The 56,263-nt window shown below is 32.5% G+C and overlaps 6 protein-coding genes across 6 annotated transcripts in view; all 6 read right to left on the bottom strand.

Moving 5' to 3' along the window:
• Nucleotides 1-1,929: 1,929 nt before the first annotated feature.
• On the bottom strand, nt 1,930-3,237 carry LOC106719931. Its single transcript, XM_014514419.2, has 2 exons — nt 3,160-3,237; nt 1,930-3,070 (listed from the first exon to the last, which is right to left on the bottom strand). The coding sequence occupies exons 1-2, from the start codon at nt 3,169-3,171 to the stop codon at nt 2,048-2,050; spliced, it is 1,035 nt and encodes a 344-aa protein (XP_014369905.2). The 5' UTR covers nt 3,172-3,237; the 3' UTR covers nt 1,930-2,047.
• Nucleotides 3,238-6,247: 3,010 nt separating this feature from the next.
• Nucleotides 6,248-7,568, bottom strand: LOC106719930 (chorion protein S38). Its single transcript, XM_045680955.1, has 2 exons — nt 7,468-7,568; nt 6,248-7,386 (listed from the first exon to the last, which is right to left on the bottom strand). The coding sequence occupies exons 1-2, from the start codon at nt 7,477-7,479 to the stop codon at nt 6,463-6,465; spliced, it is 936 nt and encodes a 311-aa protein (XP_045536911.1). The 5' UTR covers nt 7,480-7,568; the 3' UTR covers nt 6,248-6,462.
• Nucleotides 7,569-9,097: 1,529 nt separating this feature from the next.
• LOC106719878 (GATA zinc finger domain-containing protein 14) lies at nt 9,098-12,911 on the bottom strand. The gene is made up of 2 exons (XM_045681073.1): nt 12,885-12,911; nt 9,098-12,419 (listed from the first exon to the last, which is right to left on the bottom strand). Exons 1-2 carry the CDS (start codon nt 12,909-12,911, stop codon nt 9,126-9,128), a joined length of 3,321 nt encoding a protein of 1,106 aa, XP_045537029.1. The 3' UTR covers nt 9,098-9,125.
• Nucleotides 12,912-20,977: 8,066 nt separating this feature from the next.
• LOC106720075 lies at nt 20,978-34,084 on the bottom strand. Its single transcript, XM_014514658.2, has 3 exons — nt 34,037-34,084; nt 33,905-33,954; nt 20,978-23,458 (listed from the first exon to the last, which is right to left on the bottom strand). The coding sequence occupies exons 2-3, from the start codon at nt 33,920-33,922 to the stop codon at nt 21,242-21,244; spliced, it is 2,235 nt and encodes a 744-aa protein (XP_014370144.2). The 5' UTR covers nt 33,923-33,954; nt 34,037-34,084; the 3' UTR covers nt 20,978-21,241.
• Nucleotides 34,085-42,630: 8,546 nt separating this feature from the next.
• Nucleotides 42,631-47,723, bottom strand: LOC106719923. Its single transcript, XM_014514410.2, has 3 exons — nt 47,645-47,723; nt 47,277-47,453; nt 42,631-44,076 (listed from the first exon to the last, which is right to left on the bottom strand). Exons 2-3 carry the CDS (start codon nt 47,289-47,291, stop codon nt 42,799-42,801), a joined length of 1,293 nt encoding a protein of 430 aa, XP_014369896.2. The 5' UTR covers nt 47,292-47,453; nt 47,645-47,723; the 3' UTR covers nt 42,631-42,798.
• An 8,320-nt stretch (nt 47,724-56,043) lies between these two features.
• Nucleotides 56,044-56,263, bottom strand: part of LOC106719945 — a 1,424-nt gene continuing 1,204 nt past the window's right edge. Inside the window, exon 2 of the mRNA XM_014514437.2 lies at nt 56,044-56,263. This exon is cut by the window's right edge and continues 744 nt beyond it. Coding sequence (XP_014369923.2) covers nt 56,153-56,263 — 111 coding nt within the window. The 3' untranslated portion in view covers nt 56,044-56,152.

Raw genomic sequence — 56,263 nt, 5'->3', positions numbered from 1 at the left:
CAAGACGAAGGTACCATTTTTGTCTAATTGTACTAAATTTTATTTTTAAACTTGTACGCTAATACCTATAAGTGCCTAGTGCCTACTTTGGCTAATATAATAATAAGCTTAACTTTTTTCAATCGTATTTATACTGTGATTTTTAACCGTTGTATTTTAATCAACCTCAAAGGTACTATTATTATTATTATTTGTTTCACACCAGAAGGTGTAAGACCAGCAAAAATGCTAAGTAACTTGGTATCGCTAAATCACTTCAGCGAAGTTACCGCTGTCCATACACATCTGATAAATAATAATTTAAAAAATTGCAAAAGCGTTACTTATGTTTAATGAATAGAGGATAAGAACTACAGAAAAGGATATTGTCCTTCTTTCGATCCCCGCCTTCATCAAATCCTCTCCTTTTCGGTAAAAGGTTGCAAGGGAAGCATATTAAAAACTCCAGTATACATCAACGAAAGGGGCGGTCGAGCGGGCCATTCTTGCAGCAGCTATACTTCTGCTACGGATTCTATCGATATAAAAACTACAAAATGTAATAGACAGGTGGCCGCAGTCCAGTTTTTTTACTGTCTGCAACAATCATTTGATATGTTTGAATTTTAAGTAGTTACAATCTTTAACCTAGGAACACTTATAAAACATCTCTGCATCTTTGCGATGGATTGAAAACTTTGAAACGTTTGAAATTAAAGCTTAATTAATGTCGCAAATCAACAGAGCAATTGTGTCTGAGATTACAATTGATATTCTAGATTCTAGATCTAAATTATACTTCTTTTTAAATTATATAAAAATAATTAAAACTTTCCATCAAAACAAAGTACTCTTTTAAAATCTTATGTCCTTCAAATTATTATACTTTGAGTTTTATAGAAGTTTCTTTTAAGTGACAATTAATAATTATATCTCTACTCAGAAAAGAGATAATAACCAAGAATTAGTCGTTTTAACCCGATTTTCGAATTAATTTTATGTTTTCCTGCTTTTTCGTGATCAAGACCTTTGTAAAGAACAATAAGTTATACCTCTAAAGTAAGAAATTTTCTAGAAAATGGGTTTTATTTCAAGACACGCCAAATAGTTTAGAATTTTAGAAGATAGTGCAATTTTCAAACTGTACCCACTACTTTGTTTTGATGGAAAGTATATATATTTAATTAAATTGTAATTTCGGTGCAAAGATTATTAAAAAAAAAACATGTTTATATATTTCCGAGCTATGACTTTATAATATGGAAAAGTGCATTAAGATATATTTTATATCAATTTCCTCTTCAGTCTATGTTCCAATAGTGTTTAGTAGCGTTTATAGGTGACGTCCCAGAATAACTTGCCGACAGGTTAAGGGCATGCGAAGTTTTCTCGGCTGAAACACCTGTTTAATAACAAATTCTTTGTGAAAAAATAATGGCTATATACTATGTTATCTGCTCCTAAAGGTTTCGGAAGCTTACGGTTGAACGGTCTCTTTATTTCTACCTTTAAATAGGGAGATCTTAAAGTAAAATAAAAAATAGTCAAATTGATTTTAATCGTAATATATTTCTTTTTCTTAATCTACATACAGACTTTGTTACGTGTTCGTTTCATAATTATTAAAAAAAATTCAAACTGTTTTCCAAAACAGTTTCACAGTTTCGTCATTTCTAAATAAATAGGAAAATTTTAATTACACTAGTCTGCAAAATATTTAATGAGATGAATAAATAAACAACCATATATTTTATTTATGAGATTTTTAGATGATGATGTAGACATATTGGTCCTGCGGTACTCTTTTGTTCTTCTATTATAGCTTTTCCTATCATAACAAATAAATCATCTAGCCACTTCGTATGAGAATAAAAGAAAAACCAATTTTAAAAATAATAAGACGACAACGAAGATGAGTGTCATAAAAGAAGGTAAGTAAAAAAAAGACTGTTTTGATATAAAAATCTTAGAAAAATATACACAGTTTATTATTACAGCTAATGACTATCAATATTTACAATTGTATTGACTATTTGGTAGGATCATGACAGTTTTTTTCATATTTTATTCACCAGCAGCAGCTCTTCTTTTTGTAGTGGGTGACGTGCTTGATGATGTGGATGGGGTAAGGCTTCCATACTGGCACTGGTACCTCCACGTGCTTCTCCACGGGGACGTGAACTTTCTTGATAACCTCGTAAGGCCTTTCCACTGGGATCGGTACCTTCCTAATGACTTCGAATGGCACATGCTTCACCACCTCGACAGGCACTGGTCTTTCCACCTCGACGTGCTTAGTTTTATAGACAGGGTAAGGGACATGTTTTACGACGTCAACGTGAACCGGGTAGGGCTGAGGCACTGGCACCCTGACTTCCTGACGGACTGGGACAGGCACGGGCTGTGGTACCGACACTTGAATGTGGCGGGTCACTTCCACTGGGATGCGACGAACGACGTTTTGTACCACAGACTGTAATTCGTATCTGCTGGCGCCTGCTACTGGGCGGCCGACGGTAACGGTGGTGCCGAGTACGCGTGAAGCGCCGAGAGCACCGTTGGCGGGGCCAGCGAGTCCGGTGTCGAGGATTGGGCCAATGGGATTTCCGAAGGCAGGACCCGATGCGGCAGCATCAAGTAAAGCGCCATCACCTCCGCTCGGTCCTAGAACTGGGGCACCGCTTTGGATCGGTCCAGCTCCTAATGCGGAACCTCCAAAACCTGCATCGCTCCCAAAGGTCACTCCGTTGGACAAACCTGGACCATTAAGCCCGGGGCCACTGATTCCAGAGTCGCCGAATCCATGAGATGGACCACTGGCTAAGGGTTGATCACCGAACGAAACAGGTCCATTGTTAACAGACTCCAAGCCTGAAGAGTGATCATCTGCTAATAAGCTTCCATCGGCACTCGCTCCTGGTCCACTTAAATCCAAAGCTGGAGCTGGAGGTCCGTAAGAAGTAGACGGCGAACCGAAGTTAGCCGATGGAGAATTTAGAGCTGATGATAAGAAGGAATCAGAGCTGTGTTCTCCAGTCAGGATCCCGCCATTAGCACTATACGCTAACGCAGACAGAAACAGAAGTTTCATCTGGAATAAAAGTAAAATAATTTTAGCATATGCTGCAAATATTTTTATAATTTTATAACGTAGTTCTAAATTAGTTCCAAATGACTTACAACAAACGCCATGGCTGTTAGCTAAACGCTTAAAAGCCAGCCAAGTGAAGGTTGTTGTTGCCTGTTTCGAGTTTCGGTGGTTTGTGATGTGATAACGTTCTGGGCCCACATATTTATACAGATTGTTCGATACAACGCCCATGCATAATTTAACGACGTCGGATGGTTCAAACGTCATAATCAGTTCCTAATATTTTAGTGTAAGTTAACTGATCATAGTCGTCGTTCGCATTCCAATGTAAAACTAGCGAAATTATTTTTATTTTCTCTTTGTCGTGAATTAATTTCACATGACTTTCAATGAATTAGAATAAATTTTTGTAAGGAAAAAAAAATCTTATTCAATCATCCCGTCAAAACATTATAGAGGTAAATAAATAAATTAGTGTTACGAAGTGTTTGTGATTTATATTTCAAATGTATTGTAAATATAAGTCGAGCAAAATTTCTTGCATGTTTAACTACTCTACGATATTTTTTTAAGTGTTATACATTAAATAAAAGTTTATTTAGTTGAAATACAGGCGTATGAGGAAATTATTTTGTATTGTCATATGGTAATGCATCTGCTCCAACTCTCCTAATAATCATCAACGATAAAAGGTGTTCCAAAACATAAAAGGGAACGCACTGAATATACACTACAGTTAGATATAGATGTAATACTGTAATAGAAACGTATCTTCTTATTGCTTTAAATCAACAGATAATTTACAACGAAATTTAACATTTTACAGTAAAGATGAAGTGCCATGTTGTTAAATTTTTGTACGGAGTATTTATACGTTCTTATAGGAATAAGTATCGGATAGTTTAATACTAAATGTTCTCACACCATTTAAAAAATCGAAAAGGGATTTGTATATCTAAACCAGTTAGTTGTGAGCTTAGTTAAGATCCTCCTTTGGGAAGATCTAAATTTAAAATTTTTTAGGATGAGCTAAGTTTAAAAAAGTCTTTCGAGTTGCACATCACCCGTGCGGGCAATTTAAACAATAATAACTTAGGTTACTCGTGAATAGTAAAGCTTTCTTTTGCTTGAAGAAAATTTAATTAATTTAATTTAGTTCAACTGGAACTAGAAACTATTGAAATCTTTATTCCTTATTATTTGTATTGGTATAAATAAAAATATAGTTAGCAATATGTGCAAATTTTAAATAAACTATTTAAGTTAACCGTGCATTTTAACGATTGCGATATTATTAATTTTTAAAAAACCTATTTGTTGTTGCATCAACAAACAAATTATTATTGATCTGAATAATATTAACATTATGAATATCTGATCCGATGAATATCTTAAATTATAGATGTCATCTTTTATGTACTATAAAATAAGTTAGCAAATATCAAATTACCATAAGACTTGTTTCATAAAACTACATTAAATAAACAGTGGCTGGTCGGCTTATCTTTCGTCACTTATTACCATTGATGCCCTTTATTGTGTAATTCGAATTAGTTATTATAATTCGATAAGAAACTGGTTTGACCTCCGTATAGTTTCACCTGGTCTTGAGAAAATATATGCTGATTAGTTTTCGACTGACCGATATTTCCGACTTCTTCCGGTTAACTTCGTGTCAACTTTTACGTAATTTTGAGCGCGACTTGTTCTATGATACTAGGCATCAAATCTGGTTTTTACGTGCGCAGAATTATAATCTCATCGCTTATCTCTATTTGTATATGAAATGTATTTTTCCGGAATTTCGTTATGAATTACGAAATGGTTCACATCATTTAATTACGTCAATGAATGACAAGTCTCTCTTTATGATCTTTTATTTAAAGCGGCAAGTAGTTATTCTGAAAGTGGTACGTCTACTGAGACCAGTTTTGGGCTTTCTAGATTTTTAGACGTGTCCTTAGCCTAATATTTTTACTGGTCTGTAAACAAAACATTAAGGCTGTCCTAGCAATGGACTAAATTAAACATCATTGCATCTTTTTTAATTGAAGCGCAAATCTGAGTTAAAACTAATTCTGTTGTAATTAGTTAACTTCCCATGTATTTAATGACGGTAACGTGTCGATATTTTTTATGTTGTAATGTTTTGGATAGATTGATGAAGGCTGCGAAGAAAAGTAACATGGCCTTAACTGGCCGATGGATTATCTTAAATATGTTAATTATTTAAAGTAGTAAATCCATCACATTATTAAAAACTTAATTTGGAATGAGTGACATCATTCACGATATCTCACAGTCTCTTTAGTTCAATTTCTACATTAAAAATATATAGTTTTATAATCTTATCTCAAAGTGTTTGATACTTAATTTGATTAGGATAAATTTCAACTTCATTAATATGTACTTAAATTAAAATTACAAATACCAATTTAGATAATGCAAAACTTTCTATATGTATCATAGCATTATTGATTTTCATATAATCTATCGTGTCAATCGGAGCTAAAATAAAAGTTATACAATCTAAATTTCACCTGCTATGAGCTTTATTTTCAAATAAATACTAACTTTGTATGTTTTGTACCAACATTTTTTTCTGATAAAGGCACAGGCGAGCGACGTCTAACATCCTCAACTTATGTAACCCCAACAGACGTTGTTAAATAGAACGTAATGTACAAAGGACTTCAACCCCCTTACCAACATGATTTGCAACGCAGTTACGTTTAAAACTATAAACTAACGTATCTCTTTTACAGTGGGCCTAGTATGAAATCTGTGATAATCACCATCGTATATCGACATCGACAAAATTACAATTTAGAAGTGCGCACGATGATGATACGCTAGCGATTGTAAAAAATATTCTGGCTAGGCTTAACGATATTTCCTTAATTACGTTTCTTAATTATTAAATTCTAATATTTTTGTTTTCGTCAATAATAAGTGTAACGTTATTAAAGCAGCATCTTTTCTCTGTATTTCGATCTTAACATATTTAAACAAATCATTTCAAAAGAATTAAGCCGGTGTCATTTGTCGTATGTTAGAGGTTCTTACTCGTCAGAAACTAAATTAGTAATTTGCCTTTGTTCACTTCTTAGATAATAAGATAAGCTGGTAAAGGAAGCATCAGAGTACGTTTTGGAAATAAATAAAATAAAATTGTCTTTGGATAAAAATTTTATTAAAGTAATAATCTATATTACTATTTACAAAGAAAGAGGTATACACAATTCTTTGACCTAACTTAATGACTTAGTTATCACCCTACATTGCAGCCTCTCGATGAGCTCATGATGGAAAATATGTACAAAATGTTAGACTAGCAGGGAGGTATACAGTTATTGTTGAGGTACACTGGTCGCGCAGAAGGCAAGCTGAGATTACCACTGAGACCAGCCGTGACCGTGGCCGTATCCATGGCCGTGGCCGTGACCGTGGCTGATGTGCGCTTTATGATGGACCGTCTTCACCACAGGAACGGGGTAGGTCTTAACGACATGCACCGGCACTTCCACTACCTTGACGATGGGAACTTCGACGATTTTCTCAATCGGCACGGGATGGTCCACTGGAACCTTAACAACTCTCTCTACCGGAACTTTGACGATCTTTTCGACTGGATAAGGCACTGGCTTGTCAACGTTGACGTGTTGAATCTTGACAACTGGAACCGGTACATTTCGGACGACAGGTACTTGGACTGGGTAAGGTTGAGGAACTGGAATCTGAACTTGCTGAGGAACCGGCACAGGTACGGGCTGGGGTACTCTATGTGTGACGTCACGCACGACCTGGTAAGTTTCATCGCGTACTCGGTATTGGGTGGGTGCTCCGTTGCTGTTGGCAAGACCGTGAATCTCATTGATTACTGGAGCCTTGGGTCCCGGAGGTGGAGCGCCACCGCCCAAGTTCAGAGGTCCACCCAAAGGTCCTCCAGGTCCGCTGAATGATGTGCCAAAAGATCCCAATTGTGTACCTAAGCCGGCGCCAGAAGGTGCAGTCAAAGGTGCTCCCACTGGTCCGTTTATTCCGGCACCAGGTAGGGTCGCGGCGGCAAGAATGGGGCCGGCGTCACCGGATGCATCATACCCGGTACCATGAGACTCGACAGCTAAGCCACCGCTGAGGAAGCCGTTGCCAGAGAACGTAGCTGAGGGCAGAGAACCCGATGGAAAGCTGCTTGGGGAGAAGCTCGAGGCGCTGATATGAGGAGGTGGCGGCGGCACCGCGAGTCCGCTATGGCCTCCGTGTAGGATGCCAGCATTACTGCTACTAAGTAAGATTGCTAAAAACGCCAAATTTGTCTGAAAGGAAAAAAAAATGTTGTAAGTGTACTTTTATTATTTTAACTTATTTTATTTTCTCCAAATAATGTGTCAACTCACAAAAGTAGCCATTTTATTTAGCTAATCGCTGGCCACAAAACTATGTCTATCTGTCTCTTCACCAACAACCGAAGCTCGTTTGTGCGGCTTCGGCCTTTTCCTTCATATTTATATCACGGTGTAGTTACAGTGATACGAAGCGTTCTGAGACAACGAACTGGTTATTCGTTCGTCTCTCTTTTCTAACGAATATTTTGCTGAATTAATTTTGATATCAGTTACTTAACTGTTGGCCCAATGAAGTTTTTAGGCTCATCGGTAATGTTAATGAACTATGATTTCTAAATTAATACTTTAAAATGTAATGTGTAGCTTCATTTTAATCTTGGCATCACCATGTGGTATGGGATTATAGTTTACGAAGAGAGAGACAGAGAGACAAAGGTAAATTCTTACATTTACTTACGTAGATACAAACTGCATATTATATGACAGTACAAAATGAGGATAGTCCTCTATATTCTTATTGGTTTCGTTCTACAAAGTTTAATTACATTTTTCGAAATCTATGTAAATAAGCCACCTTTATTTTACGATATATACCATAGATAGCAACCTTTGACCTAATTTCACTAATACTTTTCATAATCCGTAAAATAGACTGGTGTTTTACGAGTCTCATAAATATTAATTTATCATCGTAGACATAAATTAGCAATTGCGAAATAACAATCCATTGATCATCGCGACACACGCAAGATGTTAAACGACAGATGTCTCTATGATGGAGTTACAAAAAAAATCTTTCGTTTTACATTTAATCATTCATCTGGGATATGCGACGGAGACGAAGCAAGAAAGCGAAACGCACGCAAGTTTTGAAGAATTGCAAGTGTTTGTTTGTTTAAAGTAAGACTAAACATTTTATTTATTGAGAGGCAAATAAACATTTTCTAATCAGTTGAACGCACACTAGGGATATTTACGATACGGTCTAAAAAGAAGCCAGGCTTAGGATATTATGTTTATGTATTAAGTATCAAAAGTTTTTTGCAACAAATGTACTTCTGTATGTATATCAAATCAAATGTGCATGGCTCTCCCTTAAAGTTCATTGATAAAAGTTTATTTTACTTTTATTTTTCGAGCAATTATTATAAAAATAAATTTCAGTCTGCCAAAACATTTGTTCAAATTAATTAATTTGCTTATTAAAGTAAGGAATCAGTGAAATAAAATAAAAAAAGGTGCAATGTTACATTTCATTTATTTTCTCTTATTTAAAACTATCAATAAATTAGCAATACATTTAAGACTTATCACCTAAAGAAGCAATTTAATTAAACATTACAGATATAATATAAAATATTTACAATAATTTTAGAAAAAAAAATTCTTACGTTTATATCACTTATACTACTTAAACGAATTTGACATACTTAAAATTATCAAACGTTTACCAAAATGCATGTTTTATTTAATTATTTACAAGATAAAAAATTAGATACTAAATATAAATGCCATTTCGGTTACTTAATGAAGTACTTAGGTAAAATAAAATATTTAATATACATATTACTATTGTATTAACAAATTAAAGTTAACATAAAGATGAAAATATGTATATTTAAGGATTTAGAGAAGATTTTTTTTATGCATGAAAAAGCCCAAAACCTAACTATGTATTTAAGAATTGATTTTTTATTCATAGACAAATATTAACTCTCAGAGGTTTGTGAGATGTCAGATTTGTCTTCAGCTAGATTAGATGGTCGTAAATGAATAGGTACGTTTTCTTCTACATCATCATCACTATCGTCTTCAAACAATGGCTCACGTTTAACAATACGTGATAGTTTATATTTGTTACCACGCTGCCTATGATTGTTTTCGAATTTGGTTCTAAATCTACCTTTTAAGCCTCGAATTGGGGGTGGTTTCAGTAAAGGATACGGTTCTCCAATGACCATCTTAGGATTTTTCCTGAGGGTATAACGATCTGGTAATAAAGAATTTGTAATTCTATATCTGTTTCCGATCATCCTATTATTTGGATAAATTTTTGGTTTCTCATCTTCAATTTCAACTGGAAATTCATCATTGTTAGATGCTTCTAAGTCCGGTTCTATGGCTTCTCTGTTTTCATGTTCCAAGTCATCTTGTTCTATCACAGCACCTATCGGGTGATTATGTCTGGAATCTGTAATAGGTATTAGAGTTTCTGCTTCCTCTTGACTCCGGGAATACTTTACGCCTTGATATGGAAGGCGGTTACCGGTATGTAATTCAAAAAAAGGACTACCAGGGCCGCCTAAGACGTTACTTAAAACTGTATATTGACCTGTATTGTCATTTTGTAACAGAAGTTGTTTTAATTGTGACATATCCCATTTTACTGGATTCGGCTGATTATATTGATTGCGAAAAGATGGGCTTACGTCACTTGTTTTTCCTTTTAAGACTTCGTTCACCATTGACAAATCCAGATTGTTAGGATTCATCATTTTAATTCCATTTATAGTCGACAGTAATGTTTGTCTTTGAGGGTCATATTCATGATTAGAATTCATTTCAATTTGTTTGTCTCGTAATAATTTGTTAAGAATACTTGCGGCAACATCTATCTGGTGAGATTCAATATTTTGATTTAGTAATAAAGGTGTACCTGTAGGAATAATGCCTTGGTTGACACCGGCTTGTAACTGCGAAAAATGCATATTTTTCATACCTTGTAACCAATATGGAATGTCATTTATCTTCAAGCTGTTGGTACTATCGGATGATCCTTGATTTTGGGAGCGTTGTTGCTGTATGTTGGTTACAGGTTGTGTACCTGAAATCGATTGACCTAAACCGTTAAAGAGCGACAAATTTATGTCAGCATGTGGTTTATAAGCCTGACTGTTAGAATTGGACAATAATTCATACTTTTTAAGATTTTCGTAATTCGGTTCTAACTGTCTTGAGTTGTCTGGTGAAAAAACTTCTTTGTTTTTTATGTTATAAGTATCGGAAAACGGTTTTAAAAATTGTCTTAAATTGTCATTAATATCTTTACTGAAGTTCGAAAAATATTTATTGTTTGCATCAATTACGCTGCCATCTTGTTGTCTTGCTTCAACATTTGGAATGGTATTAGCACCACCGACTTTGACAAAATTTTGTAAATCATTTTCTTGATCAAACGGTTGTTTTACTTTATTGTCAAATATGTTTTCCCTAGAATTTTGATAGTAGTGAGATGATTGCGTCATCAGATCAGCCTGTCCATTCAAATTTGTTTTGTCATTTGTCAAGCTCTTTTGGTTATTGTTTGTAATCATGAAATTACCCGTTTCAGCATTTGTCAAAATATTTTGAGGATACCGTGTTTGTAAAATATAATTATTTAAATAAGTTTCTTGTTGGCTTTTCATGTTTTCTTGAGCTTTTGCAGCTGCTTTTGCAAATTCTTGCGTATCTGCGGTTTCAATTTTGTATTTTGATTTTTGTTCAAAGTCATTATTTTTGCCATTGTCAATTTGACGATAAGGAAAACTTAAGGAACTACCATCAGATTGATAGTTGTTTTGTTGATTACCATAGTTTATTGGTAAATTAACGTCATAATTTACTAAAGGCTTTCTGCCTTCCAGTTTCCACCCATAATCACCGTGAGAGTAAACATCTTCTTGCTTGTTTTGTTGTTCTATTACTTTTTCACGGTTCTTAGGATCAGAGTGAGTTTTGTAATCAGGATGAACAACGCTTAAAACAACATTATTTGCTGATGGCATACTACCAATTTGGTTCATATCACTACTAAGATTATCTAAATTGTAATTTTGCTGTTTTTCTTGATAATTGCCCTGTAAGTTTTGTTGTGATGTCTGCGTGTATTCAGATCTTGAATTTGGCAAATTATTTATACTTAAATGCATAGAGTTTTGCCAATTATCGTGGATAATATCAGGATACATGGACGATACTGGTGTCTGAGTTGAAGATGGCATTTCGTTCTGATATTGTTGCTGAGTATTCGGAAATTTCACTCCGTTAGCAGAGTTGTCAAAATGATTTACATAAAAATTTTGATTTCCGTCTCTGTAATTTGTTCCATAATTAAATACATCTCTTTCTGCACTTAAAGGATGTCTATTAACATTATTGTGGGTGTGTGATCCAGTTAGGACGTTTGATAACGTAGTAGACATGTATGATTGCGGATTTGCAGGACTGGATGAAAATATTGGCAAAGAACTTGAAACATAATTACTAGATGGAGTAGCAATGTATTGATTATTGGGTGAGCTTGTAGACAAGTATAATGTTACCGATGAGGGTGTGCTCTGTATTGCCTCTATACCAAAAGAGTGAGCGTTATGATATTGATAACTATTTAAATTATTATTATTATAGAATTGAGGAGGATATTTAGGTTCTGATTGTGATACTAAATTATTTTGTTGGTTTCCGTTGTTATTGTTATAATTTGAGGAAACGGTGGAGTATTGGTACAGCGGTTGAGGTGTTGCGGTATATCCAAATGTAGGAGATGGGGTAGATATTTCATGATGCTGCAGTTGCGATTGCTGTTGTTGATTGTATTGACTTTCTGCTCTCATCTGTTGAAGGAATTCTTCAGGTGGCAATGAGTATTGCATTCCCGCATATTGGTTACTAGCTCCTGTTTCACTGTCCTGTAAATCAATATTTCCCTTTTGTCGACTTTCTTCTTCATCTAGATGATGAAATGGGTTCTTTATTCGATAAATCTTTCTAGTTCTAGTCCTGTCTGCTCGATCGTAGTCAGAAAATTTGTTATCATTATCGACCATTTGATATGGGGCGTTACCAGAACTAATAGATAGGGCCTTGGGCTCATTTTGAACAAAATTAGTGCTATAATTTGAGTTTGTTTCAACCTCTCCTTCATTTGGTGATATATTCTTTAAGTGTATACTGTTCTGATCGGAGTATCCATTCTGGCATCGCACATTGTCGATGACCAGAAAGACAACTAGTATCCATATCTGAAATAAAAAAATCAGTTATCAGTACCTATTTAAAATAGTCATCTATTACCAGTTAAAATAAAATGGCCTCTAGCATCAAAGGTCGTTGCTACTCACAATTATCAATGGTTTTAGCTTAAGGATGCGACAACCTTTCCCTGACCTTTAGCTACCACTCCTTTCTCTTACCTTACTCGGGCTTAAAAGAAAGTTCTACCAACATTTGATTTACTATTATGAGACTATTATGAAACCTTTGACAACCTTAATACTTTTAGATACTACATTTCATAGAACAAAGTATTTTATCTCCTTTTTGGGGCTAAGATCATATTCTAATTCAAACTACATTCAATTAAGCACAAACATAGCTAAGTGCATGTAAGCAAATTCAATCAATAGGCAGAATCATCAAAATATTAACGAAGTTGGGACATATAATACTTCATTAACAAAAATTATTTAATTCTGGTTTATCTAAACCATCTGACGGATACCAGGTGCTACCATTATGTAACATCTCAGAGTTTGAAAAAAATGTGTGGATGAATTTTACTTCAACGAAATGATGAAGAGAAATCTAAACCGATTTTATGATGATTAATAACTAAACTGTATCCTTGTGTTGCATCACATGCAATTTACATGATCAATAAATTTTTCTAAAACAATGTTTCGCAAGAAGTCTCCGAGTGTTCACAGTTGTGTTTTCATAATATTCGATATGATTCATAGATAAAGTTTAATCAGAAAGTAAATGTTTTCAGCTTAAATATAAATAATTGCGTTATGCCTCCTAGTTTTAAGTTTCGACTTGGAAGTAGAACATTATTTTCTATTTTTAATTATGAAGAATGTTTATTATTATCGGAATAATTTCCGTCGCGATTGGAACCTCATTAGTTGAACTAGATATTGTTTATCATTTATATTTATTTGTATTGATGAAAGATGAGTTGTTGTAATAATTATGTAAGTAGTTTTAACTAGTGTTACGTATTTTACTAATATTATAAATACGAATGTTTGGATGGATGTTTTTTTGAAGATATCTCCTAAACGGCACAACGAATCTCGATGAAATATGGCATAGATGTAGACCATAGTCTGGGGGAACACATGGGCTATTTTTCTTTAAAGCCGCGCGGACAGAGTTGCAGGCGTTAATAATTGAAATCTAGTAAACTTTAAAAAAATACTAGCTTTTACCCGCGACTCCGTCCGCGCGGAATAAAAAATAGAAAACGGGGTAAAAATTATCCTATGTCCGTTTCCTGGTTCTAAGCTACCTACCCACCAATTTTCAGTCAAATCGATTCAGCCGTTCTTGAGTTATAAATGGTGTAACTAACACAACTTTCTTTTATATATATAAAGATATGTATCAACTTCCTAAGCAGGGTTAAACAATGACAGACATCGATCTGTTGATTATTAATTCAAAGATCGGAACAACTACTCAACTGACCCTAATTCATTGAACAAGTATAACATTACGTTATTTACTGATAGTGAAAATCGTAAAAAAACCAGTTGATCGCGTAAATCTGACCCGCGTAATATAAACATGGAAGTTAATTTACATAGACCAGTTCGTCGTAATGTAGAACGGAAATCTATTAATTATGTAATACATAAGATTTATGGCATTGCAGCCAATTGGGCCACGACATACCTACACTTTGATCACGTAAGATCGGAGAAAGTGACCCGGGGATGACCGCATTAGTTTAATGCTTGTGTTAGATGTCATCCTTGTTGTCTTAGTATTTGTAGATTTAACCTGATGACTTAATGATGCAAATATAAATATTGCGAATAACACTACTGGTTCCGGCAGCAAATTATACTTTAACTACTACTATATAACTACTGCTATATATTTGATATACTAGCTGTTGCTCGCGACTTCGTCAGCGTGGAATTAAGAAAAATAGCAATAGTTCCTCCCCCATATTTCTGCTACATTTCAGTAAAGGTCCCGTTAAAATAGCTCCAGCCGTTTCGGAGATTACCCGGAATAAACCTGGACTTGGGTACAGACAAAAACAAAAAAAAAAGTTTTTCGTTATAAGTAACACAAATATCATGAGTGTGCGAAGTATGTTTATTTATATCTATATACTTATATAGATATAATATTAATAATTGAATAGATAGATAAATCAATTAATGCATACGTATGATGAATGACCTATCGGCCGACCTAGATACCGCTGGCGTGACGCTGTAGAGCTAGACCTGCTGGAGCTACAAGCGATGGACTGGCAGGAGAAGGCACAGGACAGACAAGTCTGGCGATCTCTTGTGTCGGAGGCCAAGACACACTTTGGGTCGCTGCGCCAGCGGAGTAAGTAAGTAAGTATGATGAATGAGTACAAATACGGCAGTTTTATGGTACTTAAAAGAACACTAAACTCGATTTAATAGCCAGTGTGATGAATCAGTATAGAGAGATATTTATACCTGGACATTAATACTTCAATAAATTACACGCAATCAATGATAATTGTTGTCTAGTGTGAAACGGCAATAAAAATATGGCAAATGTCAAAAAGAACCAATAAATCATAAGTAAATGGTAATTATATTACTTTAACAATAAACTACAAGACAATTGATATGTTAATTTGATGATAGTATTCAATAAAATAAACAATAATAACCGTGGGTTTCTGAGACTATAATCTCCATTTAAAATGTATTATTATCTCTGTTTTGTCAAATATAATGAGAGGGATGACGTAATGTTTTGTTCAGAGATTTTGGTCTTAAAAACTCACGGTAAAACAAAATTCAATGTTTACATTTACAAAAAATAATTTAATCTAACTATTTAAACATTATAACACATTGCAACCTGCACATATATGAGAAGAAATTCAAAGATATGTGTGAAGTCAACCCGCACTGAGCCAGCGTGGTTGACTATGGCCTAGTCACCCCTAACTTGGGGTAGGCTCCGAGCCCCTCAGTGGGGACGTATAGAGAGCTGATGACGATTTAAACATTTCAACTATGTAGTAAATTCAGATCGTAGTATAACATAATTAATTACCATCTTACTAAGTGATTCGTTAGTCAGTATGCAAAATCAAAGATCGTGATATCAAGCTTCAGTCGCATGTATAATGCTTTATAAAATCGTGCCCTAAGTCATGACTGGCTTAACCTTTGTCTTGTACCGTAAATAGAAAATAGAATTCTAACCATGAGTTTCCACTGTCGAAATAACACCATCCATACCGTTATACAGAAACGTTTCTGCTTTGTTTTTACCCTGAATTTCACCTATAGTAGCAGAAGTATAGAACAATATTGTTATCTCTGTTTTTTCAAACAGAATGAAAGGGATAATAATAAGGTGCTACAACAATGGACACAGTATTATATGTATAATGATATAATACATATCTACAGTACTATTGATTAAGTGAATAACTGTTTATTTTCTGAACACTTGTAAATATAGCAAATATCCCGGTCGAAAACAGACCGTCATGACATTAACTTATTCGAAAGCGATAACAGCTAGACAACTCTTAAATTAAGTCCGTCTTGATTTCTCTTAAGGATTGGTTAGTTAAGAGAGCTATTATATATCGCTAAAAGAATACTATTATTATAATACTAGCTGCCCGCAATTTCGTCAGCGCGAAACTACAAGAAAATAGCTAGATTACATCCGCACACATAAGCTACCTTCCAGAATAATTCCGGTTTAAATCAGTCCAGCCGTTTCGGAGATTACACGGAACAAACGCGGATTTGCGGACAGACAGACAGACTGACAAAGATTTAAAAAAATTGGTATTTCATTATAAGCGAAAACATCATGTGTACGAAATACGGTTTTTTTGAGGCAAGTTGTTGAAGGCACTGATTTAGCTTATAATTATGAGTCACTTAAAAAATTATTATTTTGAAAATTAAACGTGTAATTGCATCAATTCGTTTTGATTTTACCACGGTGTTTTGAACTAAAATAAATAATACAGGAGATAATATTTGCCAGACGAAAATTGAAAATGATATAATTTGCAAAAACGAACGTTATATCACCATCGTATCTTCTTAATTAAAATCAATCGAATTTATTTCAATATGTAAAATAGTATGCTAATGTGTAAAATATATACAAAATTAACAAATTAAATACACAAGTTATGTATACAGCAGCATAAAACATATTATGTTTTCTATTTTACTTTACTGTGACATTAGCTGATATAATAGAAACATAACTGACTCTCACTGCATAATTAATTAACTATAACAGTTCTCTTAAGAATAATAAGATTAATTAAGAGTAATATTCATAGTTAATTATTTTTTTTATAAAAATACAATAATTTTTTTTAATATGAATTTATTAATTATTAAGTATTTATCACGTGTACTGTATTATTACTTACCACTCTGTTTACGAACTTCATATTTACGAGTTACCACAAAACACAAAAAAGTTTAAACTTATTAACTACCACGTAACAAACACAATCTCACACCATAGTCCTAATAATGTATCAAGGGTTGCCTATGGTCTTGAGCGTTGCAGTCGTGGTGAAATGAAGTTCAAGGCTAGTCTGCACCAGGTTTATATACGGGGGTAGCGGAGCGTTAAAGTTTTCTATGTGTGCAGTACAATAACTGCATACTGCACGCTTACAATATACGTACGTTACTCTCGGGATAATTGATCTTGAACGATCTCGCAGAGATGTTAACATTGCGTTATTTTGATCATATATTTAAGTGGTTTCAACTGGAAACCTTTTTGTTATCCCTTATATTCTTATGAAAATACACAGAGACAACTTGTGTGTCAATCAAGTGTAACAGCAGTGGAATTTCATCGTAATATCTAGAGTAGAGTTTGATGAATGGGATTTAATAATTGCATGTAACCTTATGGTAAGTAAGCGATTGACTGTAACATCTGACGACTGACGAACTGGAAGGATCTTCCTACAAAAGACTACGTAAATCTTCGAACCTGACGATTTTAGTCGCTAAGCGACTTACGCAATACAATTTCATACAAGTTTGTAAACAGGAACGCGTCGCCGACATTTTGTTCTTTCGTCGCCAAAGAGAGTCGCTCGCTTCCTTTTTGTCAAGATCTTTGTGAGAAAAGTCGCTGAGATTATCAATATTATGTCGGAGCAAATCTATACAGTTGACACTATACCTGTATTGAGCGAATAGATGACTCGCGTCGACGCGATACTCGCGATACTCGCCACGCAACTATACAATTTCAGTTACGAAAAGCCTAAGAGTGACACGTTTTTGATAAAACTTTCAGAAGGTATGCGTTATAACATCAGTACAAAATATCTCCTTTATTTCCCATAAAACCATCTGTCGTCGTGAAACGCTGAATCAGAATACAAAGTCAAATGTGAACCAAGTGTAGTAAGTGTTGAGTGTAGTTTAGTTTTTAGCTTAAGTTACTAGAATTTAGATATGTCGCAAAATGTGTCCACTCAATAATGTGATGAAAAATTATTTTATTATTATCATATCTATCATTTTACTACTCGTTGAACTTTTGACAACGATTTAGGCAATGTAGGCCGGCACATTGTGTAATGACATTGCGAAATGAAAGTTTCCACAAGATGCTGTTTTCATATATCTTCATTAACATAAGTGTCATGGTAACCCAGAGGTCGCACGTATGCCCATTTAAAATGTGGAAGAACTAGTGCCGTCACATCTTCAAACTTTATGTTAGTTAAAAAAACTACTAGGTACAAAAAAGTAATAACAAAATCATTTTTTAAAACGATAAAAAGTCAAGTTTTCTTACTTTTTGAACCTTTCAATTATAATATAAACATATAATATCAAAGAAAGCTTGATAAATATCAAACATGTTAACCTATTCAACAATATAACCCTTTGCCCGCTATCGATACGCTACGTTGAAAGAGAGTTCGTGTAAGCGAGTATTCTAAGGGTCATCTGATGTTAAAACCACCGCCTTTACTTTTAGCTCATTAGTCATGCGAATGTTTATAATTTGTTACATTATAATTACACGGTTTCACAATATGAAAAGCGGTGATAGCTACTTGCTCACGTTTTATAAGCGTCGGCTTCGAATTCTGGCTGGATGGATATCGGTTAAGACGTCACGTCTTATGGTAACCGAAACCTCAAGTCCTGGCTGAACGTCATACAACTGTTTAATTAATTTATAGATGTATTATAAAGACTATCGGTTACTACTTCGGAATATAGTTTAAAATTTGTTGAGTCATTGTCCGATCCCCATAAACTCAGGTAGAGCAAAACCTCTATAAGCGAAAAAATATTTTTAGTAGAGTTAAGTATAAAATGGTGTAGCTCAAACAACTTTCAAATCACTTCAAAGTACAAGTTTCTTTGTATAATTTCCCAACTAATTGTCTCAGTCAAAGGTAGTATATCAAGTAGAGAGAGCAATCAAAGTACTTCCTCATTTATAAAGCTACATTTATCTGTACAATCAAGTGACGCCTTCAAGGCAAAAGTACGTACATATACTCGTACCATCTTGTTTATTAGATTGCACGCCCAGTGTGGCTTCGAGCGAAACGATTGTGAACATTAACGCCAGTGGAAAATGTCAATGAGACTGTACCACGTAATTGCACTTAATTTCAAGTAATCGATAGCATTTTTAAGATACGATAAGATTGCCGTCATACTTTGTAAGTTTCTAACTCTAGAAAGATATAATTTCTCGCAAAATTAATAAAGGATGATGTCTAAAACATACAACAGGAAGCGCTAAAAAACAAATATCGTAATTTATTGTATTTCAAATTCAAATCAATAAATTACAGATTTTTCCACCTTTTACTTTCTGTACTCACTTTGACACAGCGCAAAAGTTCATGAGATACTTGTAACAATAAATGTCGTAGGCGCTTTTTTATTAATCAACTGTCAATTCTGACTAAATGGTTTTATTTGACTTATCCTGTTTGTTAATTAGGGTAAAATCTACTAATTATTATTTTTTGTAAATGTTTATTGTAAATTTATATTATATTAATTTTGAAGAAATGTGAGGAATACTGAAAGACGGAAACAAGTCTCTGTTAGGGCAACCAGCCTTTATATTTTTAGCGCCTGTGATTTTTTGAAGATTAAGTTCATATCAATCACAAGAACTACAAAATGTATTTTGTTTTATTTATTAAGAACAGGGTTTTAAAAGTTATTGTATTTAAACAAATGGCTGTCAGTTGAATGTACGTACCATATCAACATGTTTGACCTAAGCTAAGGGCTAGTTATAAAAATAATACAAAGTAAAATTAAAATTTCATTGTTCATATCATATTATCTGTCAGGATGGAATGCAAATATTATCGTTTTCATATATTTGAAAAAGCTCCCTCTAGTGAACTACACTACAGTGATTTTTAGTTACTTTTTAGTTATCATAGAAAACTTAAACAGTGTTTCAAATACATTTTAGCCTATTTTTTTTCTTTTTTTTGGAACGAAGTTCCTTATCGCGCGTTGTGAAAGGGGGCTAGACGGAAAAAATTCTTACGAAAAGTTGTCACGACACTTTTTGCTATATCACCATGGCAACGACGTGACAATATATAACGAAAATTCATAGAAATAAAATGTACTTCTTGTGAAGACTTAAGTTTTTTATGCATAGAATAAACATTGGTTCCTTCACTAATTAATTGAAAGGAACTTCGTTCCATCCGGGTGTCCCTTGACACCTCTCAAGTTTTTTTTTGTGACCAAGTAGTCACTGCTTTGCCTTGCAATGCCTTGAAGAGGCATTTACAGTTTCACCGGGCTTGAGGTGTCCGGGCACAGATGGCGCCTGTCGCGGATTTTTGACAAATCATGGTTATTGAAATGTTATTATACATGGGCTTGCCAAATGCGATCTTTATCAATAAATAATGAAGTACTTGTATTGAAAGCGTTGTGGTGATACGTATTTACGGTGAAACATATAACCACGTTACCGTCAATAATATTAATCAGCGGCGGTCAAAGGGTTAAAACACCTGTTTAACTAAACAGTGTCTAACAGTATTTTTTTGGAGTAATAGAATTAGTCTTTGAAAATTTGCTGTCATCTCTCAAAAAAAGTGTAACAATAAAAGAATATACTTATATGGATTTTTTGAACAATAATTCGAAATATCTTCTATTTTCAGTGAGAATCAGTAATTTCATGTTGTAACTTATCTATCGTAATATGTGTGAACAAATAAGTGTTCTTTCTAGTAGAAGTACACTAACGCCATTACTGATATATTAGTAAGAGTTAACTTCGATAGAAAATTTTCTTCGAAACAATTTCTTTCGAAGTTAACTCTTACTAATATTATAAATGCGAATGTTTAGATGGATGGATGTTAGTTTGAAGGTATCTCCGAAAAAGCTGAACGGAACTTGATGCATTTTGGCACAGATGTAGAACATGGTCTGGAAGGACACATAGGCTATTTATTATTATTTTTTTTAATTCCGCTCGGACATAGTTCTCAGATGACAGCTAGTAATTAAATAAAGACACATTTATTTAAACGATTTATTTTAATTCTTACAATTTTGTTCTTACCTTTAATTATTGCACATTAACAGCCACATTAATTCGTCATGTAGCCTCATAAATAAATAACTCTGATTTTTTTTAGGATACAACAATCATTTTAGAATCGTATTTTTATAAATGTTCTTTCATAAAAATACATTTTTGATTCTGACAACATTCATTAAACTACAAATACCAATACAAAACTTGCACTAGTAACATTGACTCGTATATACAAAAAAATCTTATTTTAAAATTAATTATTTGTGTTTTATTGTGATATTTTCTTATCATTTGATTTCTTAGACTGTGAGGTCGATGACCCTTCAGCTTTACCATCAGGTCTTACCATACGTTTTAAATAATTGTGATAATTCCTAGTATGAGAGCCAGATTTATGTTTATTCGTTGGGGCACTGTAATAATTTCCAACACTATATTTGGAATTTTCCTCAGAATTATCTTGATTATAAAATCCTAATTTAGTGTAATGCATTGGCATTGAATTAACGTAAGTAACTTTCTCATCTTGACTTTTCAGTACAGTTTGTGGCACCATTATTCTATAGCGGGATTGATATTTAGATGATGGCTCAGGAGTTACGTAGCTTACTGTTTGGACAGTAGCAGTGTTCGGTCTCTTAGGTTGTTTGTAGGTGAAGGGCAGAACTGTAGCGATAGTATGATCTTTATTTGAATACGTTTCGGGGACTACATATGAATTACCAACTGACTCTTCTCTTGGCTTTGGATAATCGTAACCTTGGCTCGCACTAACCTCTGAATAGGTTTGATGTTCTTGTTCCGTGTTTTGGGCATGTGATGGATATGCGTTCACTGTTTCTGTAGGGTCTATCTGTTTTTGCGCGTAATATCCTGCAAGTTGTGAGGATGTGTAGTCTGATAGAGGTTGGCTAGAATAGTCCCGGGTTAAGCTTTGTTGAGGACTGTACGCTTCTTGACTTTCCTTAGAGAAATCGTATTGCGGTGTCTCGATGTTGGGTGTATCTGCATGTTGTGAGGATTGCGATGGTGTATTATTATCAATCTGAACTGAGATGACCTTACTGTCATAGTTTGCAGAATATTGAGAAGATCCATGATCAGTATTACTGATTGTATCGGAAGATGGCGTGGCTAAGGCGGAGAGATCACTTTGTTGTTCATATGTAGCCACCGTCGATTCCTGAGGATCCTTTTGAAGGGAATGTCCATAGTAAGCTTGGGTATAGCCTGGTGTTTGAGGTACATATTGATATCGGTATTCATATTTGGTTTGCTGAACAGGTCTTCTATACTGAGATTGAATTCGGGAACTATAATATTTAGGTCTACCGAAGGTTGAAGGATATTTGGCCATAACAGGTTTCACTCCAGAATACTGGACACCGGAATAATCAGATTGAGTATACGATGGTTGAACGTGGGGATTTGAATATTGTTGTGGCTCAGCACTGTATGTAGATGATACTGTAGGTGTCATAGAAGTTGAAAGTTGAGGATTTTGATACGTCATTACTTGAGGTGCAGAGTCATAACCGTTTTTCTTAAAATACTGGTTTACCAAATCTTGAAGATTGACGTTGTTTAGATAGTATGAGTGAGGATAATTACTCGGCAAGTTTGCATATAATTCAGCAGTAGGATTTTTTATATACGAACTTGGTATTCTTAGCACTAAAACTGGCACCACAGGTTTATTTTCTTCTAAACCATTCGTACTTAAATGATCCTGATTTAACCCGATATTTTGATAATGAGGATTATTCAAAAGTTGCTTGGGATTTACGAAGTAATTTGACATTAATCTTGGGAAGTGACCACTTAATCCTGATAGACCTTGGCCATTATATGTCGTGTACAGAGTCGATGGGAATGTTGTTGTGGTTTCTTTTTGATGGTATACCGGTGATGACTGCACAGATTGTGAATTATCATTATTGTAATGCTCATTTTTTACCGATACTAATTCGAATGCCCGTGATGGTTGAATTTCTACACTTGTTGCGTGAGAATGTTGTCCTGATGATTGTTGTGAATATTCGGAACTATGGCTATTGTATTCTTCAGAAGATTCTTGTTGCGAGTAAGGGTAAATCATAAATTTACCTTCTTCTTGTTTTGGTTTTCCAAAATAAGTATACGTGTATCCTTCATTGGTACGATAGCCATAACCAAGGTTGGCATCAATGGTTCTCTTTCCTTTAGAAGAGGAGTCTGTATCATTAACAATTTCAATGGCAATAACAGCAGGTAATGGAGTTTTTTCTGTTATATTTTCTGATGTTAATTTATCATCTGTAGTGTTTAATACTTCAACTGGAACCTGAGGTTTTATGCCGAACTTTTCTTCGACTTCTCTTAAAAATTTCTTCTCATCACTAGTTAAAAGCGATCCCGATTTTTTATCTTTCTCTGCATCTTCGGGCTTATATTTTTTTGGGTCCGGTTCTGAAGTCACTCTTGTTAAGACAGCACACACCAATATCTGAAATTAAATTAATAACATCTGTTAAATTCATGAAAATAATCATAGCTCAAAATTGTTTCCTTATATTTCTAGGATATAATACTGTTGCTTTTCCTGTTTGCGTGTATGTTGATTCGTTTTGCATCAAAAGTATTAAATAAGCAGATATTATCTCCTATTGCGTCAATTTTATTACATAAAATGTTATATGTTTAGTAACGGAAATGTTTATGAAAGTTTTTCTTGTGATATACTATTATAATAAGAGAAAACTGTTTTTAATTTTTAACAAGTGTTTACTTTTAATTTACTAATAATCAACCAAAATATTACATACAAAGATATACATTTAGTTCTAAAGGTGTTTCGTTTAAAAAAAAACTTTATAAAAAAAGGAGCTATATACGAGTATGTAGACATTATTTTAAAATATCATGTGTAATGTTATAACGTATCTAACATAAATCAAACAGCACGTGCAGAATCGAACATTTGTAGCCAATCTATGCGAATCACGATTTGAATGGTTACATTATCTTAGAGTACAATCATTTTATTATATAAGTACTATTTTCATTTTCTGAATAAAACACATGACAGTCTTGGTAAACATAGTGATTTTGCTAAACCATTTTAAGAGTTTTTATGTTATTTTTATATACTACACCTTATGTAAGCAAAAATAAATGCTACTTGAACATTTTGCTCAAAAGTGAAAACTGTTTTTCCTCTTCCGTTACTTTCAATGACCTGTATGATGCTCACTATTAAAACTATGCGCCATCTAATAAATATGTAGGAGCCGGTAGCATTACGCAAACATCTCCATACAGCAGCTTCTGTTGTTTATAGACAATTAAAGATATTTTATTGTTCACGGATGTCAGTCATTGAGTAAAATTTAAGTTTTAATAAAATGTAAAATTATACATATTCTACTAACGAAATTAATTTTAATAATTTCGTTGAGTCATTACTTTCTTCTGTCGTTACATTTCATTTATTAGCATACTAAAAATCTTAAGCCTTATTTGTTTTTTTTTAGTCATTGTTATCATATCTTATTTTTATGTAAAATACATTCTTTCTGAGATAAATTTATCTATGTGTTTTTGTCACATTGAGCTAGAATGAACATAAATATTATGACTATTGAATGACTATAATTATATATTGTAAATGGAATTAACACAAGATGTGAAAGAGAAATTAAATTGGCTTAATAATATTGTTGAATATATAATATAAACAAGTATTCAAATAAATTAATGTTAACTTCAGTATTTCTGTCATAGTGAATGACGATAATATCGAATGATTAATTATGATCGATCGCTTTATAATTAAAGACTGATCAGTTATGTTTCTAGCCATCTGTGTAAAATATAATTAAAATGCTTATTGTGTTATTACATTGGTTAAAATATTAATGGATCAACATTTAAACATAACAAATTAGTATTTTCGGTTTGATTTTAAGGCACAATTAAAAATGTCGATACGTGCACCAAATATGCACTTTTTATAAAAAAATTAGCGTTTTGAGATCAGAGATTCATACAAACATAAATTAGGTACATATTATATTTTGACACATACAAGTTATTCTGTGTAATTTTTTTATCTTTTTCAAAATTAAATGAAAAAATATCTAACGTAACATTAGAAACACAATAGTTCTTTTTTATGTAGAAAACTGCAGCTGTATAAACTAACATTTTAAAAGTTAATAAATCTCAGAAACATGTGCGGAGACTTACGAAGTTGAACATTACGTGCGCGTCGGAGTAATGTGAGATGAAAGTGAGCATTAACGGATTAAATCGACGTAGAGCGAAATAGAAAGTGCATCGGACTCGAGTCCAAGCGGGAATTGCGACATCGGACCGATGTTTCCTGTACGTAATTTATAGGATATAATAGAATTCAAATATTTAAATTATTATTAAATTAATAACAAGTAAAGTATGAATAAAAACTTAATACCAATTAATAATAACAGTTACGATTAAAGGCCAAATTTCAGCACCATTTTTTAAGAGAAAAAATGACGCTTTTTTGTAAAATTAATAAACTTTTGTCATATTACATTCTCAGTTTGCGATCACACACTTTTAAAGAGATAATTGCTTAGTTAATTTAGACTCCACATATTCGTGGTTACACTTACTGGTCGTTTAATAACATGATGAAATTTTAATTGCCTAATACAATTTATTGCGATTGATATTAGGTATTAAATACATTTTCTAGAAATTGTATACAACACATACAAGATACGATTCCCGTTAAGATTCAATAAAAGTCTGTATAACTAGTGTGTATTTATAATAGTTTTCAGTGCATTGAAAAGAAGCGATAAAAAGCTCGTATCATAACTTATATTTCAAAGATGGTATAAATCAGACTGCTGTACTCTTAAGGATATACATGTAATTACGTGAAGATTTCCACACTTTTTTCACATTCAAATGTCAATTTAACACTACACCACAACATCTACGTTTTGTTATGTAACGAGATATTGCAGAGGGCTATCATTACTGACCACTGATATGCAATTACGACAACTGTCAAAAAATACGATTGCAAAATAAATATTGACTAACGCACTGTAAAACATCTGAAGCATGGTTTTTTGTGGACGCAATTATTTTTTAATGAACACAACATTGTGCTGCGATTATGCATGATTCCGTTAATTATAAATGTCGTTTAAATGACTTTATTAACGTACAAAGTAGTCATGTAAAAACGTATTACAATAATACGGTTGAATTTGAAAATGGTACCTTCAATTTTGCATTCATCCAAGCGATAGTTATATTAACTTAAAATAGTTAGGTTCATTAGATTAGATTTATTTTTAACTGGCGAACAAAAAATAGATTCAAAAATTTATAACATTCTGATATACATACATAAGTGTTTTATTTAGCAAAGTATGAAATACTAACAGTTGCCTGTGACTTCGTCCCCGCAAAATAAACATAGCCCAGAGATAGTGTAAGCTACACTGAAGTACCCAATAGTAAATCGGTTCAGTAGTATCGGAGTCTATACAATGCAAACCAACAAATAAACAAACTAACTGTAGTATTCGTCCATTATATTTGGCTCGCCTACGTACCACCACGTGCTACCGGTCCAACCGACTGAGCCCGACTGAGCCCGACCGCCTCCCTACCTCGGTAGGTAATACCTTTAGTACAGGTGTACCGGCTTGCACTTGTGACGTATACGCTCGAGACAAACGACACTCTGTTTACATACACTACATCCCTTCCTTATTTTAATTTATTTGGTCTTTGTATGTATACTTGTATTTCATCGTAATTAAATCACTAGGCGTGTAGGTATAGCTGTAATCTTTATATATTCTGTAACATTGTTATTTGATATCATAAATTTCTCTACACTTTTACATATAAACTAATTTTGTAAATTTGATTAACTTTGATTCAATTATCAGTTATAAATTCACTTCACAAATGTTTACACAACAACCACATACATATTTATTTTAATCTGATACCATATTGTAATTATCTTCCTTATTTAAATTATTTCTTTCTTCTCATTGTCATTTAGAACTCGCCAGTGTCCCTCAATTCTTTTTAAATTAACTACATTTCGCCTTGATCACACTCAACGGAACTAATTCCGTAAAATCATTCCGAGCTCTTTTTTTTATTTATTTTTTATTTGATTGGTTTATATATATATATATATTATTACTAGTAATGCAACGGGAGCGTCTTAGCGGAACCCGAAACGGAAACAGATGTCAAAAGCAAACTTCAGCAGAAACGGACATGAAAACGGATGCAGAAACAGAAGTGTAAATAATATGAAAAACATATTTACAAAGGCTAGCGTGGTTGACCATGGCCCTATCACCCCCAACATGGGAGAGGCTCCGAGCCTCTCGGCAGGGACGCATAGTGAGCTGATGATAATAATGATGATGACATATTACATGGTTATCAGTTGTTCAAAAGTACATTTAATAACTCGTAAGTATGAAATAGTCACATGTTGCCAGCTGTCAAATTTAATATGGACAATAACTAGACCGTTTACTCCAGCAAGAGAATCCGATTGCTTCAAACAGCAGCAAAATAATACGCGCTTAAATTCACGAAAAAGTACATAAACAAACAAATGCCGTAAGGCCGTGCACGGACTGGGCGTCTCGAACCGCGCATGTGTAACTCTCAGTCATCGTAAACTTACGTTTGTATCTCCGTTGTAAAAGTAGCGGAAACAAAGGTAGAGATCCGTTACATCACTAATTATTACTTGTCACTTTACACTTAGTATGTAATTTTCTTTTGCAATTATGTATGTCTCAGTGAGAACTTATATGTGAAAACTTATATATTAGACTAGCTGTGTCCGCGTGAAATACCATCTCGGGTAGCATTTTTTTTTTTGTTAATTATTTTACTTAACCGACGTGCTATGATTTGACGTATGAATGTAGAAGACATTGAAAGAGGTGTGCCAGGACCGCGCCAAATGTAGGTCCTGGGTCTCAGCCTACCCCTCTGGGTTACGGGTCGTGAATTATGTTGTTCCTGTGGTATTTTAATTAAACTTATAAAAACTTATTCCAAAATTATTAAACTTACAAAATATTCACAAACACATCTTCCCATAAAACTTTCATTCCCTATTCCGTTTTGTTGCATTGCAACCTTGAGGCTAAAACTTTTACAAACTTCAAATGTCATATTTATTTATATCAAATCTGTAGCCTAAAAATAAGTTTCCACATTCTAACTGTAAAAATGACGATACTTCCATACAAATTTCTACCCAACTTTCAACACCTTACAACCCCTTTTTCGCGATAAAATATGACCTATGTCCTTCCTCAGGCTCTAGACTATTTGTGTACCAAATTCGTTCATTTTAATCGGTTCAGTAGTTTTGGCGTGAAAACGATACAGACAGACAGAGTTACGTTTTCATTTATAATGTCAAGTAAGTAAGGATTGTATGCAAGTAACTACTCTTTTCTAAACTGTTTCTTTTGTTTATTCATATATCTCATTTCACAATTTGGAACGAGGTCGCTAATTATTGGTCACGGTATTGTATTTTGAAGAGTAATTCTGCAAGCGATTTGCCAGTTACACTATGTGGTGTACTTTTGTACATGGTTAAGTATTACGTGTAAAGTGGAAATTTCCCTTCTTTGTATCAGCTAAAATAATTCACAACGATGAGTACGAAATCTCCATTCTAAAGAGGTCCCATTAAATCGATGGCTATGTCGACCTAAGGTTCATTCATTTAGATGTGCTTAATAAAACTCCGCAATAGCATATATCTACCCTTTATAGTTTTCTCACAATAACCTTTTTTTTCAGAAACATCAATTAAATTCATGCCCTATTTCCGACGCTATTATTCGGAGTTCAGTATTAACCCTTATGTAAATAAATACGTTCATTACCAAGAGAATTTAATTTAGACTATATTTGCCCTTGAAACTATATCATTCTGTCTAATAGTTTAGGAGATATCGAAGGAATAAAATTACGCGGAAACGAGTAAATGCTACATCGCGTTACAATGAAAAGAAACAATTTTGCTTTCTGGCCTTACGTAGGTCAAACTACCTACATTAAAATGATGTATGGAGCAATTATAAATCCTTAAATTTGCTAAATGAAAGTCTACCGTGGCATATATCTATCATCTATGGATGTCTCACAATAGCCATGTTATTGTGAAAAACGTCTATTAAAATGTACACGAAAAACAGCGTCGTAAGCTTACGGCGCTATTATACCACATTTGATATGAATTCTTATCGAAATAAATATGTTTTAAGACAAGAGTATTAAATGCAGATTACATTAGCTTTTCAAACAATGTAATTCCGATCAATAGTTTGGAAGATATCAAATGATTAAAAACTACGTGCATCCGGAAATTCTACTGTGGCGCGCGGCTGCACAGAATTAAAGGAATTAATTTTCAATTAGTATACAGATCTTGATAACTATTTCTTTGTTTAAAAGATAACCCCTGAATTGAAGTAAGTCCCTTTCTTTATGTCCTACTTCCGTCCTCATACGTATTAAGGAAATTATTGTTGCCAAACTTCAAATTCCCTAAAAATCGAGAAATAATTTATATTTTTTTTTCTTTTTTAGAAAAAATGAAAGTAGACTTCATAAAAACAGTGTCAAACAAAATGCACTAAAAAGTAACAAAACAATGTCCTGAAAACCCTCAAAAGTAAGAAAGCTCTCTTCTTTCTTGTAACATGTCTATATTGTACAATTATTGTTATCTTGGAGTCAGTTTCGGCCTAAGTAGGGACATAAACGGAACTAGGTCTAAACATCTCAAATATAAAATGTCACTTATTAACTCATTCAGAATAATTATAATTATAAAATAATTCTTGTAATTCCAAGCCACCAAAATGTAATAAACTGGCTATTTCCTACCCAATGTCGTCAATACCCGTTGCATTCATATATAATATATAAATAGTATTCGCTTCCAGCTTACTCTGACGGATGTAGTTTCTCTTTCGTATTCAATCTTTTCCAACGTAAGTTGGGCCAAATTATGTGGTATCTAAAATTTAAGTTTTCTTTTACGAAATACTATCAACTTAATGATCAACTATGTTGCTTTCGTGTTATACGCGACTTCATCGATTTAACGATCAGCTATACTGCTTTCGTGTTATGCACGACTTCATCGATTTAACGATCAGCTATACTGCTTTCGTGTTATACACGACCTTATCGATTTAACGATCAGCTATGCTGCTTTCTTGTCATTTATTTACTTAACCTTATCGATTTAACGATCAGCTATGCTGCTTTCATGTTATATATCTACATAAGCTTATCGATTTAACAATCAGCTATGCTGCTTTCTTTTCATTTATCTACTTAACCTTATCGATTTAACGATCAGCTATGCTGCTTTCTTGTCATTTATCTACTTAACCTTATCGATTTAACGATCAGCTATAGTGCTTCTATGTCATATATCTTAATATATATGAATCTCGTGTCAAAATGTTTATCCTCAATGGGCTCCTAAACCACTTAACCTATTATAATAAAATTCGCACACCATGTACAGTTCGATCCAACTTGAGAGATAGGATAGTTTAAATCTCGAATTATAGTCGCAATTTTTTAATTTATTGCTAATTATTTGTGTGTTATTATTTGACAGTCACAATTATCTGTTAACTCCAAATGATTCTAACAGATGTCGATACCTTTCGACTGGGTTGAGTAAGTAATCAATAGATGGCGCTGCTATGGTAAATCTACGAACGTGTCATATAAGCTTATTAACTGCGCGCGGACGGAGTTGCGGGCGACAGTTAGTATATATATATACATGAATTCATCGATTTAACGATCAGCTATGCTGCTTCCATGTCATATCCATGACATAATCAATTTAATGATCAACTTTGTGCTGCTTTGTAATCAGGTGCAAGTGCTGATTAAGTGGAAATCTACGATTAAGTGCAAATTTACACTTTAGTGTACCTAGTTTGTTACACATAACTTAAGTTTGAAAGAGATTAACATATAGAAAATTATTATTTAATTCATACTACAGTCCATCAATACACTGTTCGTCACGCAAAGGTCGAAGACAGTCTTAGGATGTAGTTGTAAATTATTAAAAATGCATTTGATTATTGTTTTAGGTCGTTCGTGCAATCATAAAATATGTGTATGTCTAATTAATTTCTAGGGTAGTAAATAAATATTTATTTTATCATCATAATAGTTCAATATTTTCAAACATCATTCGTCTCTTGCTAATCCGAGTAAGTTTTTTATCAATACATCGGAAATCAATCTGTCACTTGCACGTGTCATTCATTATGACTCATTATAGTGCACTTTGTAGTAAACAACTTAAACCAAAATTAATATTGTGATAACCAATTATTGTGATCTTATTTCGATATTTGGTTTAGTTTACATTTCAACCGTTTGTAAAATATTCACAGCTAGTAACGTCTTTAAGCCATATTTTACAAATAAGTATCATATGCGAACAAAGAAAATCGTTGCTCATTTTGGCAATCAATAGCTTCCATTTTAAATTATTTTTAATTGGGTGCACGTAAGGCCAAATAATATTAAGAATAATTTTGACGGTCAATTATTGAAGTTTTCTTTATTAATCATACACACTAGTCTCTTCCTTCGTTTTTTTTTTCAAATACAATTTATTATCGTACTCACTGTTTTATCCTCGTCGCCAATGTAGTATTCGTCCATTATATTTGGCTCGCCTACGTACCACCACGTGCTACCGGTCCAACCGACTGAGCCCGACTGAGCCCGACCGCCTCCCTACCTCGGTAGGTAATACCTTTAGTACAGGTGTACCGGCTTGCACTTGTGACGTATACGCTCGAGACAAACGACACTCTGTTTACATACACTACACTAACAATCCAATCTTTCCTCTTTATAGTATTAAGTATAGATAAAGGTTAGCTAAGCTCCAAAGCTGTAAATCATTATGTCATATTAAAACTAACTAGGAGGTGCAAATTGCAAAAATGAATACTAACGAAGTCAGTGAATGGCATAATGTAAATCATTTTAATTTTATGCTAAATTAAGTAAACTTACAGCATGCCGCGTAATTCATTACTTGCTCATAAATAATTAATGAAGTGAAGGAACTTTACGCTAAATAATGAGACATTACAAAAATAGGATCTACATTTTCTTCTTGTACGGTTACTAAGATACTCATAAATAAAAAAAAAATGTAAAGGTTAAGTTTTTGTAGCTGTCATTATTACGCTTTTGACTTTTGGTTTTAGTGACTTCAATAGGTCAGGTCAAGTCAAACTCTACAGTATTATTTAGTGACTAGTGTGTGATAATCACTAAAAGCTCTTTAAGAAAAAACTCATTTAAATATACAACATTAAAATATCACAAATACCGATACTAGCGGAAACTCATAATGATTCTGTAAAGTGGATATACATTGTCTATGGAAGTTTAGTAGTTTAGGAAGTTATAGCTCTGATGATAATGTATAAATGATTACGCACTATGATTGTTAATGTCTCTTTTTCCCTGTTTTATTGGTTAACACTCTATAGAAAGTTTATTAAGACATGAAACATAAACTCCCACATAAAGCACGTGGCTATATATTTTTATTACCATAGGTTACATAAAAAATAATAATTGTCGAACATGATCATTTATGTTATTGCAACAAAAGACATCAACGCGTTTAATCTTAAACATTAAGTTAATCACGCGTTTATGTCTTTTGTACGAGAATAATGTAAATTAGTTACTAATAGCAATTATGACGAAAAGTGAATATGTACGTTTATTGTAATATTGATTGCAACTTTTTACTTTTTAATTGACACAACGAAATAACGGATAATTGTTATTTTATACCATGTTAAATAATTTCTTCCGCTCATAAAAATATTCAATTTCAATACTTTATTAGAATAAAATAACATAGTTGTGCTGAAATTTCTCCAACATCAAACTGTTATTTTAAAATGTCAAAACTAATCGCATCAAGTCGCTCACGTGCTAACAAAATGCCATTGACATTGAATTTCGGAGATACAAAAAGAGAGATGTGTTTGTACGAAATTTAATTATATATATTTTTTTATAATTTAAATTTTTATATATTTATGTGCATGTTTAGTAAAGTAAGATTTTTTCAAGTTTTTAAAATAGTAATCATATTGGAAAGTATTTAACAAGTTTAACCGGTTTTATCACCGGTGTTTTTTTATTAGATTCAACGTAAAACAAACTTTACTATCGAATTTCTATTATCTGATTGGTATTCTAGATAAGAAACTTTTTTCAAATCATTTTATGTAAAATAAAAAAGTTAAATTATATTAAACCTCCTTTTAAAACTCCTTTTCACACTTTATATCGGAAGTAAGTCTTAATAACGTCAATGACAATCAAAGAAATGGCTTTGTTCCACGTTTGTTTGGCGGACAAACAGATTTGACACGTTCGCTTTTCTCCAACAGTTCCCATTTCAACTTCTTCTTTTCTCTAGCGTTTTGTGCTTAGCGTCATCCAAGTGAATTTCAAAAATTGCTGACCAAACATGTAACTTCCATGAGCGGTTATTTTCACCCTATAATCCACCTTCAACTTTCAAGACTCAGTTCACACAATAGAAACAAACAATTCTATCTTCAGTAGTTAGAATAAATCAGTTTATATCGAATAAGCATATAATACAATTATAATCCATATATCAATACTTTTTGATTCCTACTGTATGTATCAAGATAAATTATTGTACTCGTATATTCGATTTGACTACTTAAATACTAGTAACTAAATAAAAACCCTCAGAGAAACATTTAACTTAAGATAAATTCTTCATTGATCTTGTGCTTATATCAAATATGTTAATGTTAATATTTACCAATGTTAACCACCGCATTTTGTCGTTCTCGTTCGTGTTACTGCGGCTATCTGTCAAAAGAAAACAGATCTCAATAAGTTATCACATCACTATATCACATCACTATCATTCACAAACGCACGTCACTATTACCTGGTGTGTTTCGGTGTTCCGCTGCGTGTGTAGAGCAATGGGTCCGCAAAACATTATGTTACCTTCTTTTATACCTCGGAAACATTCTCGCAAGATGCGCCGCGAGCCTCCGCCAGTCCGAAACCACTCACACACTACAAACATTGGTAACATACGCTAAACTTTAATGCGCATTGTTACTGTTCTAGTATAATTAAAATGAAACCTTAATTTTTTTTCGGTTAGTATAAATATATGGTTTAAAATCGATAATATTATTTCACTTCGCGAACATAAAGCAAGCTATGATCGTTTACTTGTTCAATAACTTCATCAAAATGGTAAATAAACAGATGAAGTGTATAAGTTGTAACTTTAAATAAAATTTATGAATAAATAAAATACTTATTTGATAAAGATACAAAATGCTAAAACTGAAGTGCTTTTATTTATTTGAATATTAATTATCACCATAATATCAAGTAGAGATTTTAAGAGAAGGTGATTTGAAGCACTCTACAGCAGCTCAAAATATTTGCACCTGTGTTTAGCGAATCAATCATAAATAGACAGTGGCGCTTTCAATTTATTTACATATAAGTAGACTCATGCCAACTATTTTCTATACTTTTGTCAAAGTTTGTATTAAGTCTAGATAAACCTAAACAATGACATTTGGTTTATCATACAACGTTAATTAGCTATTTTTCAGTCAATGTCTATGTAGATGTCTACATGTTTGGTCAACATTTCAAGCATATAAATGTTTACATGCTTGAAATGTTGACAAAACATGCAACTGAGGCGAATTTAATTCGTCAGTCGATCGCTTCAATCTACATCACGTAAATGTACCGCTATTTGTTGCACGTAATGTATATTCAGTAACAATGACGGGAACCCACCGTTGTTTTAAGAGCCGCTCGCATGGTGATTATATTATAGAGAAAAGAAACAGTTTCTTGTAACAAAATTAACGTTGTGCAATCGTGAACCTTATTTAATTAAAAGACTGAGTTTCTACAAGTTTATTCATATGGATATAATAACTTTCTCTGTATGAACAATGAATATGTTTTTTTCAATTATACACTTTTACGCATTGTAACTGACGAACAAATAGTGTGTGCAAATCTAAAATTGTTAATACTTGCTTTTACAACCTTTCCTCTACATATTTAACATTTTACCTTCAGATTTTTAAAAGCTCCATTTTAATGTTTACATATTTATTTTAATCCATCTACTTTTAATGTTTTTTATATTTAATTAACTCTAAACCTTTTTGTTGTTACTTACATTTTTTCCATAATTTTTATATTTTCTATGAAATTATTAATTAGGATCTGTTTAAATTCTATTTCTTCTCGTAAAATCCTAAACAACGAAATAAGTATAAATCGTAAAAATGTTAAGCAATACAAGCGTATAATATAATTATACGTTTAGAAAGTAAAAACGAATCTAGCTTGGCTTTCTTGTATTCCGCTAACATCAGAAATGACCAAGTAAGGTAAAAAGGTAATATGAATTCCTAATTGCATTCTGATTGTCGAATTATCAATGGGTAGAGCGACGTCAAAAGATTTCAGTGTGGTCATTATATCGCAAGTCGCGTGTCGAAATTAGTAATATAGACTTATGGAACGATATTATAACAAATATAGCAAATATAACACACACATACCGCTGTCCTCAGAGTTGTATGATGATTACTTAAGCAGGCCCTTAGTGGAGAATTTTATATTACAGTAAACTCAACTAAGGCAAAAATATGGCCCTTGAGACTTCAAGTATGATCTTACTAATATTATAAATGCGAAAGTTTAGATGGATGTTTGTTGGAAGGTATATCTCCGGAACGGCTCAACAGATCTTAATGAAACTTGCCACAGATGTATAACATAGTATGTCAGAACAAATAGGCTACTTTTTAAGTTTTTTTTTCGTGCATACGGAGTTGCAGGCGACAGCTAGTTACTAATAAATCAAATGCACAACAGTCTAAAAAGACATTACTCGTCTTCACAGTTTAATACCTGTCAAAATTAACTACCTATATAACATCCTAGAATAATTGATAGTTGTTGATGTAACTGAAAAATTATATACCATGTTGATGTGTTAGATATGCATCAATGCAATTACATCGTAATGCATTAAGTGCTGTAACAATAATTAACATACAAACAGCTTCTTATGGACTGTAATGATATCTTTTATAACGCGTTGTTACGTAATAAAAGCAGATGGGCCACTTAAACTATGCATACAAGTGAGCAAAACATTCCACTTACGAAAGTGTAAGTGTGCTCTAATATCGTCACGAAATAATACCTTTTTTATTCATTTATCTTTAACAATTTTATGTTGGTGTTGTCATGAGTTTCGACTACTGAAAACATTATTTTATTACTCAAAGCATAAGCTTTGTTCTCCTTTTCCAGGAAATTGCGCGAGGTATTGAACGTAAAATGTTTCGCACAGTTAAAGTTATTTTGGAAAAGAAGTGCTTAAAGCCATTTTTTATTTAAAAAAATGTTAATGAGTTACGGTCGAATGTCTACCAATAGGCGACCACTTCTTACCTTCAATTTCTAGTTATAAAGATGAAGAATCTCCTTAAAGTCCCTAACTTGAGGAACAAGTAAGATCGTTATATTTCAAAGTGAGATAACGTCATTAGCATTTAAATTCACGGAAAATCATAGTAAATTTGTTATTTGCAAATTAAGGTTAACTAAATGTGAACATCGCAACACAAATATTAGATGTCGCGAAGTGCAACTTTATACGTACCTGTCGACACTATTACACAGTTTTTTTTTTAATCAGTCATCAAATATTACACACATATTTAATTTCTTGTACTTCTAAGTATTGATTCAGATAACTTTGCACTACAAGACGGAACAATGATTAATAATTTCGAATTATAAATGTATTTTTTTCTTACAAAGGTTTAAGTTTAGAAATTAACTAAAGTAAGATGAAAAATAATAATCAAAAATATTCGTTTATAGAAAAATAGCTGTCGCCTGCAACTCCATCTGTGCGGAATTATAAAAAACGTAATAATGGCCTATGTGTTCTTCCAGACTATGTTCTACATCTGTGCCAAATTTCATCAAGATTCGTTGAGCCGTTCTAGAGATACGTTCAAACAAACATTTATCCATCCATCTAAACATTCGCTTTTATAAAATTAGTAAGATAATACAAACTGCTTATGTCTTACTTATTTATTCGATCAGATCATAAATTACCGTCTTAATTCGTTTCAATAAATTTTGCACACTTTCAATATTTATATAGCAGTCACTCACGATAATTCTCTATGTAATAAAATAGCTTAATAGCACTGTTGGTTATTAGTTGAGATTTTGCATAGTTTAACCTAAAATACGATTACAAATCACGCTCTCAATTTACTGTACATCTGCATAATTGTGCTTTATCTATAAATGGTAACAAAAGTGAAAACGATGACTCTAACATTTCATGATGCTTAATCATTGTTACATGATTTTTTTTACAAATGTTAAATTTTTTATCTTAATTCTGTTTTAAATTTTATGACCATAGAGTTAATTTTGTGATACTTTCTATTTTTGCTACAAATGAAGTTACTCAATTGCCTTTATTTAACCGTAGAATTCCACTGCCGTGATTTTTGTTAGTGAATATTAGAATCTCTATTTTGTCGAAGAGAATGAAACAGCAATACGTAAAAATACAAGTGTCGCGACATTTAACACGCATTAAACACATTTTGGATCACCGAATCAGAAGTTTTACTGACATTCTAATGTTTTAATTGAACTGGATATTAATTTCGAACAAGTTGTAAGTGCCGAAGAATATCTTAAATAGCTTGACATTGACACAATGGTACACTTTTAAAATTAATGTTTTAAGTTAACGACTTGAACATGACAGAAATAACTTGTTATGTGAGCAAACGGTTACATCAAATCACTTCATTACGACTATAATCTTAAGTCAAGTTTATCAACGCTTTTATTAATATGTCCAATAATTATTAGTCAACTTGTTTAAATAACTTATGTTAAATTTAGATTAAGGTTCTTTGTCTATGTTAAAAAAAACATACGATTGAAATCTATCAAAAAAAATGCTATAGGTGTAAGATTCTACATTTATCTTTACACCATTTCTGTAATAATTAATCTGTAATTTGATCTCGACTACCATTTGATGTCATCGTGACTAATTATTCATGTCACGGCAATACTGACAAAACGTCTGACCTGTAATATGTATAAACATATGTTAGATAACCGTTACAAATGTTTAGAAGTAATATTTGTAAAATATTAGAGTTTTGTGGCTCAAAAGTCGACTTACTGTAGACGTATCAGTTTCAATTAACTTGTACTATTTTTCCCATGTTTTATGTACAACTATTACCACTATTTCTATTACTATTATGTTTACGGACAGTTTTTCAAGATAAGTAAATGTTGATATCAGGTGTCTAATTCGACATAAACTATAAAACAATAACTGTGAAAAATAAGAGTATTCTCTATGTCGGTGTTTATTCTTGAATTTATTTTTAATATTTTAAAAAAATATTATTACAACACGACTAATTTGCACCAAAAAAATTTGGAAACATACAAAAATGCTTTAAATAAGTTTGTAAAAATATTAAATGTATTTATTTTGTTGTATCAATAAAACAATAGAATCACGCCAGTGTCAGGATGACGCACGCCTCGTCTAGCGAGCGGTGCGACGCGGCGCGGCATCAGTCACCGATTTTCACTTTTTCTCACAGATGGCGGCATCTTTGCACTCCTTTGCATGCATGAATTCGGGTGTAATAACCGAAGACGCATTTTAATTGCGCTATTTATGAGCTCGTGTGTTTGAACGATCTCACTAAATTGTCACACGACACAAAGTCTTATATAATATGAGTTATAGAAGAAATGCTCATTTGCTTTCATTGAAATTATAAACTTTCTTAACGCTTTTATTTCATACGATATAATTGGACAAGTCATATATTTAAGTTGTCACATAATAAACCAATATAGTTTGACAAACTTACCTGACCCGGAGATAGAGACGTTACTATCGTTAGTTTTGTCAGATAATATGTTAAAACTTACTTCGGCATAGAAAATAATATACAAGTCAAAACATGACAAGACAGTCATGGTTTAGTGACACTTTTATGACAAGGATTGGAGGTGCTAATGTGCTGGTATAAATTCATTTTTAATTATACTCACCGGGTCAGATAATTTTCTCTGTCTATAATTGCTAATTTTATGCGTATTTAAAAGTGTCAAATTAAATACGTAATAATATTGTACAGGATTACGCTTCTGGTTTAGTGATTTATCAACGTAAAGAAAAGATGATAAAATTTATGACGACTGTCATTTCTTATGCACATAAGTTAGTGTTTGTAAATAAGCAAAGCTGTTGAGTAAGCCGGCTTGCAAGGAGAAAGCATAACCTAACGGAATACACCTTAGAATTTCATTTATTTAGATATAAGTTATAACTATAGGGACTGTGGAACTTGCTAATCCTTTATCATATTTTATGTGTAAGACAAAGCCTAACGACACATCTGTAACTGTTCTAATTATTTGAATATATAAACAGATTCATTTTAATTACAGTTACTTGTCGTTTGCTTTTTTTGAACAGTAAAAAATAATCATAAAATATTACCACCCATGTGCAATTCATTTCAACTATATTTACACTTAATAAGATTTCGGAACCTTTTCGTTTTTAGTTGTTTTGAAACGAAACACCTTCTACTTTGAAGGTAAACTTTGATGAAATGGAGCAATTTTAATTTTTAATTTCCTATTGTAATGCATGTAACGTGTGACCATTACTGTATTTCACGGTCTCGGAATTAGTAACATTATATTTAAACACATATAAAACAACATTGGGTAATAAATGAGAGTTGTAACATTCCTAACTTCAATCTGCAGGTCAAATTGCATAAATACAGTAAATAGTATAATTTTACGCAATTAGTTTAGCTCCACGGAGCATTCAAAATTTTAACTATTGTAATTTAATTTAATAAACTGTGATTATTAACTATGTTTCTTTTAACTTATAAAAACCAAACAGATAATACAGGGTATTTTAATTTATGTATTGTTCGAAATTTCAAATATAATGAGTAAAATATTAGATCCACAGTCAATAAACAAATTACATCAGTACACTATGTCAAATAACCACTGTTTATTCAAAGCTGACCGTGTGATGCTGTCAGTTGCTTAAAGCAGCCTGTGTATCACTGCCCTTATAGCTAGATTTATTGAGAGCATATTATCATGGCCTATAAATTAGCAATGCATAGTTTAGTGTGCACATCTTAAATTACATATTCGTGCGCGGAAAACCTAGCGTAGTATATAATATAGGTATTCATGGTAATGTATCATCTTGCTGGAAACATAACTGTGTTTTTACCACTGTTGAAACATTCAAACAAAAACATATTTATATTTCAAAACATTGAAAAGCCCATTTACTGACTAGATAAATATTAAATATTATTATTATTTTTTATATATTTAGTTATTTATATATTTAGTAATGGAAACATTACTAAAATAACTGTTTTTTTGGCCTGTTTTGCCGAATTTTCTTTGCTTTTTCAGTAAATGCCGTTGTCCACACTTGAAGTTCACATAATTTCACTTTATTGGCAAAAGCGCCATCTAGTGTCAGATCTCGTTATTACGGTTATTACTTGAATCTTTGATGAATTTCTTCGATAATTTTTTTGGGCGCCATCTTCTAGCAATTGTGTGCGATATTGCAAATCGTACATTATTTGCATGTTCTGAAAAAGGGCAATTTGTGTATCTCTATAGAAATAGTGTTGTTGATTTTAAATTATTTCTAATTACAATACAGTAAAATTTTATTGGTAATATATGAATTATAGGCCATGAAAGCAAGTTTTAATTAATTAAGACAAAGTTACAAGGTTTTATACTAATACTCTAAACTTGCTCTAAACACTTTAGTGCTCAGTTTTGCCGAGCATTTAAAATATTGTTCCATTGCCATCTATTTTTAACCATTTGAGATTCACTGTTTTAACAAGTTGTGAAGTTAACTGTTGTGATGTTATCGCTAGATGGCGCTTTTTTTTGACTTAGTCAACAAATTCAATTCAAAAAAGCTTATTTCGCTGGAACTACTAGTATTGTGTATTAACTATTAAGTGGATGCGTGCTGCGGGAGATATAATCAAGTTGCCTTGAGAGCATTTTGTTTCTGTGGGATTTTGCCGAAAAAAACAGCGGGAAACATCAAAAGATACAATTATAACAATAAATTGTACCAGTTTCGGCGATGCATACCCACGGTTCTAGAATATGTAAAATCTTTCAGTCAAAATGATCATTTTGATCATCTTATTTAGGGCCTGTTTCATAATGTCGAAATAGTGCTGGATAAACTAATTAGTAAATTAATTAACTGAACTGTTATTCTACTGTCAAATAGTTTGCGATTCACAGTTTATTTGAAAATTGTGAAAGACCAACGATGACTTTATTTAACAAATAAGTTCAAAGTAGCTTATTCGCGACATTTTTGGACGTCATGAAACAGACCTTTAATGTTGTAGTATTTTATTTGGGTTTCGGAACATTAGGAAATAGTTAAAAAATTCACTTCACACGTTTTATATTGTGGTATGCAAGTTAATTCGGTCACACTAACAAAAGTGATAGTGAAAGGGAAAGTTTTAACATTTGTTTTCAAATGTGTCTAACATTGAGTTCGACTTGTTAAATCATTTAACTCCTTTTTTAACTATAAGGGGATTTTTGATCTCGTACATAAGAATTCTATATTGTCTTTAAAAATAGAATTTGTAAAATTAGATTAGACATTAATTACTAATAGATCGTAAGCGCGGAATCCGAGGCGCAAAGCTCGGTTGGTTTTTAATCGAAGATGTACTTTACTTGAGCTTTACTTTATTTAAGTTTTCATCAATGTGTAATTTGCATAATCTTATAATAGTATAGTATACAAACCTTTAGTAAAAGATTACACATTTTGTGCTCTGCGACAATAGTTATAAATCTGTTTCTTTTGTTATTTTAACATTTGTAGCAAGAAGGATCAATTCATAAAGACTATTCAGGTTTAAGATTAAATTTTTTTTTTTTATAGTTTAATGTGTTTTAGAGTAGGAAAATACAAGCAGGTAGTATTTGTGGTTTCTCCGCAACTGCAGCAAAGATGAAAGTGTCATTATAAATCCGTTCCCATGGTCGTCGTAACAATTGATAATGGACACAAGGAGATTGATGCTACCGTCCATCAAAATCCACTAAGCAATATCTTCCTGCTATAAGACAAAACATTTCAGTAAGCCCACAAGTACGTTAGTTAACAATAGAGGGCAACTAAAACCTTCATAACGTTGCATGAAATAAAAAATACTTTAATTTTTAAAATATTTGTATTTTTGACGATTAACATACAATTAAATTTTTATCTAAAACTAACATAGAAAAACAATAAGATTTAAAGGATCCTACATTTAATTTGTACTCCAATAAAACTTCTTTCTTGTTATTATTTACATAATTTTGACTTAAATTAAAATTCTATCATTCAATCCTATCCAGGTAATAACTAATTTAACAGTTTTGATATCCTACATTAAAATGTATTTCAGACTTTAAAAAAGTAAATAAAATTAACTCAAGTGTTATGACTTGATCATTTTTGATAGTAAGAAACTAACTTCCTAATCTTTTGTCTTTTGGTGATCTCTTATAATGTCCATAAAATGAACCTCCTCCAGCCGTATGGAATACTTGATTCGGCAGGAAACCAGTTTCGTAATATTTAGGATTTGATTCCAAATGATCTAAATTGAAGCCATTCGACAACGCTTCATATGCCACCAATGGATCCTTTATAATACCTCTCTTTAAATACTCTATTTGGAGGCTCGATGGGATATAGGAATCTAGTAAAGATGTCGGTCTTCTTTTAAACATGGGGCCGTATGTTTCAATGGCCTTGGGAGCAATGCTACCAATTCCCAGTCGACCACTATTATAAACAGGCTTGCTCCAGGGACGATGTATAGGCAAAGCTTTTGGGATGTGGGATAGATGCGATGGCGGAGGTTTTAAAAGAAGCGGACTCGGATGTGGTAACTCAGAGTTGCTATTCACTCGGAGAGGACTCCTGTGGTTATAATAATGATGAACATCTTGAGATTGAGATTCGATATAAGGAACTTCAGTTTGAGGATGATAATAGTTTTGACCTTCAACAACATTTTGCGGGTCATCTTCACCCTGTCCTTGGGGGTTCAAGTCATGTGAATAATATGCTTTTGTAATTAGATGCTGTGAACTAGAAATAGGTGTAGGAGGAGGTACTAGGGCAGATTGGTATTGGACGAGAGGCTCCTGATAAGACGCAGCGTTCGCAGTCGCAACAGCCGGAGGCGCAGTCGGTTGCAGTGAAAATGATACGTAGGTGACAGGTGGCGAGTAAGACTGAACGTGCTCCTTCACGCTCGGTGAAACGTAATGCGGTTGTTCCCCTTCATGAGTTGGATAATGTGCTATTTGGTTAACATTCTGTCCCGAATACTGTGGCTCGTGGTGAGAGTTCTTAGTAGTGGCGGGTGATCCGCTGTACTGCTGCGGGACTAAATAAATTTGCATCGGTACATTAGATAGATAGCCGACCATGGCTTGCTTCGCTCCTTGGTGGCTGTACAGAGGTGCGGGCGTAGCGGCAGATCTTTCTTGAGTTTCAGTTACAGCGTACTGTTGGACGTAGCGCTGGGGAGACGCTGCTGTAGGATTGGGGGTTTTGAAGTACCGCAAGAGTTCTTTCTTCAAATATTCGAAGCGTCCAACATCTTCGGAATCTTCGGACGATTCAATTTCGTAGGAAGCTTCTTTCTCGCTTTTAAGGTTATCTTCCTCAATGTCTTGAAGTTCAATTTTCTTCTCCGCTCTGACGAGGAGAAGGAGAAAGAATACTGGTGCGATCTGAAAGTAAAAGGGAATCGGTGAATACACGTGACGGTGGATGTCCGCGGCGCGTGGCTCCGCGCCACCAAACATGGCGAGCGGAGGTATGCCGACGATGCCGCGCCTGCTACAAATGCCACAAACAGGTAAACGGCATAAAAACACTAAAGCCTATTATAAAACAGGTTGACTGTCGCTTTGTTACTTTTACTCTTAATCTATCCCTTTTCTCCATAATTACTGTTAGTACCGAGTAATTCTGATTATTTTAAGCTATAACTTACAATGATTACCGAGAATCTTAGTTTTTCATATTTTAGTGAATTAAATTATAAAAAGCAGAGCAATTTCGCGCAACACTGTAATCATTCCTTAGATATCTCATTTATCGGTTAAAGAAATTAAAAATTCGTATATATTTATTACTACAGTTACGTCATAATATTAAAGACTGTAAACTGGTAATACAAACAAAATAAATTAAAAACATGACTAACTCTCAAGTTTATGTTAACTACCATATTGTTTGTCTTTTAGTTTATTTTAAATACAACTGTTGGTAATAACGACCAGAACTAATAATACGGAGTGGAAAGTGACACTGTTAGTTTCTTACATGTGATAGTAATTTTGTGGCTTATCTGTAATGCGTTGTTGATGCTAATGTCGATTTGGAGAACTTTATTTGAATATGAATGCTACAAAATCTTTAATTGTTTTCAACAAGCAAGCATAGATAATATTTCAAGGTTGTATAACATTGCGATTTTTGTATTTTTGTATGTCTCGAGATTTCGAGTATCATTCTTTTTCTATGGTTTGTGTTTACTTTAATTTATCTAATACTAGCTATCGCCTGATTCCGTCCGCGCAAAAATAAAAAAAACGTAATTAATAGCATACGAATTCTTCTAGACTATGCTCTACATCTATGACGAATTTCATCCAGATCTTCTTACAAACATCCATCCATCCATACATACTTCTAAACATTCGCATTTATAATATTAGTAAGATGTCCATTGATTAAATCAATTAAAAATGCAAACAAAATCTAATCATCTTCCAATATAGTAACATTTAATATTTAAAACCTCTTTAGCGATGTGTTTCTCTTGAGTAATCCTCGGTTCAAAAAGTCTATGACCGGCAGAGCGCCTCTCAAAAATTGATAAACGTGTGTCGTGGTGAGTGAATGCACTGTGTCTCAGAATTGTCATGTATTTAAAAAAAACAATCACGATTTTCATTTGTCATAACCTTAACAATTCTTTCACCTCTGTTCTTACGGTAACATTTTATCTTATGTATGGTTCTATTTTTTGTACTTTTTTTAAATCGTTGACTGTATATACAACCATCCGATATTTTTACCTAGAGGGTGCATGAATGAATAGAGAAATAAAAATATTTCTCCTTTAGTAAAATTATTTGAAAAATAAACACGTACGCAATACAAATAATTAGGATTTTTTTGAAAATTTATCCACCATGTAAATCCTATTAATTTTTCTGTATTATTCTGTTTCTGCACATTTCTTTTTTTTTCTATATCATAAGGTGGCAAACGAGCAAACGGCCACCTGGATTCGCCGCAATAACGAGGCGACCGTTGCCCATAGACGTCTGCAAATGCAGATGCCTTGCCTACCTTTAATTAACGGAGAATAGGACGCACAGAAAGAGGATATTTCTCCTTTCTATGCGTCCCCGCTTCCGCCAAATCCACTTCCTAGGTCTAACAGGTCTAAAATTAGGCCTCTTTCCCTGACAACGTGATAATGTCACTGTAATTGGATATTCGTTGTTTTAGTAAGTGTGTCTCTATATCAACATTTCACCTAGAATACATCGCCCTACAAATATTTCGTAGTACAAGGAAGCAAAATTAGAACTCAATTTTTAATGTCCTATCAAATATGTTAACGATATTATACGCCGACTGATATTTTGAAATTCATTCAAAATTCATTCAAATTTTGTAATCTAGGCTAATGGTATAAGTTCGAAATGTTTATTTTGTAACTTTTGTTCTATGGTTCATAGCATAGTATAATAATATTATGTAATTCCTATAAATTCATATGCAGATGGTGACAAAGTGTGACCTTGAATATACTTTCATCTTACGAACGGCATAAGCGTTGTTTTTTTGTTTTGTATGTTTGAGATATTTAACTTCAATTGTAGTTGTCTAATCAATTTAAAACATGTATTTATTAATTTTGTTGTTAATTTCATTTAACATAGATTTAACCGTTGAACCTTTGAATGGTTTAAGTAAAATTGATAATAACGTTTTTTTTTTATTTTTAATTTGTTTTTTTTACTTTAAATTTATGGGCATGTATTATTTTCCAAATGTTGTTAATTTTTCTGTTGTATTGCATAATTTATGTCTCTAATAATGCTATCTAAAAACAGAATTGTATAATTGGGTAACGTTTTGAACATTTTATTGGCAGTTAAAGCGTTATATTTTTTAATATAACGATAAGCACATTTGACATCGATTAAAAAAACTGCACCGTCGATGAAATTATGCAAATTCCGTATTTGTGGGTTAATGAATCAAATAATACAATGAATATTTAAACTATAGTATCGTAACGAAATATCACAACACATTAAGCAAGATTTTATTCCCTATTAGCAATAAAACCAATATTCCGAAATTATAATAATTTGTAATTCAGAATTTCATTTGTAAAACTTGGCATAAATAATATTATACGTCAAAACTTAGTCGACATCAGATTCTTTTTTATAATTTTCGCTGCAAGTGATGCGATAATTAATCTCTTTGCTACCAAATATGGAAAAGAACTGATATAATTTTGTAACGTACTTTTACATCTTATTGCGTAAGCTCCCTCAAAGGTATTGCAGTATTATATAATGCTAGGCGCACGGGTTAAAATAAGCTCGCACACTTTTTTATCCCAATTAAAAAAAAGATTATCATCTCCGTCTTTTCTTTAATGGCGCAAAGTAAACCATACTTCAAGCACCAGTATTTATCGTTGTATTAAGGTAATTAATCTTCCAAAGTTATTCCTACCGAGAAAAACTTCTAAATTTTCTAGAAACAACCTTAAAAACATGAATGGCCTAAAACATTTTATTTCAAATAACCTTATATTCAGTTAACTTTAAATTACTTTTAGTTTAAATTAAAAGTAAGTATATCAGAATAATAATATAATTAAAATTTTTACCTTTAAAAGAATCATCTTGTTCTTACTGAAGAAAGACAAGGTCACAAGCGGTAGTCACTATCTTCCACGGGTATCTCAGCAGCCAACAGCTCTCCACATTCCGAAGAGTCAAAGGTTCCAATGCACTGTCCTCACACCCGATGCAACCGACCACACCATGCATGCGCTGTCAAAGCTCTATAATTTTAAAAGTACCCATCGTTAAAACTCTTACTTCACAACTCACTGACCATCATGCTACATTAACACCAAAGATTATTAGAACGTGACTAAATAAACAAAAGTAGTACAAATAATATTTTTCAGTAAAAATCATTAAAAAAATATTGTGAAAAAAATAAAATTTTGAAAAACAAAATTTAACGAACTTGATTTATATTTTCTTAAAATTCGAAAGCACGTATGCGTTCGGCGGCTCGCCAATGGGTAAGTGGTCGCGCGTAACGGCCGGCGCGATGTTAAATACAACACTACTCTACATATTAGAAGTGCAAACCCATCGTAATATCCTCTTATAAGTACACAATACTGATAAAAATGAGAACGCGAGTTCCCATCGAAGGCTACTTGATTAGTTACTAAATGACGGTGAGAACCGAAACACTCAATCTAATAAAGTAATTAAAAATGTAACTTAATAACTTAATATCCTGCGTAATGGTCACTGTTATAATAGTATCCGTTTGATAAAATACACACGGTAATCTTTTCATATTTCTGCCATCTTACCTTTTCTTCTACCTAAAGAGTCTCTGATTTCTTAGATCCCACGAAATAATAAATAATCTTTGTCGTATATTTGTAGCATGAGTGGAAACGCACGGTTAAGTGATATAGAGGCTATTGTTGTTGACTCATACTCGATCCACTTAATCATTTATTTATTTACATAAAGAAATACAAATAATACTAAAGTTAATAAAATATATACTTGCTTTATTATTGTAGTTACTAATAAATAAGATGTGTCATATGTATGAAATTAATATTATTACTATATACACATACTTAAATCTAAACACATACTAGTATAGTTTACATTAAAATTAAATATCAACAACTTTCTACTCTCTAATAACGGGAATAGTTATTACTGAACTTAAGAAAGAATTTGTACTATATTTATTTAAATAGTTTGAAATATTTGGACATTAAAAATATCTAATCCGAAAAATAATGTACATACCATATACCTTCAAATCCATCATACTCTACCTTATTACATTTCTTTTTTTTTATTTAGTGTTTATAGTGGTAAAATACTAAACAAGACACAAGCGATATTTTTAACTCGACCTACAAAAAGGCTAATGTTTTTCGCGCGTATGTAAATTTATTTTACTTATATAATTATATTATGGGTTTGTGTGTATGTGAACTCCATTGTAACATGGTAAATTATACAAAATTTAAAATTAACCTAACGTCTAAAAATCCGACAATTAGATTTTAAAAACTATGGTTTACTGTCGGATTTTTTGTTATTTAAATTGATTATTACTGAAACTGTACAAAAATTAGAACTTAAGAAACAAAAATTCCATTAAAAAGAAGGAAAAGCATTCAAAAGATTGAGATTCTAATTTTTCGTTTTTTAAAGAAACCGACCCAGATATAATGAAATAAGATGAGAAGAGAAACATTTCGTTTGGTATTTCATTGTTGTCGCTCCTTTGTTGCGCTGAAATACTTTACATTATTAGCCGTAAAATATTATTTTGTAACGTTACTTGTACACATGGAATGAAGTAAGAGAATTACAGGGTATCATAATTTTTAATTTGTGTCATAAATTACGAAAGCGAAGTGGTTTATAAAACAGTGGTATATAATCTTTATGCATTTGCCAATTTTTTTTAATTAAAAACTAGCACTACTAGCCTTCAATCGCCCTCATTATCGGCCCCAAACTAGGGTTTTTTCATTTTTTTTTTTTTTTCTTTTTGTCTGCCAGTCTGTCCGCAAATACGCGTTTGTTCCGGATAATCTCCGAAACGGCTGGACCGATTTTGACGGAACTTCCACTTATGTGTACTGGGATAACTTAGGAAATTTTTTAAGACGGATACGACGGCGATTGCCACAAATATTCGTGCTAGGCCCACTGAATTTGTAATGTAAAAATTTATCTCGATCTAATAATGATCGTAAAAATTATTAACAAAATCTGTATATCCATGCAATATCCGCTTTATTATCTCATTTGATTATTCTTTAACTATAGATTTACGTGTTAACTTGTTACATAAGTGGTAAGGAGTTACAACTACGAATAGATCTAATAAATTTTATGTAGATAATGAATAAAAGTAAAAGTTCTTAATTAATATTGAAATACAAGTATCTTTCAAAGCACTTATTCAAATGAACTTAAGTCATTTCTTTATTAGCCTAAGAAATATATTTCACTATATTAAAGTCATATATCTCATTAATATACATATTGCGCCAGATTTTATCAAAACTAATTCATCAACACCTTTCGAGATGGACATATGGAACAAAATGATATGTGTTTTAAAACAGTCGACATTTTGGTGTTGACTTTTTTAAAAGCTATTTACAATTAATTGGTTTATAGAACTGCTATAAAATAGTTTATTCGTAAAATTGAAAAGTTAAGCAAATAATAAAAAAACTAATTGTACACAACAAAAAATTATTCATTATTCTTATCTCTATATACAGCCTAAAATAAACGGTTCAATTCGAGTTTATTTATTTCGTATTTAAATTATTTCGTAACAATCAAAGCGTGTAACTATTTCTGTTACATTTCGGAGTCACGTTAAAAAACGACGACTGTGCCTCACGAAGTGGATTCCGTACATCTTTCTTTTGTTTTGCAGTTACGTATCGCAATTATGGCAGCGAGCGTCGAAACTTTAATGATATAGCATTACAATAAAATTGAAACAAAGGATGCGAGACCAGATGTACGTCTACAACGCAAAAGGGCTTTTGTAAAATATTATGTGCTTTCGCATAACTTATTGTCTTCTAGAAATGACAACACATGTTTGGTACATCCTATATCACTTGGTCCTATTGTCCTTGGTCCTATATCACACAAAAGACAACGAGGAGGTCAAATAAAAAGATGGGAGGACGACTTGGCAAAAGGATGGAGACGGTATGCCAAGGATAGAGAGACGTGGAAAAAATTGGAGGAGGCCTATGTCGACAGACAACCTGACCAAAGCGGTTGCCAAGAAATTTAGTATTAGTTGTTAATTGTATATAGTATGTTAATTAGATTAAAGAATACTACTGTTTTATAAGAATAGCATGTAAGTTAAAAAGGTCAGTGAATAAAGGCTTTTATTATTATTATTATTATTATATCACTTGGTACATCCATAATACAAACTTCAGGAATGTGAAATATTGAAATCACAAAGACCCTTTCCGGAATATTGCAAAGTGAGATTGCATTGGACCTGTCCTGTGCAGATCGATTTCACTTGTTCACTTTCTAAGCAATGCGAATAAACCAACCAACCATGTCCTATGTAGTCGTTATATATAGTTACATAATAACATAGGTTAAATTAATATACATTATGTGATCCACGCCATAACTGAAGTAATCGACATTGGCCTTAGCAACACTCAGTAAGTTTAATGGGAAGTAACATTAAAATACAAGTAAAATATGTCACGTAAAGTAAATGTCAAAACGTAGTTTGGTTCTACATATCGGATCATTTATCATCAATCCAGGATAGTTCTTGTCCATGAATCTATTGGCCCCATCTGACATTTTTTTTCCTCAAACTTGATGAGTAACCGTTGGTTTCAAAATCTTTGACAAAACAGAAATAATAATTTGTTTTAAACGGGGATTTTGGTCTCAGAAACCCACTATAAATGAAAAATGTGTTCACGTGAAAAGTTACAATTGTTGTTACAAAAGTTGTAACTTTTTGATTGAAGATTTCTTAAAAGAAATTCGATCGATTTTTTAATAATCAAAAACAATATCGGAAATTAATCGAATTTGTTAAGTACAGTTGAATAGTTTACATATTACTAATTTAGAAAAATTCTATCTCAAACATAAATAATCGCAATATGTACATATTATATTAACATATTGCGTTAACTATTATTTCAAAAATATTTTGAATACACAGTCGTCTTTTCATTACATAACCTTGATACATTACAAATTATTAAAATGACAATCTTAGGTCTAGTTGGTCTATAATTACAGTCTACACAAACAACACTTTCACGTGGACTTCAATCTATTTGCACGCAATGGTGTAGGCGACTTACGAAACAAAACACTATAGATTCAAATTACAAATCATATCAAATATTTACATATAAAAAAAGAATATAAATTACATTGATCAAATGTAATTTATCAAAGAGCCATATATGAAGATACTATAAACATGTCACAATATTTATGTACGATCATCACTCAATTACGTGTTATCAATATCTACTTAAGTCATATATTAATTATAAACTTTTTATAGAATAAAACGAACCGTTTATGGGAACTGAATTTTTATTTACATATTTGAATGCTTATTACGCGTAGATAATGACTAAGAACTACAAGTTACATGATATTTTTAACTATGTCTTTTTCAACATGGGCGTTTACTAGCACGAGCCTCTATTTTTGTAACATTTATGAACTCCAATTGTAACATCTCAATTGTAAGACCTAAAATATTTTTTTTATATCATAAGGTGGCAAACGAGCAAACGTCCACCAAGATTCGCCACAATAGCGAGGCAACCTTTGCCCATAGACATCCGCAAATGCAGAGGCGTTGCCTACCTTTAATTAACGGAGCAGGGGACTGTCTGACTGTCTTCTGTGTGGTCGTGGTATTGCACCGGTCGACCCGGCCCTTATATATTTTATAGGCAAAACTTAAATTAACATGAATGTTTTAAGATACTTTAATGATCTATTTATAAAATTACAATAGTTTAGCTCACTTTTACCCATGGCGTCAATGATTACGGCATGTCTATGAAGTGATTGGCAGAGGACGGTAGACGATACTTACTGTCTATCCAATTCGAGAGAGCCGATCCCTCGAGGGCTCACGTACGATGTCTCTAGCCTACAGCAAGTTACATGCCACAGTTGATCGTCTTCAGTAAAAGTGATTTAATTAAATTGTTTTTGCGTAATATGTTTGCGGTAAAACTATAGATGGCATTAATCATAACCGTTCTTATGCAATATTAAATTATTCATTATCTTCAAAGCTTGTTAAAGATTCTCTAAAGTCTAAAAATCCAGTAATTCTATGGAGTATGTACTGGAATAATTTGTGGTCGTATCGTAAAAATAACTTCGGAAAATAGTCATTGGAATTTCATCTCCGGTTCAGGAGTCGAAACGATAGCACCACATTGGGAAGTAGATGATTTAGTCTAATTAGTCGTGGTGCATTATTCATTATGGAAATACATTGTATAAATAGATAGTCCTTACTGAAACAGATACTAGTATTTATCTTGTAAACCAAAAATCGTATCTTTGAAACTTCTTAAATCATCCCAGTCATAAAATTAATTGAAAGCCTCTTTGTATGTACTATAATTTTGTCTGAAATATGTTTATTTCTTCCTAGTATTCTATAGAGATTTAACAAGAAAGTGGCTATACATCAAAAGGGTGTTTATTAAATACACTAATTTATTCCTAACAATCGCTATCGCCCGCGAATGCGTCCGGGCGTGCGTAGAATTAAAAAAAATTAATTAGCAACCTTTACGTTCTTCCAAACTATATTCTACAACTATGCCAAATTTCAGTGAGATCTGTTGAGTCATTCTGGAGTCGCCTTCTAACAAACATACATCCAGACTTACGCATAGTAAGATTAGAAGAGATGTTTAAAGAGAATTAAAAATTCTATTAAAAAGAAATAGATTTAAAAAATTTATACTATAACTAAAATTAAAAAGTTTATACTACACCTAAGCATGACAGAACTAATTCTAGGTGTGTTTCATATTATTGTTATTAATGGTGATGAATTGTTACTATTGACTCAAGCATCTGCAACCAATGTTATAAAAACCGGAAGTGAAAATTTCTATTTGTAATTCAATTCCTCTCAAATTAGCACAGCTTTATCAATGTTCACGCTCGGCCGTTCGAAACAATGGCGAAACGCCCCGGCCGACCCTCCACTGACCTAAACCATCACACGCTGCACAAATAAATACACTATTGTGTAATAACATTGAATAATAACTGAAATTAAATTCTTCTCATAATTTTTTTATGCTTGAATTGTTTAACTAAATTAATTTTGATAATTTATTATCATTTAGTCAATTTTTTTTATAAAATAACGCATGCTATAATCTATATATATAAAAGAAAGTCGTGTTAGTTACACTATTTATAACTCAAGAACGGCTGAATCTATTTGACTGAAAATTGGTAGGCAGGTAGCTTAGAACCAGGAAACGGACATAGGATAATTTTTACCCCGTTTTCTATTTTTTTTTATTCCGCGCGGACGGAGTCGCGGGTAAAAGCTAGTTTCACATAAAAATACATCATTTTCAATCAAACCTTAATAGTTATTAGATAGTTTCTTCTTTTATTGCAATATTCGAAATTGGTATATTGATTTAAATACGAAAGTAATTTAGCAATGGGCAATGAAACATTGGAAGTTCTAAATGACACAATAAGCCAAAAGCGATTACACGAATGCAATCTATATTATCGCTGCTTTACTCTCGTGAAGAGCAAACCAGTTTTTTTGGAATGTCGAACGAAAATAGTCGTACGTCGCGTCGTAGAAAAATGAAATGTATATATACAGAGTGTTTCGTTTTTAATATTAATTATGTTACTGTAATTTGTATTTTTGGAACGAAGTTCCTTATCGCGCGTTGTGAAGGGGGCTAGACGGAAAAAATTCTTACGAAAAGTTGTCACGACACTTTTTGCTATAGACAAATGAGCGCTACTTCACCATGGCAACGAAGTGACAATATATAACGAAAATTCATAGAAATAAAATGTACTTCTTGTGAAGACTTACATTTTTTATTCATAGAATAAACATTGGTTCCTTCACTAATAAATTGAAAGGAACTTAGTTCCATCCGGGTGTCCCTTGACACCTCTCAAGTTTTTTTATTTGTAGTCTATGAAACTTGATGTTATAGTATGAAGGTTTTATAATAAAATATGAAAAGATCTAAAATAACTAAATAAATTGTGTGTTGCCCACAACATTCTCTGAGACAATAGCTGTTTAAATTAATCTTTGATATTATTAATAGTTTATCAACGACAAAGCATTTTTCAAACTTGAAAAATATGGACTGTTGGATAAAATGATCAGCCTGTATGATGTTCGCATTTATATAAAGGTGCGTATGATTGCTCTTCTCAAGAGTGATATCAATAAAAGTGGCAATTAGTTAAATACACTGCTCCTTTCACTGAAGCAATTCCAGCACCAGTATTTATGTGGACATCAATTACGACATAATATTATTATGTAATTATTGATGTATTCACTATGAAACTTCTTCTTGATTCTTGACAAGACCAAAACATCACGTTCGCTTAAAATAAGCCCAACAAGAGCTTTAGCGAATAAAGAACATATAATTATTTTATCCAGGAATATATAAGTATGTTATTTAAAAAAATTGAGAAACAAAAGAACATCCGGCTTGAATGCAATATTACTTTTTAAACGACTAATTAATTGATAGAACTAGCAGTTCAATTCTAAATAAATAAACAACTTGAGGTAAAGTTAGAATCTAGGTGTTTTTATTCTAATTAATCAGCTACTAAATTACGAGTGAAATCCATATTTCTATTTAACTATAAATTAGAGGAGGAAAATGCGTCTCCATTAAAAAGTGTTTCGTAAAATAATTTAAATTGTTTTTTTTTATCTTATGCAAGAATAAAAAAATTCTTTAATTTTGAATAAATAAAGACAACTTTAATAAGAATGCAAACAATCTGTTGCATATCAATTTCTTGACAAAGAAATAAAATTAAATAAAATGAAACAGAACTTCTGTTCTGTTCTGTTCTGTTTTGAATTTGTATTCGTAAAGAAAAAGAACATAACGGAACAAAACAACAATCTCATGCTTGATCCCATGTCTAGACAGTTTCGTAACTTGCATTATGCTAAACATAGATTTTTTTTTTCAGGCATAACGCTCACTATAAAGTGCACTAAAAAGTAATATAAAAAACAGTCTCTTACAAAATGCACTAAAAAGTAACAAAATAATGTCATGAAAACCCTCGAAAGTAAGAAAGTTCTCTTCTTTCTTGTAACATGTCTATATTGTATAATTATTGTTATATCGCAGTCGGTGTCGGCCGAAGTAAAGAGGTGACATTTTATATTTGAGATGTATTAAACATACTTACGTTTATGTCCCTACTTAGGCCGAAACCGACTCCAAAATAACAATAATTATACAATATAGACATATTACAAGAAAGAAGAGAACTTTCTTTAGAGGTTTTTTCTTTCATGACATTATTTTGTTTCTTTTTAGTGCATTTTGTTTGAGATTGTTTTTTTATGAATTCGCCTTTTTTCACATGAAGAAACAAATCTGAGTCCAATAAATTAGTAAAATTGTTATCATTCGCACAAGCTGGGATAACTTTTAATGTACGAAAAAAATTTTAACATGTTTAAATGTTCTCGTTAGAATAAAAATGCGCAAATAAAATGGTAACATTTATTCATTTACTCAATAAAAATAATTAACATGCAACGATTTAGTCTCGGTTACAATTAGTATAACTATAAATAATAACAATAGCTAATATTAAACAATTATCATTTAATTATGGAAGCTTTCAGAGCTTAAAGATTTATTATTATTTATGTCAATTTGGTATACGTTTGACTACGACCTGATGTGTACGCATTTTTATAACCGGATATAGAATCACCATGTATCGCTTCGCTGTTTTGTGCGGTTATATCGTTACT

This window comes from Papilio machaon, chromosome 14 (assembly GCF_912999745.1).
Source record: "Papilio machaon chromosome 14, ilPapMach1.1, whole genome shotgun sequence".
Lineage (NCBI taxonomy): Eukaryota > Metazoa > Arthropoda > Insecta > Lepidoptera > Papilionidae > Papilio > Papilio machaon.
This window is presented reverse-complemented; position numbering and strand designations above follow the sequence as displayed.

Excerpts from the sequence above, each read along its gene's own strand:
- LOC106719878 (XM_045681073.1), bottom strand. The coding sequence starts at position 12,911 with ATGGTAGCACCTGGTATCCGTCAGATG. Across the intron at positions 12,420-12,884 it reads CACCTGGTATCCGTCAGATG|ATATGGATACTAGTTGTCTT; the intron begins GTTTAGATAAAC and ends TTTTTATTTCAG.